The sequence below is a fragment of the Ichthyophthirius multifiliis genome, assembly GCF_000220395.1.
Source record: "Ichthyophthirius multifiliis unplaced genomic scaffold scaff_1120509251014, whole genome shotgun sequence".
In the NCBI taxonomy this organism is placed as follows: domain Eukaryota; phylum Ciliophora; class Oligohymenophorea; order Hymenostomatida; genus Ichthyophthirius; species Ichthyophthirius multifiliis.
The window spans coordinates 1-70,766 of NW_004086283.1; the positions used below are offsets into that span (position 1 = coordinate 1).

The window sequence follows — 70,766 nt, forward strand, 5'->3', positions numbered from 1 at the left end:
TAATATAAAAAATAAAAGTTTTATTTTTTGTTTAAATTTGCTTTATATTTTTAATTTTTTTTTTTTTGAATTCAAATAATATAATAGGTAAACATTTATTTTTAAATATTATGTTTTTGTATAAAATGAAAAATATGTATTAATGTTTTGATTGAAAATATTTAATTAAAAAAAAAGTTTAAAAATACATAAAAAAAACTATATTAGAATTAAAAAGAAAAAAAATCAATTATAAAATACCGATATTATAACATATAAAATAAATTAAAAGATAAAAAATATTATATTATTAAATGATTTAATAAAAACTTTAAAAAATAAATACTTTTATATATTTAAAATTATTATGTATACCCAAATAAATAAAAAATAGTTATAATATATTTACGAAACTTAAATTTAATAATTTAAAAAAAAAAATATTAAATAATAAAAATAAATAATATTTTATAGTTTATAAAATTATTATTTTTATTATTAAAATATTTAAAACATTTATTATTCGATAATATTATATTTAAAACATGAAAATAAAATTAAGTGGTTTAATATTTACATAAGAAAAATAAAATAATCAAAACTCCATTTGGAATAAATAAAATATGCAAATTAACATTTAAAGTATAGAATAGGATTCTAATTAATCTTATTTTTATAAAAGATCAAAGACATTAAAAAGATTAGTTAAAAGATATTACTATATCCATAAAAACGGATTATATTATACATAAGTAAAAAAGAATATTTATTTAATAAAAAAAAGACTCTATAATTTATATTACTTTTTATAAAATTAATAGTTTTAATTTTGTCTGTGATTTATTTTAAAAAAACTACATAAAAAATAAAAAAAAGGGGGGGCTAGAAAAAAACATATTATGCACTTTTTTTTATATTGAATTTTTTTTTAAAAAAACAAATATATATATATATAAATTATATAATTGAATAAAATATATACTTTTAAATGTAAAAAAAAATAAGATATAAAATAGCATTTTAATAAAAGGTAGTTTATGTTTAAATAATGTATATGCAGAATTTTACGAATCTAAAGTAAAAATATTAAAAAAACTCACTTACGTAATATGCTTGAGATAAAATTAATTTTATGTAGAATTATTAACTGATAATACTTAAGTATATAATTAATGGTGTTCTTCTTTAAGAAAGTTATGTATAATGCTTGATTTTAGTAGTGAATATTAAATAATAAAAATGATAGGAAAAGGTGGTTTTTCAAGGGTTTTATTAAAAATTTGAAAAAATAAATATAAATATATATATATATAAATATATATATATATATATATATATATATTTATTTATATATATATCATTAAAGGTATTTTTAGCTTCATTTAAAAAAAATTAGTTATAATTTGCTGTTAAAATAATTAGTAAAGATTAATTACTTTAATAAGTAAAAGGATTTGTAAAAAATTTAAAAATAAAAAAAATAAAAAAAATAAAAAAAAAATATGTATATTAAGAAATCATTATAAAACGAAATATAAATAATGAGAGATTTGGTTTGGTCCTAAAATTGCTTGCATTTATTAGAAGTTTATGAAACTGAACATTCAATAAATTTAGTTTTGGAGTTTATTCGTGGAGGTGAATTAATTAAGAGAATTTAAAAAAGGAAAAATATAAATTATAGGATGCTAGATTGTTAATGAGAAATATATTATTTGCATTATAGGATATTCACTCTATAAATATTATTCATAGAGATTTAAAGCCTGAAAACATACTTTTGTATGATCAAAATGATTAAACAAATATTAAAATTGCAGATTTCGGACTTGCTACATATGATAATTCTGTATAATAATCTATGCTTTATAAAAAATGTGGTACTCCGGGTTTTATTGCTCCTGAGATTTTGTAGGATAATAGTAATTAAAATAAATTTTATAATAATAAAGTAGATATATTTAGTGCTGGAGTTATATTTTACATATTGTAAAATATAAAAAAATATTTTATTTGTATTTTAAAAAATAAATAAAAACAAATATTATAATTTTTTGTTATTAATAAGTATATTTATTTTAAAAAATAAAAAAGATTAACAGGTGAATAACCTTTCAAAGCAGCAAATAATAAATAATTAGTTGAAAAAAATAAAGCATGTTAAATTGATTTTTCAATATTAAATTAAAATAATACTGTTCCAAAAGAAGGTAAAAGAATAATATATATATATATATATATATATATATATATATATATTTATTTTTATATATATAATTTAGCATAAAATCTTATATAATAAATGCTTAATAAAAATCCAAATTTTCGGCCTAATGTATAGGAATGCTTAAATCACGCTTTTTTTCAAGATTATTAGGAATTTATGGATACTACTTTAATTATTCCAGGTTTTTAGAAGTAACAATTATTAAATGAGAATAATATTTCTTAGAATGGATTAAATTGTTTTAAAATTTAATCAAACATTATATCTAAAAATTCTTGTAATGAAATTTATTGGATTTAGCCTATGTTTAGAGGATAAACGGCAACTATAAATACTGTAACATATTTATCTTAGCTTTAAATTTAATAGTAAAATTAAGATGTAGATATTAGATAAAAGCATAAGAGTTAGTTTGCAAAGCCTACAAACGAAAACAATTAGTAGGAAAATCTGAGATAAAAGAGTATTAGTGTAGATGTTAAATTTAATAATAGTGGTGAATAAAGAAATAAAGATATAAATAATAAAAATTTTGGTAATAGTATTAAATTATAGTAATAACAAAACTAAGTATTATAAGAATTATAATAAATTGTGTAAGAAAAATAATAAATAATATAAGATTAATAAATTCTTTTTAGAGAAAAGGATAATAAAAATAACATATTTTTAAATTCTTCTATAAGAGAGGTTTCATTAGTTTATAAATAAAAATTAAGAAAAAAATCCTTTTTTTTTAATTAGGAATTATAAAAATAGAATTATATATATGATAAAAATTAAGAATAAAAAGAAAATAGCATAGAAGCGGATTATAGGGTAAGTGAAATTGAAGAAAATACAACTCATTTTTATAATTTATAGGTCATTAGTAGAAATTTAGAATTTAGATATAACCCTTTTTTTAATAATATATATATATAATAAATATGAAAAATTTATTTTTAGTTAAAATATAATTATATATATATATTATTATTATTAATTTTTTTTTAATTTATATATAACTTTTTATTATTTTAAAATTTTTTTTTTATTATATATTTGTTTGAGATTTTTTTTTTAATATAATTTTACATTTTGCATATGATTAATATTTTTAATATTATTTTATAATAATATAGCTTCTATTTATTGAAATTATTAGATTATTTAAGTTATTCTATTATTATAATCTTTTTTCTTTATTGATTTTATTACATGAAGAAAAAAAAATACTAATATTAGTTTATTAAATAATGTTTATTTTTAATTTATTGTATTTTAATATTGATTATTTTCTGTAATATTATTTGGATATTTTATGTTAAAAATCTATATTTATTTGTTTAAAAAATATTTTATAATTTTTCTTATATTATATAATATTTATTAATTATATATTTAATTAATTTAAATGTAAATCAAATATAAATATGAAAAATCGATTAGGACTAAAATATATAAAATAAAAATTTTATAAAAACTGAAAAAAAAAGATATTATTTCAATAAAAATAATGAGTTTTTTTCTAAATTCTTTTATTATTAGAAAATAGACATATATTTTATGTATTCTGTTATACTTTAATCCAAAAAATTTACATATATTAAATATATATATAAAAGAAACCATTTTTTTTTTATTATTGTATTAAAATTAACACTCATTAAAAAAAAAATTATATTTAAAAATATAAATATATAATAATTATATATTTCTAAAAATTTCATAAAACTTATTAAAATAAAAATTTATAGTGTTTAAAAAAATAATTAATGAATAAAAATAAAATAATAATTATAATTTATAATTAAAAAAATATATATTTATATATTTATATATATATATATATATATATATATATATAATTTTTTTCTTCTTCTTTAATTAGTGTTTTTTCTTATTTAATTTCATTTTTTTTAATTAAATATTTAAAATAAATTTTTAAATAAACATTTATATAAAATTTCTCTTATCTAATTTAAATAAATAAAGTTTTCTAAAATGATAAGAATTTTTTTAATTATTATATTTTTTATGAATATTTTTATAATTGCAAAATTATAAATTTAAGAAAACGGATTAGAAATAAAAGAGTATAATTTAGTAGAATGTAAAATACACGATATTTGTATAGAATGCTCATTTTAAGAATTTAAATAAATAAAAGAATGTAAATAAAATGGATTTATATAGACATAATTGTGTTATTACGAGAACAAATAAAATTAAAATGATAATTATGAAGAAATCCATTATATAAATTGTTAAGATAAAGACGTTGGAATATTTAGATCAATACATTTTTTTATAATATTTGTAATTATCGGATTTTTTATATCAATTTATTTATTAAATTAAAAGAAGAATTAATTATAAAATTAATGGTTAAATTCAATTAAATGAAAAAAAAAATATATAATTAATTAAAAGATATAAAATTTAGAGTATATATATATTTTTTTAAATAAAAATGTTTATTTTTGTTATGATATTATATAAAAAAAATATATTTTATAGAATATTTTTTTTTAATTAAAAAAGATTTTTTTCCTTTTAAATAATTTTTTTATTTATATATATAAATAAATATATATATATTTATTTATATATATATTTTTCTTCTTAATATAATATAAATTTTATATACTTTTAGAAATATATATCAAATCTAATAATTTTTATTTTATATATAATTATTATTTATTAGAGTTTTATGAATTATTTTAAATTAATTTGAATTTAATAGAAATAATTAATTTTATTTAAAAAAAAATGAAAAATTTGTTTTTTAAAAAATACTTAATTTATTTATATTTAATTAACAAATATGATTTATTTATAAATAAATGAAAATTATTTTAAAAAAAAATAAAATAATATTATTTAATATTAAAATTTTAAATTTTCATATTTTTATTATATAAAAAATTAAAAAATTTCTATTTCTGAGAATTATACTAAACTACTAATAAGGAAACCACACATAACCATATATATATTTTGTAATTTTTACGAAAACCAATTTATTTGATAATTTCGTCTAAAATAAAAATTTAAAAATTATATAATATTCTATAATAAGACATTAATTGCTACAAATTTTACCTTAGTATAGTAAAAAAATAAGCCTGTATTTTTAATGATAAACCTAAGTAAAAAGTGTGAAAAAAGAAAGAAAAGAAAGCAAATAATATGGAAATCATTTCTATAGTCTTAATAAAAATAAGAGAAATTTTAGATACCTATTTATTTCAAAAACTATATAAAAATCCGTAAAAACAGGTCTTGTCTATTTAAACGAATTTTTTTTGAAAAAACTATAAATCTACTTTTTAATTTAAGAATTATTGAACGAACTTTGTATCTAAAAGAAAAAATAATATATAGAAAGTCTAATTTTTTTAAAAATAACTAAATAAATACATATTTTTAATAGAAATAAATTTAAAAAAAGAAAAAAGAATTCGTATTTTATATTATTTTAATAAATAACTAAAAATATAAATATTTTTACATAAAAATAAATAAAAAATATATATTTATATAAATAAAAATTATCATTAATATTTTTTATTTTCCTCTTAAAAATATTACTTCAATACTAAAAAAATAAAAAAATAAAAAAAAAATATATTTTTCTTTAAAATAAAAATTTACATTCAATTTTCTCTTATGAATAATAGTTATCAAATCTAACATAATATTCTATATATAAATCCCCGGATCTTCCTTAATAATTTCTTATAGGCATTCCTTAATTCACAATTCTTTCAATAAAGCCTGGAGAAGTAATTTAATTCCTTTCGATTTTCACATAGTTATCACCTAAATGTTAAATTTTCTTTTTAAATCCCAATAAAGCTTCCTTTAATGAAATTTCTAATTTATAATAAAGATCATATCCTTTTCTAGTAAATTTAGGGTGTGAAATTTCTTAAATTTCAAAGAAAACATCAGAAGGTGAACTATCAAAATACTCGTCTCCTGCTCCTTCAAATTTCTATATAAATATAAATATATATTAAATTTTAATTTCTTTTTTATGTACTATATATTCTCCTGATAATATTCCTTTTGGTATTTTAATTAAAAGCTCGTCATGTCCTTCAACACTCTAATAATAAATATAAATATATATATATGAATATAAATATAAAAATAAATATAAATATATATATGAATATTATTATATATATTATTTTTTTACCTTTTAACCTCTACATGTAGGACAAACAGAAGTTACTATACGTCCTTTACCTCCACATTTTTCACATTAATGTTAATATTATTAATAATATCCAGGCGCTATTTATTATTTCCGAATAAAATTTCCTTATCCATTACATTAAGGGCAAACTTTTACATCATTTGGACTGTTAGCACCTAATCCTCTACAATGTGGGCATATAGTTTATTTAGTAACATATACAAGTATTTCATTTCCATTATATATATCTTCTAATGTAACTTGGAGCTTAATTCTTAATTAAGGACCACGTCTTTCAATATTTTTTCTTGTAGAATAAAAATCTAATGGATCAGTATTACTGCCTGGAATTCGGTTTTATAAATGCTATTGGACTCCTTTTTCACCTTAAGAATCATAAATTTTTCTTAATGTACGATCCTTTAATATTTCATATGCTTTAATTTTTGTTTATTAATATGTAAATATAATTTTTTAATTTTTTGTAACCAGTGTTTATTTGTTAAAATTTTTGTTTGGCTTCTGCGGATTTGTTCTTATCAGGATGATATTTCATAGATAGCCTTCTAAATGATTTTTTTATTTAATAATCACTTGATTGGGGCTAGATTTCAAGTATTTCATAATATGTTTAGGAATAGTATAAGCATATTTATAAAATAAAGAAAAATATAATTTTTAATATCATTTTATTCTTTCAATTATTTTATTTATGTGTAAAAAAAATATATATATATGTTTAATTATATATATATATATATATAAATATATATCTTAAAAAATATATATATATATATATATATTTTAGTGTTTTATCTAAATAATTCTAGAAAAATATTATTTTTATAATTATAAATTTTCTATTAGTATATATAATATTATATTTACTATAAATATATAAAGATTGATCATTTTTTAAATTATGATAATCTTATATTTAATATGTTTTCATGTAATCCTTTAGAATTTTATTTATAAATATTTTTGAATTTCTATATATAATTTTAATAGTTTTAGTTTTTTTAATTTAATAAATAAATATGTTCATTAGATTATTAATGTTTGTTTTAATAATTTGTATATTACTAAACATCAGTCTATGTTTATTTATCTTATTAATTATTTATATTATTATTAATATATTATTCTTTAGTAATTATATTTGTTTAATCTTGATTTAATATATTAATTGTACTATTTAAAAGAAGGTCCTATTTTAATTATTCTATAATTTAATCCTCTTATCGTTTTTTTTTATCATATATGTTTTCTTCTATTAGTTATTTTTATTATAATACATTATTATTTTATTTGTTAAAATTCTAAATCATATTTTTTTATGAATGTTGTTAAAAAAAACATATAATAATAATTTTTGATAATTTTTATATAAAAAATAATATATATTTTATACACTTTATTTATATATAATATATGTTTAAAAACATGAAATAAACCACAAAGTAGTAAATTGAAAATATTAATACTTTTAAAAATAAATAATAAAAATTATATGTATGATAAACTATATATTAATATATACATATAAATAAATATATATAAAAATATATAAATATATATAAATATATATTTTTTTTTTTCGAATTACTTATTTTTAATTATAATAAATAATTTAAATTTATCTTTCTTTTATTTAATTTTTATGTAAAAATTAATTTTTAAAATAAATATTAGCAAACAATTTATTTTATTTTCTTTTTATTAGAATATTAGAATAATGTTTATAAAAAACAAACACATAATTATAGAAATATTGAGCTTTCTTTATAAAATAATTCATATATTTTTTTTTATTAATATAATCAAAGTAAATATATTAAATTTTAGAATATTACAAAAGCTTTTTATATCTTTTATATTTTAAAAAAATATACTAACATATCTTGATTAATTTTAATAGTATTTTTACATAAAAATATTTTTAATAAACTTTAATTAGGTTTTAAAAATAGAAAATTTAAATTTGAATTTGAAAATATATTGAAAATACCGGTTTAAATTAATTATAAAATGTTTTTTAAAGAATAAATATCTTATAATTAAGAAAGGAATATTTCTATATTTATATAATTAAGATTATTAAAAATTTAAAATAAATAAATACTATAATAGATTATAAATATTTCAATATATATATATTAATTCTTTGCCTAAAATAAATTTATGTAGTTAATAGTAATATATGTAATCAGAAAATAATAAAATATTAAAAATATAAAAAGATTTTAAAATATATTTTAATATTTTTAATAATTAAGCAAATTAATGAAAATAGATAAATATATATTAATATGTTTAAAAAAAAATATTAATATTAAAAATATCTATTAAATAAATGTGATATTTTTTTTTAAAATTAAACAATCTAAATAAAAAAAATTAAAATATATGATTTATATATGCAATTGTCATTACATTTAAATGTATAAAAATATAAATATAAATTTAATATTTATTTAAAAATATTAAGATATAATAAAAATAATATAAATAATTATTTGAAAAATAAACTAATGTAATTAAGAATAAAATAATTATATATATAAATATATATATATATATATATATTTGTATATATATATATTTTTATAATTATTTTTTATATATTTATATATTATAATTTGTAAAATAATAAAAAGAATAAATATTAATTATTCAAAATTCTAACATTTATATATCTTATTTATATTATTTTTTAGATTTTTCTAATTTATCTTTATCCCATTTTAACTCACTTGCGAAAATTTCACATACAGTCTCAATCGATTTTTCCATTGCTTTAGAATCTATGAAACCTAATCTCATTCTTCTAAGAAGAATATCAGACGGATATTAAGCCATTTCATATCTTATATGATATAGTACTTCTGCATTTATATAATTATAATCTGGATGTATTTTTTATTTAAGGAATTTTTATTATTTAATGTTTTTTTCTTTTTTTGCCATTTATAAAATGTCTAAAGATCTTATTCCATAATTTTTAAATAATTACTTAGCTACATTAATTTAAATATCATGTTTCTTAGCTAATAATTCTGCATAAGTATTTATATATTCTTGCCTATTAGGAAATTTATATTTTTAATCTTTATTTGCTTCACCTAATAATCTTAAATTACATGTGCTTTTATTATTAATTTTTTAATCTGGTTCTATATTTTATTTTTTACAAAAAAAAAAAATATTAAATATAAATATATATTTAAATCTTAAAATCTATATATATATTACTTTTTATGATTTCTTCTATTTTATTAACTGTTTCTTCTCCCATTTTTCTATATATAGTCCATTTTCCACCCATTAGTGATATTAAACCTTAAATATAAATATATATATAATATATTTAAATATATATATATATATTAATTTATTTATATATATTTTATTTACCATTATCTGATACTTCAATTACATGTTTTCTAACTATTTCTTTAGTATCTTAATGTTATCCTGGAGTTTTATTTTCTAAAATTAATGGCCTTATTCCTGCCCATTTACTAGAGATATCTTTTTGAATTTATTCTTATGATATTCCTGTATAAATTTGAGAAAGTTCTTTGGCCATAAAGGAGATTTCTTTTTCTTATACTTTTGGGTCAATTATTGGTTCATCCAATGATTATTCTGTTGTTCCTATAACTTAATACTTTTACCAAGGTGCAACGAATAAAACACGGCCATCTTCTGTTTATGGGATTAACAAAGCTCGGTTTTAGATCCATATTTGCTCGGGAGAGTTATATGTGAACCACCTACACATAAAATTCTCTAAGAGCAATTTGGATTGTCCATTTATCGGATTTAATCTGAAAAAGTACCAGTACAATTAACTACAACCTTCGCTTTTGCTTAATATATTTAATTTGTAGTTCTATCTTGGAAAACAACTCCATTTATTTTCCCTTATTAATTTTTTAATAGATTATTTACTTTAGCATAATTTAATATATTTCCAGATTAGAAGCCTTTGTTATATTATTCAATTGTTCCAGTGAGTAGAATATCCATATTCATTCGTGAATCGTTAAATTAGCCATCGTAATAGACTACACCGTATTTATATTTTTTACTTAAATTGGGAAAATATGAATTTAGCTTGTCTTTAGAATATAATTCGGGTGAATTAAAACTAAATCTAGTCTAATAATCTTTATTTAACAAATATATTAAATGATATACATAACAACCAATATAATAATAGCCAGCTATAAATATATTAGTCGTAGGAATTACAAAAGGAGTTTACTTATTCATATAATATGCATTTTCTATAAAATAATTTCTTTCTGTTAAAGCTTCTTTTACTAGCTAATATTTTTCAGATCTACCTCCTTTAAATGTAAATTCAAAAACTTATTGTAAATATCTTAAGCCTCCGTGTATTAATTTTGTAGATTTGGAAGATGATCCGGAAGAAAAATCGTTGCCTTCTAAAAGTAAGCATTTAAGCCCACGGTTTGCGGCTTCTAAAAACACACCCGAACCATTACAACCACCACCAATTATTATAAGATCATATTCGGGGGTTTATGTTATTTATTCAATATGCTCTTTTCGAGATTTTAGTTTTACTTAGAGATCAGTTCCAGTATATTCGAAAGGTTAAGTGTTTATTTTAGGGCTTTCTATAGTTTTAGCATAAACAGATATGGAACCAGAAGTCGTTAGTAAAAAAGGAATTGCTAGTTTACGCTTAAAAGGGATATTTATTAAAAATTTAAACATAATATTTTTATTTAAATATAAATATTTTATATTTATAATTTTATATGTATTTTTTGTTTTTTTTGTTTAGTTTTGATTTTTTTTTTTGAATATTTTTTTTTTTGAAAAATATAATAAAAAAAGATGTTAATATAAAAATAGGTCAAATTTAAAGAATAATTTAAAATTTTAATTTTATTTTGTAATATATTATAATTTGCATTTGTATTTTTTTAAAAATATTTATATATTTACATAAATATCTTATTAATAAATTTAGATCATATTTGAAAAAAATATATATATAAATAAAATAATAATTATTATATAAATTAAAAAAAAATTTTGCAATATAAAAATGATTTAATTAATATATTTTTATAATTATTAATTATTATAAAATAATAAAAATATTATTTATATAATAAAATTATTTAATAATATCATTTATTTTATATATTTATAATATAATTAATTATTTATATATAATTTTACTATTAAGAATATTAATATTAATATAATTATTTTATTATAACTATTAAAAATAAATAAAAATTTTATAGATATTAATTTTAATAGAAACAAATATAAATTATTTATAATTTTTTAATAGACTTATAAATTGTTATTAAATATATTATATATTTTATATTAAAATAAATATAATTTCATATATAGATATAATTACTATAATTTATAAATAAAAAAAATAATATATATATATATTAAATATATATATATATATATATATATATAAATAACATAATTATAATAATTAAACTTAAATATAATCTAATATATATATTATTTTTAATATTTTATAATATTTTAAAAAAATAAATTGATGGTACATATAAGACTTTTCTTTTTTTAAAAAAATAATATTAATATAATTTTCACTTTTTTTTTATAAAACAAAAAATAACAAAAGAAATCAGAAAATGTAATCAACTCCTATATAAAACAAACTTCCTCAAATAAAAATTAAAAATATTTGCTAACCTATAGACAAAAAAAGAAGTCAATATAAAGATATGATATCCCAATTTCGCCAAAAAAACAATCCTTTTTTCCAAGGATATTTTCGTAGTACATGTACAGAATACTTAGGATCTTCTAAAGAAGTAAAAAACTAAGATAGATTAAATTAATTATAAACTATGTCTACTTTTAAGCATTCTTGTAATACGTATTTGAATTCAACAAATAAGAAAGTTGAAGGCGTTAAAAATTTAAGAAGTAAATTTAAAAAAAATAAAATAATAGAAGAAATAATAGAAGATAAAGAATTAATTATAAAAAACAATGACTTATGTAAAAATATAGGAAAATTATGGAAAAGCGATTTATTGAAAAAATATGAAACATAGATAGTAGTTCTTAAAAAAAATTAGTATATTAATTATGTTTATAATGATTATCATTCAAGGGAAACGAATCCTGGATATGCAAGAAATACTATGGGATGTTTTTATTGCAGATGAAAATAAAAAAATACAGACATATATATAAAATAAATATATATATATATATATATATATATATATATATATATATATATATATATATATATATATATATATATAATATATATATTTATAATATTTTTATATATTTATAAGTATTTTTTTATCATATATCCTCTTCTTCGTCTTCTTCTTTTATTTCTAAATTTTTTATATTTTATTTATCTTCAAATTTATTATTATTTAAAATTTATTAATGTATTTTTTAATCAAAACTATTTTTTTAATTATATATTCTTATTCATTATTATTTTAAAAATCTTCATTTTTTTTTTCTTCTTCTTCTTCTTTTTTTAAACTTAATTTTTCCATATCAATATTAGATTAGTTATATTATGAAATAGATTCTTTTATATTTTCTGTCTGAGATTCTTCTTATTTGTATTTCACAAAACATGTATCTACCCAATAATCTATAGATTTAATATGAATTTAATTTTCATCTACAAATTCGAATAAACCGCAATCTTCTAAAAGTAATTTTGTAGCATTAGAGACTTATATCCTCCCCTATTATCCTGTACTTTCCATTTTATTAGCTATAACAACATCTTTTCCGTATATATCATATCTTACAATATCTGTTCCTATGACTCCTCCTATTATATTTCCTGTATGTACTCCTATTCTCATATCTAATTCTTCGAATTTGACTTAAGCTCGTACTTACATGATAGTATCAATCATACAAAAAGCCATATTAACAACATTTATAGCCTCTTCAGCAGGATTTCGTTTCCTTATATCCGTAAAACCTATAACTACGTAACAATCTCCTATTGTATATAATTTAAAGACTTCGTTTTCTACAGAATATTTATCGAATTCGTAAAAAAGCTTTTTTAACATATTTACTACTTATTCAGGTTCAACAGAACTCGAGTATTTAGTAAAACCTGCAATATCAGCAAATAAAATTGTTACATTTTCAAAATAATCTACTAATTCAAGTTTTTATGTTTAAGGATTATTTAAAAATTTATCAAGAACTAAAAAATATATATAATAAAATAATTATAAAATATAAATATTTATGTATATATATATATATATATATATATATATATATATATATATTTATTTGATATTTAATATTCATAATTATATATATATTTATATTAACATACCATGCTTTGGTAATAAATTGCTTAAAATCTAATTTTATTCTTTAGCTTTTTTTGTTAGGTTTTTTAAGTTATTATATGATTTTATATGCAGTTTAAAAAAAAGATATTAAAAAATCAAATGGGCAAGGCCTATTGTAAAAACGAAATAAATTATATCACTTTCAATTTGTTATTATAATGATATTATTATCCATGAAGATACTAAAATTAAATAAAATACAATTAAAAAACTGAATTCTAGCATATTAAATGAAGATAAAACTATATAGAACAAGAATTATTCTCCTAATTATATTTTAAAAATTGCAGATTTCATATCTAATTCTTATTCAGGGTATAATATAAGAAAGTTTTCTGCTATTAAAACGCTGAGGAATGCAATCATTGTTATTTTAAGAATTTTTTTGAACCTTTCGAATGTAATCACGAAAATTCGATCTCTTAAACAGTTAAAAAAAATCAAAAAAAAACACATAATTGATCTAAGAATAATATCTATTAAAAAAAAATCTCCAAAAAAATCTTTAATAAGAAAAGTAATTATGGTCTTTAATAGAAAAATATATAATAAACCTAAAAACTTAATTTTTATTTATTTTTTAGTTTATTATAATATTTCTTAATAAAAGAATAATGTATCTTCCTTTAAAGGATCTAAAGACAAATATAAAGATTTTTAAGTTAATTATAAATTATTATCTTTATCGAAAGTATTCTAAATATTATATATACAATATAAATAAATATGAATATATTATATATTATTATTTTTATTTATTATTTATATACTCTATCTTCTTCATTTGATTCAAATAATTCATTTATCATATCCGAATCGATTTCTAATTATATATTTTATATGTATTATATGTGTATTTCTTCTTTTATTTATTATTCGATTTTATTTATATTAGTTAATTGATTATTATTAAAATTTACATTTTAACTATTTTTTGAATGTAATGAATTTTTAGACATTTAAGGTGTTTTATTTTCTATAATTAATTTATCTTTAATAATATTAGTATTTATAGATTTTTCTTTATTATTAAGTTATTAATTCATTAGAAAAGTTTTTTTTCTTATTTAAGTCTTTTTTTTATATTAATCATTAACTTTAATAGTTTCGACTGTTAATTTTAATTTTTATAGAGATACATTATTAGTCGAAATTCCATTTTATTTAAAATTTAACTTTGAGGCTTAAGTTGGAGAATTCGAATAAGAGCCTTTTGGAATCATTCTAACTGAGTGTTTATACATTTCCGTTTTTTTCGCCATCTTTCCCATTTATCCCATTTTAGAAATTTAATAAGTCAACATTACTCCTTTTCCTTTTGCTTCCACTTCTTTTTTATTATACTTAAAATTTACCAAGTTTTATGTCTATATTTTAGCAAAAGCAGCTCCAGATATTGTCATTCGACCATCTTCACCCGTTGACATTACTCTAGAAGTTGTATTTATGGTGTCCCCTATCAATGAAAATTAAGGCTTATGGTAACCTAGGACTCCTGCGATAACTCTTCCGTAATGAATTCCGATTTTTACACGCAATTTTTCACCATTAGGACCCCAAGATATTTTTTTGACGTACTCCATCATGTCAAATCCAAGATTTATTAACTTTTCGATAGAATTAAATTAATTCTGTTTTTTTTTAATGTTTAATTCTAAATTTAAACCAGAAGCACATACATAAGATTTACCGACAGTTTCAATTTTTGTACATTCATTTTAAGAACATAAAACGTCAAAATTTCTGAATAAATTATCTAAAAGTACTACTATTTTCTCGTTTTCAGATTCTAATATACTATCGAATTCACAAATATCACAAAATAAAACGCCTACTTCACCTTAATCTTCTGATAATTATATTTAACCAGCTTAAAATAAATATAAATATAAATATATATTATATATTATATATATATATTTATATATTTTTATATAATTTTTTTATATATATATTTATATATTTATTTTAAATTTAAAAACCTTATGCTTATTTTTTATATTTTATTTTTTCAATATATGAAATATATTAATTTTATATATAAATTTACAATTAGATATTCTTTCACGTACAAATTTAGGTAATAAAATAGAGAGTATATTATTTATTTTCTGGCTTTCGATTCTTAATTTATTTTAACTTAAATAATCTAATCTTATAACTTTTTCATACTTTATATATATAAATAAATATATTTATTTATAATTTTACTAAGTATTTATTATATATAAGCATTAAATCAAAAAAAGCTGTAAGAAAAATAACAGAAACTAATATATAAACTTTAACATTTCCTAATTTTTATTAAGAGGATGAAGTTATATAATTAATAATATAAATAATTGTTTATATAAAGGTGGCATATATAACAAAATCTGGTCTTCCTTAAATGGAGAAATTAGAAAATAATATATAAAGTATGCTTTCAAGGAAATTATTTTGTTAAGAAATAAAGTCAATGGATATTTTAGATAATATACGTATAATAAACATCCCGAAGTTTATTTTATAAAATTATTCTTCTCCTTTACTACTAAAAGAAGCTATACAAAATATTCCTATTAAAATTATTGTGATAGTTAAGACTATTATTTATTTTAAATATAAACTCTAGTCACTTTTTACTAAGTATTAAATTAATATAAGTATTTCTAATAAACATAAAATAGCTAATTAATTCCATTTATTAAATATTAACCATGTTTTCATTAAATTCTATTTAAATTTCTTCTCTAAATCAGAATTTTTAAATTATAATGTAGTATTATTCATATCGGAACTTTATTCGGTAAAATCATCATTTTAAATCACTATGTAAATAATATATAAATATTAATATATATATATATATATAAATTTATATTTATATATTTACTGTTTTTTATATATTTATATATTTTTACTATTTTATAATATTATATCCATATTCTATTCTTTATCATTTGGAAAAATTTTTGTTATGACTTAATTTATTATACAAGTTAATTTTTTACTTTCATTTCTTGCTATATATTATTTTTACAATTAATTTTTATTTATATTTTCTTATTATTAATTATTTTTTCCTTTATAAATATTAAATATAATATATAAATATTTTAATATAATTAATACCTGTAATAATATTATATTTTTATGTTTATCTGATAATATTTTAAGGAAAAAAAGCCGAAATATATGGAAAAAATTCTAGGAAAATATCCACTGCAAAAATTAATAAAAAAAGACTAATTAAAACTAAAAACATGATTTGTTCTTTGAAATAATCTTTAAACTCTTAAAAAAAAAAAGAATTGTCCTTATATAAATCTTCTAAAGGCGCATAAATAGCACAAGCAATAAAATAAAAAAATACAGTAGACAATGTTTCCTTATAATTTTATTTTTAAGCTGATAAAATTTTAATACACGAAGAAATTCCTACACTAAAAAATCCCAAAGATGACATATTTACAATAGTATACGTTTTTCCTTGAGTTGTCGTTATAAAATTGACTGCATAAAAAATAACTAAAAAATTAAAAAGAGCTTCCAAATAAGAATGGAAAATAACTTTATAAAAAAAGTGGAGAATTTTTTATTTTTTTATTTAATTTCTATATATAGAAAACTACTTAATTAAAATATCCATATTTTATGTATATTTATGCTTTTTAGTGTATTTTTTAACAAAATAACTAACAATACCTACTAAATAAATAATTGAATGATAAAAAAAAATCTATAAAGCACTACATAAAGAGCTCCCGTATGTAATTATTTATATATTAAAAAACATTATTATATAACCCATCACGAATGCCCTATAGAACGTATAAATGAGTAATTCCTCATATATTTCAGCCATAAAAATAGCGTTAGAATATAAAATGTTGGATATACATAAGAAATCATTTACTAAAATATCCCCTAAATAATCTATTTTATGTTACTAATTTTCCATTTAAATTGATATATCGGCACTTTTCATCATATCATAATCATTATAACTATCTCCTATGGCTAAAGTTCGTGGATTATTTAAAAATTTCTACTAAACCATTCTCACTAACCAGCCTTTTTATGAAGTAGAGAGATTATATCCTATTACTGAGGAGGTAAAGGTACATAAAAAATAAAAGTGATTGCGTAAATAATTATCTGAAAATATAATGGTTAAAGCTTCTGAAGATACTATAAGGGAAAAAACATAAGGCTTTTATTAAGGGTTAAATGAAAGAGTCCTTTTTCGAGTCTCACTATTGGTTATAGAGTTATTTTTGGGCTTCCTATAGTATTACATTTAATAATTATTTATATTTAATTAGATAAATTGGAGTTTTCACTTCCGTTTCCTAAATTATTCCCGTCTTTTGAATTGGCTTCGTTTTATTTAAAGAGATTTTATTTTTAAGACGAATTGAAGATATTTTACATATATTTATTATATGTATTCAAATTTTAGGGAATTAATTTATCCAATTTCCCCTCATTTTATATAGCTGTTAATTACTCTCTTATTAAGTTTTTTATATTATCGTAGTTTCTTCCTTCTAAATGGACTAATTATTAATTTTAGTCTATTATACTTGAGGAATATCCAATAGTTAGGGCATTTAAATAATTATCTCCTGTCAACATCCATACATATTTCCCGCCTAATCGCATATTTTGGATAGTATTTTATGTATTTTTTCTTAGTTTTTCCTATATTCCGAAAATGGCGACTATTGTTAAATTTTATTCGATTTCTTCATAAAGTTTATGGAGTTTTTATTAATCTTAAACTAAGTTTTTTTTTAGGTTTTCGTATTGGCGAAGATATTCGTCTGATTTTTCGTCGTTTAGCTCTTTTTTGCAATATATTATGGGCCGCATCCCATTCTAGATCATAAATTGAACTTATTTTTCGAATAAAGATTTTTATTGTTTGTCTTTGAAAATTATATTGGAAGGTATTTCAGAGTTTTAGAGGGATATTTTGCAGTATAGAATAGAGCCACTATTAGGAAATTGGCTGTTTGCGTCTCGGAAAAGGACAGAAAAATAATTTCGGTTTATATTATATTCTTAAATAGAAAGAATTTTATATACTACATATGTATTCTATATTGATAAAACATAGTTTGGAGAATTTATTTAGTTTTTAAATATTGAACAGCATTTAAATTCATAGTTAAATATATTCGCGAATTATTATAGACATTTTACTTCTTTGCTTATATCCCTATTAAGTATTTTCTATTAAGATGTATCAAATGTACTTTTCATAGAATGACAAATTAATATACTTAATAAAACCTCATGGTGTTATTTATCGTAGTCACTATTTAATAAATCAATAAAATTATTTTCATCTAAATATGCTTCTTAAAATTAACTATAGTATTTTATATATTCCTTTAAAAAAATATATGTTTTATAAATAGTATCAAATTTAAATTTAAAATATAAATATTTAAATATTTATGAATATACATACATATATACATACATACATACATACATACATAAATAAATATATATATATATATATATATATATATATATATATATATATATATATATATATATTATTACTTAATTTTATCCATTCATATTCTGATTTTATTTATTTTAATTTTAAAAATAAGACTTTTCTCCTATTTTAGACAAATTTTAATTTAATTAATTATAACTAACTGAGAATTTCATAAGGTCTTTATTTTCTTCTATATCTTCTTATTCTTATAAATATGATCTTTAATTTATAAAAACGAGTTTATCTTTAGTATTTTTAAACTAAGGGACATTATTTAATAATTGTATTTATTAATCTCCTATGTTTGTTTAATTATTGCTATCCTTTTCCTCAGCTATATTTATATTTTCATTTCCTTATTATTCAGCTACACTTTTATTAAAATTTTTTGAACTTAAGAATTTATTTTTGATAATTTATTAAGCTACTTTTAGGTTCATATTATATATTCTTCCATCTATAATTATCATTTTTAGGTCATATTCTTCACTTTCAGTAATAGTCCCTGTTTTATCTAAAAATACATAATTAGTTAATGAAAGATCAGCTAAAGATACGCTTTTTAGAACTTAAAAGTTATTCCCAACTTAATTATTAGTGTTATTTTAGCTGAATTTTTTATAGTATTTATTATGATACATATCATTAACAAACTCCACAAAATCAATAATAGTATAAAAAAAAATAGGCATCATATGTAAATAATCCAATATAAAGGAATAAAAAACATAAGAAGGATCATCTGAAAAACCCACAGAATAATTAATTTAGTTCAATATATATAAAAAAATAAGTGAAATTGAAGAACATATTAATATATAAATATATGAAATTATAAATAGAGTCCTTATTTTTTAACCGAAAAAGGAGTTTATTACCGAATTATCATTTTCTTCTTTCTATAGATATATTTTACAATTTTTACCCGCATTAATTACTAGTCCATATAACCAATCCCCATATATAAGCTTACTGCCTCTAAAAATTACGTTAGTATGGTTTATATTCTCACCTTTGGGATCATTTGTCATTTTTAAAAAACCATTAAATTCTTTCCTTTTTGTTTATCGTGCATATTCGATTTTTCCTGAAAGTAATTTCCTATATTCAAACATATTCATCTTTAATTTAGAATGGACAGACACTAATATATATATATATTATTTATATATGTATATTTTTTTAAAAGTTATAAAAATTATATACCAGAAGTTAATTGTGCTGCTGTTTTTATTATTTAATTGTTTTTTCCATTTATTGCTTCCTCATCTACTGTACATATAGATTACCTAGTGTCTAGAATTAAAAGATCTGCTGGGGCAGTTTCTCCGGATTTAAGCCATACAATATTTCCTACTTCTAATTATTCCCATCTAACTTTCTCTAGTATTTTTACAGTTTTTTATTATTGAGAGGATTTTAAATTATTCAATTGTTTAGTTTATATTTTATTAATTGTTTATTGATTATTATTTGTAGTTTTTATTTATTTAATATTACTAATAGTATTTCTCTCTTAATTATAATTAATATTTTCTGGTATTTCCTATTCTTTTGATTGTTAGTTTTAAGATTCTTCGTCTTCTACTTAATTTAAGATTTTGTTTTTTTTGAATCTCGAAAAAATGTAACATTCTTATTTATTTATATATTAAATAATATCTTTATCTTTCTCTAAGTTTAATTATCTCAAAATAAATACAAATAAAGAAATTATAAAAGGAATTACATAAACTAATATTAAGTCGCCTATTGTAAATGAAAAATATTACTTTTATAATTTCTCGTTTGTTTCTAAAAGAATTATTCCAGTTAAAAAATTGAAAAAAACTATTAATGTGCCAATTCTTTCAAAATATATCATTATTTTAAAAGGTATTAAACTAATTAACTAAAAAAAAAATAATATATATACATAATATATATATATATATATATATATATATATATATATATATATATATATATATATATCTATATATATATTTATGTATTTGTGTACTTTTATTTACGATGAACCTATTTTATTTGAAATTCTATCTTATTATTTAAATCCATTTAATTATATTACATTGCCGAATTCCAAAACTATCTTTTTTAAAAAATATATTTATTTATATTTATTATTAATTTATATGTATATACAGATTTGTCAAATATTTTTTGCTTTTAAATCATAATATCGCCTACTATTTCATTTTCAAAAAATAATTATTTTTTGAGGAAATCAAAAATTTATGTCACAATTTTTCTCATTTTACTAATTTTTTATATAAAATAATTGTTAATCAATAAAAAAATAAGAAAAATTAAATATTTAAGTATTTTTTTTTTAATATATTTAATTTTTTGATTATTTAAAAAAATAAATTCGATTTTATAAAATATGTTTTTTTTTAATTTTTTTAATTTTTTTTTTTTTTTAAAATCATTAAAATTTTAGCATTCTTTTTATAAATTTTAAATTTTCAACTTCCTTTTCTATATATAAGGGAAAATATTATTAAACAACTTTAAAAAACACACATTTTTATTCATTTAAATAATAATCTTCAATTTATTTTTAATCAAATTTATAATAAGCATCTAAAACATCAATTAATTGCAATTTTTAAATATTTTGTTCAGTCATTTTACAAACATCCACCTCAATAACTAAAGGAAACCCTTTAGTTTAATTAATAAAATTATCTAAAAGCTCAATAATTTAATTGTAATCTCCTAAAAACTATTAATTATTATTTTCTTCGATTAAAAATTAATATTTTTTTAAGATTTCGTTCAAAACTTAATATTATTAAATTTAAATATCGCCACTAGTATAGTTTTAAAAATCTAAATTTTTAAATTTTATCTATATGATACTTTTATTATAATATAAATATATATATATATAAACTTCAAAAGAAAGAAAAATAAAATACTTTTTAATATTTTCCAAAAATTTTATTTCATAATTTTTTTCATTAACTAGAATTTAAATTTTCAAATTAAAAAAACACTCCAAAAATAAATTTTTAACCAAACCATTAAATTCCCCGAAATTCCATTCTTAAAAGTCAAAAAACTCCTCTAAAAAAGATCTTAAATCTCTCCCAAAAAGTATTGCGAATTCCGTGTCTATATGTAAGTTTTCAGTATGAAATTACACTTGGAATTCTTTTAAAACATTATTCATATATTAAGTATCTTCTATACAGTCTTAAAACCAACTTTATTTAAACATATCTAACCATTCTATTCTTTAAGAAATATCTAATTATAGCATTTAGTTTATAAAGTCTTTACAATTTTAAGTTAATTCCTATTTATTAAATTTTATATTTCCTTCTTTTTATAATTTTTTTAATTCATTAATTCCACCTCCTTATTATGGATAAAAAGGTGGTTAACCTTCTAACATTTAATAAACCATACATCCGAAACTCCATACATCGCATTTATGATTATAATTTTCACCATTCAGTATTTCTGGTGCCATAGTAATTGGAGTTCCTGCCTAACTTATGCAAAAATCATCCTATAATTTAACAAATCCGAAATCTGCAATTTTACACTCTAATTTTTAATTTATGAGCACATTTTCTAGTTTCATATCTCTATGAATAATCTTTTTATCGACCATTTATAAAAAAGCTAAAAGAATTTAAAAGGCAAATACTTTCGCAAGTTTTTCAGGAATAATTTTTGCCTTGAAATTGGTTTAAATGAATTTTTGTAAATCACCATATTCACATAATTCGGTTATTATATATATGTATTTGTTTTCAGTAAAATGATCCATAAATTTCACTATATGGTTATTTTATTCGAATGATTGTAAAACCATTATCTCTTAGTCGATTCTTTCTAAAAAATTAGTGTCAAAACGTGTCTAATCGATTCTTTTTATAGCAATTTTCTATTTAGTCTTTTCGTCGTAGCCTATATAAACGGAGGCTGAGGCGCCTTTGCCGATTTTTTCTAAAGATTAGTAATATCTGTCTTTTATTTTTTTGACGGGCATATTATATAATATTATTTTTCTATATGTATTATGTTTAAAATGTTTTATATTAATAAGAATTATTTATATAATTAATATATTATTATCTTTTTTATAAAAAAAATAATAATATAAACTTTTTATTTTTTTTAATAGAAATTTCAAAAAAAATAAAGAATATTTTTTTTTATTATTTATATAAGAATATGTTTTGCGTATTTTTATAAATTAATAAATTAAGTTTTATTATTTTTTAATATTTTTAATTATTATATATAAATAAGAATTTTTATATATTATTATAAAAATATATCTATTTAAAATAATTGAAAAAATTATTTTAATAAATATATAAATATATATATATATATTCTAAAAATTAATTTATAATAGTATTTATATTATTTTTTAATAAATAAATATAGATATAAGAAAAATATAAATAAATTATATATAAACATTAAAGAAAAGTTATTAGAAATATATATTATTCATAAAGAGAGAAGAAATAAAAAAAAAAAATCAATGATCTAAAGAATGAAATTATTTTTATTTTTAATATTTAAAAATATTCAAATAACTTTTTTCAAAAGATTTATTGATTCCATGTTATAACATATACTAATTTTTATTAATATAAAATTTCTTTTATTAAGAAATATGTCCATTATAACTATAATTATTAAAATTATTATTATAATTTTTTTTATTATTATTATTTTATTATATATTATTTTAATTATTTTTATTTATTCTTTATATTTATCTTTAAAGACAATATTTAGGAATTCCTATAGTTTTTTTTTTTATTTAATTATCCATTATTTTTCTAATAATACTTTATAGTATTTTTTTTGGAGCTTTTTTTTATGTACTATTATCTTTTTCTTCAGAAATGTAATCTTTTGTTTATTAATAATTTAATGTTTTATTTAAATTTATTTATATTTCTTATATTTATCTTTTTTCTTCTGATTAACTTTTGCTTATGTAATTGTATTTTTTATTTATTGAATTGTTTGAATTTGTTGAAATAGTTTTTTTTTCAATTTTATTTTGATTTTATTCTAAACATTTTTTTAATATTCTTTTACCTATATTTATATTCAATAATTTATCTATTAAAAAATCAATTTTTTCCTTTATATCATTTATTATATTTATGTCATTTAAAGAGTCTAAACTCTCAAGAATTTTTATATATTCAATACTTTCATATATACCATTATAATTTTAAATAGAAAAATCTAATTATTAATGATTTTTTTTAAAAAAAAAATCACTTTCATTTTAATCTATTATTTTTTATTAAATATAAAATTATTAATTAATATAAGATTTATCTTCATATGAATTTTCATATAATATTTTTTATTCTTGTAAAATATTTTAATTATCTTATCTTTATTATTTATCTGAAAAACTTGATGTTAAATTTTATATTAATGATTATGATTATTATTATTATTATTATTATTATTATTATTATTATTAAATTTATTTTTACAATTTTATTTTTAAATTTTTATTTTCATCTTTTAAATTTTCACATTCTATTTAACTTTCTTAAATTTTATCTTTTAAATTTTAAAAAATTGTCTAAATTTTATCTTTGTAATTAATTACCTTCAAAATTTTCAACTCAGTCTTACAATGAATATATTTTTACTTAAATTCACTTAATTAAATTTATAATTTACTAATTTAGCTTTCTAAGTTTTTAATTTTATCTCTTTATTTACCATTTTCCTTTACTTTTTACGCTGATGAATACCATTTTTAGGAAATTTAAATTCTATCAAATTACAAAGTATTTATTTAATCTATTTATTCCTTATTTGCTTTTTCTAATTAAGAAATTTTTTTCTATGCATTTATAAAGTTTAAATTTGATATATTTAATAAATTTTCGTATTTTTAAAATTAATATTTATAATATTCTTTCTCATTTTCCTTTTTATTTTATATTAAAGAAATATCTTTGAGTTCGTTTTCTTGTTTTTCAATTTTTATTTCTTTTTTTTAAATTTCCTCATTTAAATTATCAGTTAGTTTATCGAATCGTATTTTTTCAGTTAATTTTGTATCTATATTAGTTCGCATTTTTGACTGTTTTAATATATTTTTTTCATTAGAAATTATTTATTCATTTAAAATATTGTTTTGGCTTTATAATTTGGATACTTTTTATAATAAGTTGTTTATTTCTTTTTCATAAATATTTATTTATTACTTTTATTTAATAAAAATTAGAAATATTGATAAAATATATACTTGTAAATGATCTTAAAAATTAAACGGTTATATTGGTGATATATTAATTAAATTTTAATTTTCGTGAAATTTTTTAGGTGTATTATTATTTAGTTTTACTGATGTATTTTATTCTTATTGTATATGTTTAAGTTAATTATTCATTTATTATAAATCTATGCTATTACATTTTAATTTCTTACTTGTTTTTTATTTATTTTAAGTATAAATTATAATATATATTATTAGTTAATTTATACTTGGATTAAGTTAATTCTAATTTTTTTTTCCTATATAAGCATTTCATTTTTTTTTTTTTTTGAATAATAAATAATTATTATTTAAATTTTATAATTTTTTATTGTATTAATAATTATATTTAAAAGCATTTTATTTTATTAAAATTTTATATATAAGTTTTCATTATTTTATAATTATAATAAAAATATTAAAAGTATAAAAATTTAACTTTAAAATTAATATTTTTTTTATATATGTTTTAAATTTTTACGAATATAATATAAATACAACATAATAATTTTTAATTATTTAACACAAATAAACATAAATTATTTTGATTTTAATTAAAAAATAAATAAATTTGGATATATATATATATATAATAAATATAAAAATAAAAATATAAAAAAACAAATTTTTTATAATATAATGATTTGAAAATCTAGAAATTTAAAAATAAAAAATAATATATATATTATAATTTATTAATTATTGTATAATATAATTTATTACATAAAGAAATTTATATAAATACAAAAAATAAAAAGTAAATTTAATATATATATGAAATTGTATAATATTTTAGTCATAATAAATAAAAAAATTATAAGTTTAAATATATATATAAAATTAGTAAATTAAAAATAAATAAAAATAATATATATTTATATATATATATATATATATTTATAATAATTTTTTTATATTATATTTTTATAATTATTTTTATTTTAATATAATTTGTTATCATAAATATCTTTTTATATAATTTTTATAATATATATATAATTATGCATAAATAAATTTTTAATTAAAATATATATATATCCATATATATCTTTAATTTGATAATATATTATAATTTTAAAATTCTTAATATCATATATATATATAATACTATTAAATTACTAAAAACAATTTTTTATTTATATTTATCTTAATAAATTTTATATTATTTTATTTCAAAATATCATAATTATCATGCCCCTATTTATTCTTTATAGATTTAAACTTTGTCCTTTAAAATATCATAATTTTAAAATATATCTCTTAAAAATCTATTATTTTTTTCAATTCTTATACCTTTATAAACAATACGCAAATCCTTAGCTTCAATTTAAAGTATTTAAGCAAGAGAATCATAAAATTATTCTATTGTATGCTATTTATAAAATGTTGCTTATAACTCACTTTGTTTGTAAACAATTTAAAGTTGTAATGTAACCTACTCCTAATTATTATCTTATTTATTTTAATCATGTTAAAAATCATCTTCATCTTCAGGAGCCCACATTATTATTTTTTTATAATTTTTGTTGTTTTTTTATTTTATAATAAAATTAAAATAAATAAATATATATTTTATTAAAATATAAATATATATATAAATAATTAATAGGAAATATATATTAAGTTATTAAAAATATTATATACTAAATTTTATTCTTAGATTATTACGATTTTTTTTTATTTAAATATTTTTTTTTTTTATATATTTTCATATTTTATTTACAAAATATATATTTTTATTATTTATTAAATTTATTTTTGTTTACATGGGTAATTAAACATTTTAAAAAGGAAATGAACATATTTTAAAATAATTAGGTAAAATATAACTTTTTTTGTTACATTTTTTAATAATATAAAGGAAATAATTATCCTGAGGGCGAAAAATTTTTTGGATTAGTTAATGTAATTTTAAACTAAAAAATTAAATAAAAAATATATATTTTCCGAAGAAAGATAATATATGTTATTCGAATTCGATTTTTCAAGCACTTTATAATTGCGAATTGTTTCGAAATCAAATCTTAAATTATAATAGCAAGCCCGTATTTTTTTATTTTTTTTTATATACATAAATAATTTTATTTTATTTTATTTATTTTTTAAAAAAAAGAATGAATATAATATAATTGTCATTGTTTAAGAAATATTTTAATAAATAGCAAATAATAAAAAAAAGACGGGTATATGCAATACTAATAAAATCATGAAATATGTAAGAGATAGTAACCCTGATTTTAGAGGAGACAGTCATTAAGATTGCCATGAGTTTAGTATTTGGCTTTTAAATTAAATAAATGATATAATAAATAAACCATATATTAGTAAAAAAAATATTAAATATAATAATATATATATATATATATATATATATATATTTATATATATTTAAAGAAACAAAGGAAAATCCAAATCCTTTAGAATAAAAATAAGCTTCATGGCTGGAAGATATTTTTGGAGGAATTTTAACTACATAAACTTAATGTAATAATTGTAAAACTGTTACAGAAAGGGATGAGGCATTTTTAGATATTTCTATAGATATTGATTATAATTCATCCATTAGTCATTGCATAAAAAAAATTTCGGAAAAAGAAGTATTAAATTAAGAATGCAAATTTTTTTGTGATAAATGCTAAACTAAATAGGATGCGGAAAAAAGGTTTTTTTTTTTTATATTCGAAAAGTTTTTTAAGTTAAATATAAAAAAAAATATAGAAGTTTATTTAAAAAATTACCAAAAACACTTATATTGCATTTAAAAAGATTTAAATATGATGAAAAATATAATCGGATGTAAAAATTAATGCATAAAATTGCTTTTCCTTTAGATATTAAAATTTCTACAGTTAAAATATTTTATTTATTTTTAATATTTTTATTTTTTAGAATTATGAAAAGAAAAAAATGAAGAAAATATTTAAAAATCTATTGAAAAAAATAACAATGATTAATAATAATAATAAGAATTTTCCTATAATTTAAATTCCGTTATAATACATCATGGCTAAGGCTTATTATATGGACATTATAATGCTTTAATTAAAAAAATGATTTTTGGTTTTTATATGATGATGAAGATATAAATGTAAAAATAAAATATTTTATAAGTTTTTTTAATTTAAATTTTTTAAGTAATAAGAAGAATTCAATATATATGAAATATTTGGAAGAAATGGATGCACTTCTTGTGCTTATATGCTTTTTTATTAAGTTAAAGAAGAAAACTGATAAATGTTTTATATATTAAAAAAAAAAAACAATAATCTATATATATAGAAATTTAAAATAAAAATTAAGCTTTAATATTTTAATTTTAAAAATGTTATTTTTATTACTTTTTGTTTTTTTTTTTTGTTTGTTTAAGATATTTAATAAAAATAGCTTTTCTTAATTTTTTTAATTAATTTTAAATTTGGAAAAAAAAAATCAAGAGAATATAAAAGATTAAATAAATAGAAAAATCTAAAATTAAAAAAAAAAAAAAATTAATATAATAACAAATAATAAATTAAAAAAAAAAAAAAAAAAATTTAACATAAAAAAATAAATATTTTTTTTCAAAAAAAAATAATTTTTTGAAAAAATTTTTATATATAAGATTAATTAAACTTGAAAATAAGAAAAGTACTAAAACTTAAAGTAGAAAAAACCAGTATTCCAAAAATTATTTTGTTTTTCTTTTTTTTTGCTTTAATTTAATTTTATATATTAATTAATCTTTATTCTTCATCTTTTTTTATTTATAATTATTTAAGAATTTATCTCTATTTAAAACTAAATCTAGTTTAATTATAAAAATTAGCAGTTTTTTCATCTATAGCCTCTATTTTGAAATTATTGTTTTTCTACGCGAAATATTAGAACAAAGAAACTTTAGATATATAAATAAAATTAATGAATATATTTGGATTTTCCTATTGTATTTTTTCAACTTAAAAGTTGAAATGAATATCTCCATTAAAAAAAATAAGCAAATGAATATTTTTATTATTAGTTTTTTCTATTTATTCTAATTCTAATTATTATTGGAAATTCTAAATAACTTATTACTTTAATTTTTTCATTTTTTAAGCAGTTAATTTTATAAAACATTAAATGTATACAAAATCGTTAATTTGTATTTCTTATTAACTTTCTATATAACAAGGTACAAGTACATAGTTTTTATTTTGATCCGAAAATTTTTTAAGTTCTATTCTCATCTTATCTATAAATTAAGAAATAGAAAATTATAATTAACATTAAAATATTGTTTAAAGTATATAATTATTAAAATTTTAAAAATAAAATGCTTGTTTTTCTAAATCAAATATGAAATATTATGAAATATATTCATCTATTAATATTTGGTTCAAATATTTTTCTAAAAATTCGGTTTCAATTTAGTTAAATTAATCCGAAACACTTCTTTCGCTTAATTTTGAATCTGATGTACGATTGTATATTTATTTATTAATTTCATTTTTATTGAAATTAGTTTTTAAATGAGTATTCTTTTTTTATTACATATTTCTTTTTAGTTTTATTTGAAATTAATTAATATTTAAATTTTTTTGTATTTAATTATTAAATTAATTAATATAATTTAATAAAATTAAATATAATATATAATAAATAGAAAATTGCATATATATGAATAAATAAATTAATATATATATATAAATATTTATATTAGTATTATATATATTTTATAATAAAAAATTGCTATATAAATAATTCTTTAATTAAAATTTTTATCAACAATATATTAATTTATTACAAATTTATTTATATATTAATTTATAAATATTTAATATTAATTTATAAAATAAAATAAATTAATAATGTTTTAAATTATTATTTTTACTGTATTAAGAATTTTGTATATATTATATAAAATATTTGATATTAATAGTAATATTTTTGATAATTAAAATCTATTATTTTTTCTATAATTTTAAAATGATATTATATTTAATATTTTTTTTTACAAGATAATTTATATGTAAATAATATTAATAATAAGAAGTATTAATAGCAATTGATTGTGGATCAGATAAACCTTATAAAGGCTAAAACGGTATATTATATAGTCCTGTAACACTCTATTTTCTAATAGTTATTAAATTATATTTTTAATAAAAAAAGGATGTAATGTATTCGAAAAATACAGAATTTGCAGATTATTCATATAATTAATCTTTAATTGATAAAATAATAAAATATACATATGATTAAAATATATATAAAACAGAAAGATATTCTAAAGAATCATTTGCATATTGTTTACCTATCTAAGATTTAGGGACATATACGTTAATATTAAAGTTTTGTGAATTATATTATAATTAAATAGGATAAAGAGTATTTAATATTAATATTGGATAAAAGACAATACAAAAAAATTTAGATATTGTAAAAGAAGTTGGTTAGTTAAGTGCATTTGATTTATATATTGAATTGGAAATAAAATAAGGATACGAAGTGTTTAATAATAAATAAGAATTAATTAAAAATGCTTATGACAATAAAAATTAAGTGAAAATATTAAAATATTTGGCATTTATTTTATTTTTTTTAGTGTATTCTTGTAGAATTTTAAAAAACAGCTTTTGATTATCCGAAAGTAGATGCTATTGTTTTATTAAAAACAAGTTTAAGTTAAAGTGGGTATAGAAATTATCAAAATTTAATAAAAAATTGGGTTAAATAGGAAAGTATTAAAAATAAAGATGAAAATTATTTAAAAGTAAATTCTAATTTTAAATATAGATAAGAAATAGATAATATTATTGATTTCGAAGTATTAAAACAAAATTATTAGAAAATAATAAAAAATATAATATATAAAAACATATATATATTTATATATATAAATTTATTCAAAAATTTAATATAATTTAAAATTTTATAGACTTATAATTAAAATAGATATGATGGAGTTATCGATATCTTATTTTCTTGTAAAGGAATTCTTATATTTATTATATTATTTATATTTTAATTTTGTTTGCTTTGTACTGAAGATCCAGTAACTAAAATATATTAATTATTTATTTATATAAAAATAAATAAAAATGTTTATATGTTATTATAAAAATATATCTAATAATATATATATAATAAAATAAAAAATATTTTAAATCTTACATATATATATATAAACATATATATATATATATATATTTATATTTATATTAATCTTTTATCTTTAAATAAGGATGAAGAATAGTTGTCTTCATAAATAAATATGTAAAAAAAATGAAATAAATCAGAATTATAAAGAAAAGAAAATTAAATGAAAATGTTTTTATTTTCATTGAATATATTTTAATTTTATTTTTATATTATAATAAAATCATAATAAATATATTTTAATTACAAAAATAATATAACATTTTTATATTAATAAAAAAAATTAATACTATGAAGAAAAAAAAATTTTTAAGTTATATTTTTATAGAAAAAATAAATAAAAATTTTCTATTATAAAATAAAAAAAATATTTTATATTATTATTTATATCCTCATTTCATATTTTTCATTTATCACATGCAAAATTTTCTACGAATTCCTCACATTTCTATATTCCCCAACTTTTCTAACATAAATCAGCAGATTTACAGCAAGTTTTAGCGTTTTCTCCACAAAGTGATCCTTTTTATTAAATGCATTTCTTTTCACAGGCAGGGTTATTATAGAAGTTTCCTTCGCATTTATAAGTATCGATTTTTTCACTACAACTAAACCAACCACATTGATTAGGCTTGCAACAATATCCTTTACATAATGTTCCTCCTACATTTTTGCAAGATTATTCGCATCTAGAATCAATTGATAAACGTTTTTAAGGGTATGACGTTTAAGAAAACAGCAGAATCTTCGAATGTAGAATCATGGATGAATACTAAAGTACCTACTAAACATACAAGTAATAGTGTAAAAAGTGTGTAGTTGATTATTTTACGCATTTTTTTTTATTTTTATTAATATTTTTTTAAATAAAAAAATATATTATATAAAATTGTATATAGATATTTTTAAATATATTTATATATATATATATATATATATATTATTTTTTTATTTTAAATATATAAAATATTATTTTATTTATTTAATAAATACATATTATAATTTATATTTATAAGTTGTTAATATTTTATTTAAATTAATTGATAATATTTATTTATTATATATTTAATTTTGTTAATATATATTTTTTTTAAATTTATTTATTTTTATATTAATCTTTATAATGATTAAAATTACATGCTGAATTACATATTTTATAATATAATAATAATAACTCTTTTTAATATTTCTTTATTTAATTTTTAAAATAATATATTTTTTTAAAATATTTATTTAAACATATTCTTTAAATATAATAAATTTTTTTTATTTTTATTAATAATTTTTTATTTTACCTGACTTTTAAAATTATTAAAATTTTAATATGAATTAAAAAATATTTTTATATTACAAATAAAAAAAACTTAAAAATAAATTAAAAATATTGAATTTCCTTCATTTAATTATAATATATATAAAAATTAGAATAAATAATATTAAAAAGTTATATTTTTTAAAAAAAGATCATGAAATTTAATGTAAATAATTTTTTTTTATAAAAAAATATTAATTTAATTAATTTTTCTATAAAATATATATATAACATAATTAATAATAAATTTAAATTTAAACTATCAATAATTTTCTTTTCAATAATAAATAGTTTTATTGTATTAATTTAATAATCTTCCAAACATTTAAATTAATATATAAAACTAATTCTCAAATCAAATAATAGTGAATAAAATTTATTTAAATTAATTTTTTATATAATTAATTAAAAAATTAAAATTTATATTATATTTTAAATTTATATTAAAAAAATAATAATATGATAATTAAGATATAAAAATAATGAATTTGTATGTTTAAATAATATATTTATTAAATTAATTTGACTAATATTATTTCTTTTCAATTTTATTTAAATATGATTTTTATTAAAAAAAATTAAATTGATATAAATTAAAACATATTATTTATATATTTAATATACTATAAAAAAAAAATTATTTAATATTTTGATACAATAAAAAATACATATATATATATATAAATAATTAACAATATTTATTAAAAAAAATACAAAAAAATATACAAATTTATTATAAATAATATAAAATTAAAAATTAGCTTTAATAAAATATAGTTATAATAAACCAATATCTAATAAACAATATAATATATAATAAAAAAAAATGTTAGTTTTTAATTTTTAAAATTTAATAAGGATATATTTAATTTATAAAATTAGATACAATTTAAAAAAATTAAATTAATTATTAATAAAATTCAAATTTAAAAATTTATTATTTATAGAATATAACTTAAATTTATTAAAATTAATTTAAATTTAAAATTTTTTTTTTAAGTATTAGATTTTTCTAAAGAAAAATTGTAATAATTTTATTTATATGTAAAAAAATAATAAAAAATAAAAAAAGATTTAGAATTGTATTATAAAAATAAAAGAGTATAAATTATAATTAATATAAAGAAGAATCATAAAAGAAAAAAAATATTTGTAAAAAATAATTTTAAAATATAAAATTAATATAATTAAAATTAATTTAATAAAAATTATATAATAAAATGATAATAAACAAACAAACAAACAAAATTAAAAATATATTATAATTAAAGAAATAATAATAAAAATGAATATATTCTTAAGGAAATTATATTTATAAAATAAAATAAAAATTATATTAAAGAAATAAAATAATAAATATTAGATATAAGTAGACATAATTATATAAAAATAAATATTTGTATATATATATATATATATATATATATATATATATATATATATATATATATATATATAATTATTCATTTTGTAAAATAAATATATAATATTATGTTGTACATTCATTATATTATAATATTTTATAAAAAATATTTTTTTATTATATTTAATTTTCATTTTATTTTAATTAACTAATTTATTAAATTATTATAAATAAAAAACATATTAACATTAAAATGTTTTAAAATATTATATTTTAATATATTTTTTTTAAATTTTATCTTTTATATTTTACATAATTATATTATTATAATATTTATTTTTATAAATCCTAACTATATGTAACACTTAAAACTAAATTTTTTAATCTTTATATTTATTAATATAGTTTACTTTTAAATGTGTAGTATTTAACTTATAATGTTTTTAAATTTTTTTTTTAATGAATTATAATTTTAAACATAATTAGATTTATAAAATTAAAACTTATTACATAAATATTAATATATATATGATATATTTTTTTTTATTCAAATAAGTTTTAATTAATATTACTATTAAATATTTTTTATTTGTATATTTTTTATTCAATAATTAAATAATTAACTATAAATTTATAATATATTTAAAACTTATTTTATTTTATTTATTTTCAAAGTAAAAGTATAAAGTTATATAATTTTCATAAAATATTTTGCATATGTAAAGTAAATATAGGAGTTTAAAGTCATTAAATATTCGTGTAAAAAAAATAAAAATGTAGTTAAATAAATTTAAGCTGTAGAATATAAAAAAAATGATTGTATTTATTAGAAAATCTAATTTTTTTTGTTTAAAACAATAATAATAATAATATATAAAAAAAAGAAATTCAGAATTATTTAATTTATAAAAAAATATTTATATAATGATTTATTATTTAGATTTATATATAATATTAAAAATTTGAATTATATTATATATTTCAAAACTTTGAATATATAAAATCTCCTTTTTTAGTAATAAATAAGATATCATATAATTCATTATTTGTTTTTTCGGGAAACATAACATGTACAATAACTTCTTCTTTATATTTTTATTAAGTTTCTCTAATTAGTTTATAATGTCTTTTATTTATATTACAAAATTAATTTGAATTTTATTAACAAAAATATAAAGAAATTTTATTTAAACATAAAATCTCACCCTTATTTCCAGTAATAATCTAAAAAAAATTATAAATAAAAATATATATATATATATATAAATATATATATATATATATATATATATATATCTATATATATATATATATATATTTATATTTATACTATTTTATTATAAGATTAAAAATACACAGATTTAATAAAATTAAAGCATTTTCTTTATAAAATATTACAAATATTTATATTTAAAATTATATTGCCGTTTAAATCATAAATATAAATAACATTCATATAAGTTCCAACTAAAATTTTTAATTAATCTAATGAAAAACTACTAAAAACTACATAATCTTCTTAATTTATTAATAATTTATAACTTTATATAAGTTCTCCTTAAAAACTATGCAAAAAACATATTAATTCCTTTTTTTTAAATATAAAAACAATATATATAAATATATACTTTATTAGTTGAAAATAGTAGAAATTATTCATCACTTACCGAAATACTAGTAATTTCAGAATTATGTCCATATATAATAAAAGAAGGACTACTTAACTTCTTATTATCATCTATAAGTTGGTATATATTCCAAGCCGAAATCCTCAAATCAAGACTTGCGCAAAATAAATACTTTATAGAAATGGCTAAAATAGTGATTTATTTAGTATGAAACTGTATATTTTTATGTATTTTTTTTGAGTCTAATGCTAGTATTTTGAGACTAGAGTTGCTTATTTCTGTATAAAATATATAGCATTTCCAAACTAAAAAAGACTGGTTTTCTTAAATATTGTTATTTAGTTTATGGAATTATTAAGGAGAGTAATCACTTGTATTTGCTTAAATTAGACTAAATGTATCAAATACATATAGGTTGTTTTATTTATCAAGAATAGATAAAAAACGAGAATCCTAATATATATGTTATATTGGATTTTTTATTATAGGTTTTTAAAATATTATTTTATTAAATAATGTATTTTCAAGAAATTCTTCTTTTTATATTTATTAATTTATCTTTTTTTTAGGTTTATGAGGTTCAGTAAATAATTAAGATGGACATTAACCACAATTTATAGCTTATAATATATTAAAATAATCATCTTTATTAATTTTTTCCTTATATAAATATATATATATATATATATATATATATATATATATATATATATTAATTATTTAATACTTGATATGAATAATCAGAAAATATATTAAAATCTTCCACAGAACTTTACTTATAACCAAATATTAAATCTATCCATTTATGTAAATTTCTAGATACATATTCACTTTCTAAACCTTCCATTTATAAATTAATAAAATGTTCTGGACTTCTATATATAAAATATATATAAGAAATAAATATAAAATACATGTAATAGTTATATACTTTGCCCATTCTGGTAAAATTACATCATTTACAATTTAACCATTAGAAAGTTTTCCGAAATCTATTTATGATTTATTTTTAAGAAAATCAGGTAAATAAAAAAATTCAGGAGTTAATTCTCTTAAATCTTATTAGTTTTGGGAAATCGAGTTCCAAGTTTCTGGAATAGAATGAAATAGTCTATCTGGAATATCGAATTTCTAGTTTTGATCTTTAAACGCTAATTATGTAAAAGGCTCGATTCTGATCAAGAAATTAAATACATGGGTCTAAGAACTATAATGTTGGGTATAATAAGTACCCATTTAGGCAAATTTATACTACAAATTTTCCCTATTTGATAGATTTTAGGCTCCTAAAGGTAGTGATAAGTCCCTATAGTTAGAAATATTGTTAATATCAAGAAATGGTGTTGTGTAATTGTTAAAAATCCAAGGAAAAACTGGATACTGGGTTATATCATTATAAGATCTGGAAGAAAAATGGTTGAGAAATGTCAAATATTCGAAATTTGTGAATTCTCCTTTTATCCATTTTTCCTAGAAATTATTTTATTTAAAAAATTTCAGGCGGTCTTTTATGATAACAATTTCAGGTAAAAAAAGACTTTCGAGAAATTGGAAAAATTTATCTTTATTTTAAATATTATAGAAATTATAAAAATAAGACTTCTGATTTCTCATATATATTTCTAAACCGATTTCTTACATATTGAATCTTTTCGAAATAACCTCTTTTATTTCACTTGTTTGCATATATTTTCTCTTTGTTTAGTTTATTAAGCATAATTCAGACGATCCGGTTAATTTATAGTTATTATTTTGCAGTCTTTTGGTATTTTTTTGGCTCTTAAAGGTTATAAGAGCATCTGTAATGTATAAATGACCATAATAAGAGCCTTTTAGGGTTATATATTCACATTCTATGGATTGTTAAGGGACTTAATAGGCTTATTATTTTTTAGTAATAGTAGACTTATTTTTAGAAAAAGAGGGGGGTTTAGTGGATGGCTTTTATAAAGGGGAAAAGTCGATGTCTTGGTAACAATCTAGGATTTTAAATTAGGTAGTGATATTTTTTTTAATTGTGGAAAAATAGTAGGAAGGATCTTCTTTTATATAAGAAAGAGATTTTACTACGTTTAATATAGAAGGTTGTTAGGAAAATAAATATGTTTTTTTGGGGATTTTAGTGTCTATTTTAATGAAATTTCTACGGTGATTTTTATCAAAAATTTTTCTTAATTTAAACATGTTTTCGTTTTCAAAATTATGGGTTTCTTGCCAAATTCCTTGAATTTTTAGCAGTTTTTTTTTTTGTAATTGCCATTATAAAATTATATGGTTTTTTATTAGAAATCTTTTTTTATGTAATTTTCTAGAGTTTTGTCTATATCTGGGAATAATTAAGATGAAGAATTTTAAGTTTATATATATTATTAAATTATATGAATGTTTGGTGGTATACTTTGATTTGAAAATTGTTTCTAATAGACATGGAGTTTTAAATGGAATATCTAAAAATAAATACAATAAAATAAAAAAATATAAATTAAAAATTAATCTCAATATATATATATATATATATATATATATATATATATATATATATATATATAAATATATTTTAATATAATAACAATTAATATTTTTACGTATTATATATAGTAATATTTTGTTATAATATTAGCATGCTTTATCAAAAGATTTAAGTTTTCAATATTTTATTAAATAAAATTACTAGCATTTTCATGTTTTTTTATTGATGTTATATATATATTAAGATTTTGTAAAAAATATTAATTTTTTCTTATAAAAAATAATTTTCATGAGTATTTTTAGAGTTGATTATTTTCGAGTATTTTTCGAGTTTATTTTTATATGTTAAATTTTCGTAAATTATTAGATTTTTTTATGAAAAAAATTTGAAAATTTCTTTAAAATTTATAAAGAAAAAATTTGCAAAAAAAGACCAAAAAAAATCCAAAAAGATACTTTTTTTTTGCGAAAATATTTTTAAAATATGCAATAAAAAAGTACAAAAAACATATTTTTTTCTTCCAAAAAATTTTCTTTTTTTATAAATTCTTCTAATATTTTCATTAAAATCTCTATATTTTATTACTTTTAAACTCTTTTCATTAAAAAATATATAATATTTAAAAAACATCTATAGTTTCCACCCTATAGTATTGTTTTTTGATTTAAATCATTAACTATTTCTCCTAAAGATTCTTATAATTTTGGTTAAAATTAACTTAATTTATCATTATTATTCAATAGAATAAATACATTAGCCAATATATTACAATAAAGGTCTTCTAGAGCTTCAAAATTATCTAAAAATAATATTAAAACTTCTAAAAAATGTAAAATTTATTCAAAAACTTCTAAAAATATTTCATTTTTTTCACTATTAAAAACATCTAGGGCAAAACTCAATAATTTTAGTGCATTTAAGATATATGGAAATTCATTTTTTGCAAAAAACACTTTAAAAAAATTAAAAAGCTCATTTTTTTATGAAAAAATTTAAGTGAAAACTTTATGTGAGAAAATTTGAGTATTTTTTTTTCTAATAAAAGTGATATTTTTTATAAATGTTAAAATGTGAAATTTTTTTGGCTTTTTAAAATTTCAAGAAATTTTTCCCTAAAAAAAGGACTTAATTTCCCATATTTTTCTATTGTTTATTCGAAAATATTTTCATAAGGAATTTTTTAAAACAAAAAAAAGAATTTTTTGCATATTTTTTCGTCTATATTAATTTCTGAATAAAATAAATGGATAATTTAATCGATTATTTATATAAATAAAGGATGAAAACGAATTCTTTTGTTTTTTTTATAGATCTTTATGACAATCTAAAGTATTATTTTTTCATTATTTTACGTTTATTTATATAATAAGTATATTATTTAGTTTATTTAGTCTTCTTTTAATACTAAAATGTCTTCTTTTAAGATAAAATACATATTAGGAAGAAAAAAATAATGAAAATTTGGACATTTTTATGTCGTGTAGTTCCATATATTTATAAAAAAATCAAAAAAATGATGTTTTTGGGAATTTTAAAGTAGAAAGATTTTTTAGTAGATTTTTTCGAAAATAAATGAAGGTTTTTATTAATTTTGGGCTAAAAAATAAATGAAAATGGAAATGTTTTAGAAAAAATCGTTTTGAAGGAAATTTTAGAGAATTTAAGGGTTTTTTTAGATTTTTAGAAAAAAAAAAGATAAAATTTCAGTCTAAGATTAATCTTCTTAAAAAGAAAGTAATTCGAAATTATTTAAAAAAGAAAAAATTCCTTTATAAAAAATAGATTCATCTTAATTATTGAAAATTTCGAGAAAATTTAAGATTTTTTATATTAATTTATAGTCAGTACCTTTTTCATTTATTATCTATTTTTTTTTTTTAAATAAAATATTATTATATATAGATACAATTTTATTTATTTTTTTATATATGCTTTTATTTTTTGTATATATAATACATAATATATAATATTTTTATATATATATATTTTTTTACTATAAATACTTTTTTTTTATATATATATTTTTTATATTAATATTTTATTTTTATAAATATAATTTTTTTTTTATATATATTTTTTATGTTTATATATACTTTTTTTACTATTAATATTTTTTATATATACATTTTTTTTATATATAATTATTTTTTTATTTTTATTTTTATTTTTATTTTTATTTTTATTTATATTTATATATATATATATATATATATATTTATATATATATTTATTTACATTTTAAAGTAAGAAAAAAATAATATCGAATCCTTAATTTTAAACAAAAAAAATATAAAAATCATTTGATTAGAAATTTTATATTAATGCATTATTAATATTTTAACTTTTATAAAGACTTCCTAATAAACCAAAGATATTTCCTATAATAGAAAAACACTGAAAATGTTCAAAATTTTCGAATTCACAATAATAAACATAAAATAGACTAAAACTTCAATATTTCCTATTTAAAAAAATACTTAAAAAAAACTTTATTTTATAATAAGTTGAGTATTCTTGATTTTTGTGTCTAAAAATTAAATTTAAGATTTTTTATTTTCTTTAAAAATTTAAAAAATCTTCATATTTTTTTCATTTTTTACATCTATTTTTTAACAAAAACCACCTTTTATTATTTCATTTTTCAAAAAAAAAGCATTTAAATTTAAAAAAAAGATAGAATTAAACTTCTTAAAACCTTCGTCTTATATATCAAGTTCATTTTTTACTTTAAATTTCCTTAAAAATTCCATAATATCTTTTTCTTATAATAGGACTTCTTTATTTATTAAAAAATTACATATTTATCCATCTAATCCATATATTTTTTCATTATTATTTCCTAATATTAATTTATGTATATTCTATTAAATTTGAATTTTTTTTATGCCAATATATTATATATTATTATCGTTTAAATAAATATTAAATTTTTATTCTTCTTTGTTATATGAAATGCTTAGAATATACCATATTTCAGGCAAAAATTAAATTTTAAAAATTTCTTAAAAATTCTAATTTTAAATATATAAAAAAGTATCATTTTCACTATTATTTTAAATGAAAATATCCAAAAAAACATGTGTTTTAGAAAATAATTAAATAAGAAATTTTTTATATTAAGTTTTTTAAGGAAATATATGGAAGCGAAAAATAAATACAAGAGTAAAATTTGAATTTTAAAACATAATTTTTTATTAAAAATTTAACTTTAAATAAGATTTTTAATTAAAATCTAAAAATTTAGAAAAATTTAAAAATGAATAAAAATGTTCTTCGTTTTATTATTATGTCTTAATTAAATGAATTAATTTTTCAAAAACAAAAGAAAATATGAAATGATTAGTATTCTATATATATATAAATTTATAAATATAAATATATATATATATATAAATTTACATTATAATTTATATTTGATGTATTATTTTAATCAAATGAATTTTAAGAATAGTCTATTTCTTCATAAAAGTTATTTTTAGTTTATTTATTAAAGAATCTTATTATTTCTTTGAAACTATTAATATTAAGATTTTATAATAAACTTGAGAATATTTATTCAAAATTTTCATTACTTTCATTGTAATATTTTTAGAAAATCTATAAGAAATAATTAATTTTTTTATTTAAAATAATTCTATTTATTTCTAAATTGCATAAAATATTAATATTTTGTAGTAAATAGTCCAAAACTTTTTCATTTATATGGTTTATACATATACTTTCTAATAAAATATCTATGCAAAATTCATTTTAAATCCTTTTATTTAATAAAAAATCTTAACTTTCATTTTAAAAATTCTCCTAAACTCCACATAGGAGTAAAATTTATATGAAAATTTATTATTCTTATTTAGGAAAATAGAAAATTTAATAAATAATTTTCTTAAAAATACTTATTTCTTATGGTTTTTATTATATAAAATTCAAAAAACCTAATAATTTTGTCATTTCTAATAAAATTAAAGATGATTTTTTAAACCATTCAAACTTATTTACATTCTTACATATTAATTTAAAAAAATCATTACAATAAAGATAAAATATTATTGACTTATCTACCTTAAAAAAATAAATATAAATAAAATCAAATATAAATTTATAAAAAAAGATTTTACAATAAATATATTTTTACTTGTGTATTAGTTATTGGTATATAAGTATCAAATTGTTATGAAAAATAGGTATTTTAAAATTCTTAAAAATTTTAAATTATGTTTTTTTATGAAGTAATATATGCAATTCTTAATAAAAAAATTGTATTTTGTAAAAAGAAATCTGATTTTTATTCACTTTTAGTTTCTAAATAATCACTAAAATTAATTTATTAGGTTTTCTTTATTTTATAGTCATTTAAAAAAGAAGGAAAAAATAAAAAAAAGTCGTATTTATTAAACCCTTCCTATATCTTTTCAACAAAAATACAATTATATATCTCATAAATAAACTCAAGGCATATTAAATAGTTATCATTATTCATTTTAGGCAATAAATCATGCATAATATTTGATGTAAGAAAACTTTTATTTCCTTTTAATTTAGTTAAAAGGTCTTTTTCCTGTTGTAAAGCATATTTTACAGCATATTAAAAATAAATTTTTTATTCAAAAGCGTTTTAATGTAAAATTTATTCAACAATATATTTTTTTGTATATATTTGTGAATATTAAGTATTAACAATTATTATAAAAAATAAATCTGTTTCATTAATAATATTTAAGTTTTTAAGTTCATTTATAAACTACTCATTTATATTTTCGCTGGTATACTCAAGTATTTTAGATAAAAGTTCAAATTAAATAACTTTATCCTTTAAATTAGTAAATATTTATTCTATTTTAATATAAAAAAAATATAAATATATATATATATTACTTACGTATATATAATAAAATATCTTTCATGTAATTTTTAGATTATTATTAAATTATTGTTTATATATAAATTATTAATTCAGAAGGAAAAGAATGTATTTTTATAATAATTTCAATATTCTATATATACATGTATATATACATATTTATTTATGTTATTTTATTTACTTTTAAAAAATCTTATTTATGTAAAGAAATTAAATTAAGGAAATATTTAAGAATGATAATTTATTCTTTATATGACAAAATATTTTTATTATATTCTAGAAAATTTCTAATAATAAAGTTAATTTAAATTTCATTAAAAAAAAAGAATTTTCTTTCTATTGATAGATATATGATTTTTAACAAAATTTTATTTAAAGTATTTACGTTTTAGTTTTTAGTTTTACTATATAAAAATATGTAAAACCATAATATTTCTATAAGATTTTATTCTTATTAATTTATTTTGTTTGGCGTATAGATATTTTCTATAGAAATTCTAGACATTGAAGTGTTTTTTTATTCAAAATATTGATTTAATATATTCCCTATGTACTTTTTTAATTATAATACACATTCTTAATCTATAATTTCTTTATTATTTTCATATATATATTTTATTAAAGATAATAATATTTTTTTTCGATTTAAAGATTTTAAGTACTATAATAATTTATATAGTATCTTACTAATTCATTATTTTCTTATGTTTAATCTTTTTCTAGTATTTATTTTATTTTATGGTGCATGTTTATTAATGAAAGTTGTATTTCTTATATATATATATCTTTTTCTATTGGTTTAAATTCTCTTTTTTTGAATTTTTTTTGTTTTTCTTAAATTAATTGATCGATATCTTATTGAATTTCAAACATTTTTTATTTCTATTTTTCGTTAATATTTTTTTTATTTAAAAAATAAAAAAAATAATAATATTTTTTATCTATTTTTTTAATATTTTTTTTAATATTTTTAAATTTATAAAATATTAATGTTTTAACTTTATTTTATTATTTTTTAGTGTATTCTAAATATTTTAAAAGAAATAATTATTTAAAATATGGATTTATATAATAATAAATAGAAATGATTTTTTTTTTTAGATTTTTATATTTTAAAAATTTACCCCAATATATAAATAATATTAAACTTAATAAATAAAAAAGATATTAAAAAAATAAAATAGAAAACTAAAAAAAAATTCTTTAAATTCATTTTTTAATTTTTTCTTATTTTTTTATTTCAAATTTTATTCCTTAGCCATTTATTTAAAAACGGAAAAACCTTTATTAATTTTACAAATTAACTTATAATTAAATAGTATCTTATTTTATATAAAATATTTTTTAATTTAGATCAAGTTTAAATTAATAAGTTTATTTTACTTGTATTTTTAATTGTTATTAATTTTAAATTATATTGTAAATTTTATCGTTTTCAGATGTTATACTATATGAATTAAGATAGAGTTAATTATTCTCATTTTTTAAATTAATTTATTTATCCTATATTATGCCAAGAATTAAAGTGCTATTTATAGGTATTTAATCGACGTATATTTCCCAAAAATGTATTCCTTTATGAAAAGTTTTTGTTCCTATTGTCCATGTATTTATTTATTTTATAGATTAAAATGATAAATTATCTTAGGTTATTCTCTATTTTTAATAATCGTTAAGTTTTATAGACCACCAGTATTTATTTTTTTATTCATTTAATATATTTTATTATTCTTTTTATTAATTTTATTATTCTTTTTATTAATTTTATTATATATTCATATTTATTTCTTAAAATTTTTATTCTTATTATTAATTAATAATTATTTCTTGATTTTTCTATAATTAACATAATTTATTTTATTCACATTATTTTTATATTAATTCTAACTATTTATTATTTTTATCATATCTGTAATTATAATTTACATATTATTAATTATTATTTATTTATTACTAAATTTAGTTTTTTTATATATTTTATTAATTATTATCTTTGTTTTAATTTATTTATTAATCTATTAAAATTTTATTTTATAATTAATTTTAATCTTTTAATTTTTATACTTCATTATGATTTTTTTATTCATTATTTATTATTTATTATTAAATTATTTAATCCATTTATTTTTTTATTTTTTCGTAATTATTTTATTACTATGTGCATTTCTCCTCTAAATTTTAAATTTTTGTATTTTATTCAAAAATTTTATTCTTTAATTAAATATAATTATTTAGTTAATTTTCACATTTTTACTCTAAATATTAAATTTTTTAATTCAATTTTTCAATCTCTTAATTTTATTGCTATTATATAGAACAGTTATTATTTAAAAAAATATTTCTTCCACAAAGTTCCTTATGTTATTTAAAATCCTTCACAAAAATATTCTATTAACAGCTGTTACATTTCAAAAAATTATATTAACACTACAAAGTCTATTAATGTTCTTCTAATTATCCATAATATAAAATCTGAGTACATCCATCCAGATAGTTCAGGCATTTGACCTCTGCATTTTTTATTTTTTCCATATGGTTTTAAAAATATTTATTTATTTATTTTTAATCAAACTTTTTTAGGCATTAAGGGCATTATTTTTTTAATCCTACTTTTATACATCCTCTACAGAAAGGATATTCACAGTTTTAGCAACATATTGGTTTATATAATATATTGTAACATAATCCACATTTCAATATTTCTAAATCAGGATTATCGGGTTTTAAAAACCTGTATTTTACAACTCCTGTTACGTGTTTTTCAGTAAACACTAATTAATTTAATAATTCTTATAATTCATTATCTGGAAGTTGAAAAATTAATTCTTTTTATGGAATTTAATTATACATTTTTATTTATATATATTTTATATATTTAATAATAAAATAATAATATAAAGATATTTATTTATATGAAAATAAAATATTATTTTTTGTTTAATTAAAAAAATTAAAATTATATTTTTATTTTATTATAAAAAAAAAAAAATAGAATCTTTTATAATATTTTTTTATTCATAATTAATACTGTTTTTTATTTCGAATTTTACATCTTTATTCAAAATATAAAAAAATGGAAAAAACTTTAACCCTTTTTGTAAGTTAGCTTCTAATTAAATATCTGCTGAACTAATTTTAAATATTCTTCTATTTAAATCTAAATTGAATTAATAAGTCATTTTTCCTGTATTTTATTAGATTAGCCTTACAAATTACATGCTATATTATTTTAAGAGCTTATACTAATTGAATTTTTATATCCGATATCACTAAGTATATATTATTATTCTAATATACCAAGCGTTAAATTAGAATTGTTTGGGATGGAATAAACGTATATTTCCCAATAATGTATTCCTTCATTGAAACATTTTGTTCCTCCAATACTTATTATACCTTATTATAAAGATTAATACGTTTAACTACTTTGCTTTAAGCGATTTTATCCAAAATATTTATTTTAGTTTAAAAACCAATATTGTTTTTACTATTATTGTTATTTTATTTATTTATATTATTATTATTATTATTATTATTATTATTATTATTATTATTATTATTATTATATTTATTTAATTCTATTTTAATTTATTTAATCAGCTTATTATATTTATTTATTATTTTGCTACTCATTATTTTATTAATTTTTTATTAATTTCTTATATTAGTGTTTTTTTTCTTATTATTCTTTTAATATATCATTTTATTAAAAAAATAGCTTTTCTTATTCTTTTTGTTTATTAAATATTATATCTATTTTATTATTTTATTTATTTATTATTTTTATAATTTATTTATTATTCTTATCATTCAATTATTAAATTAATTATTAATTTTATTTTTATAATTCTTTTTATGTTTATTATATTTAATTTATTTATTAATCACATTTTTATTAGTACTAGACAAAATTTTTATCTAAATTGTTTATTTATTTATTTAATTATTCAATTATATTGTTTTACTTTATTTTTATTTTTCAAGATCATCAATTTATTTATTATATTTTTATTATTATTAATCTAATTAATATTCTTACATTTTAATTTATTAATTTAATTATTCAATTTTTTATTCGTCTTAATTATTATTATTAATTCCACAAAACTATTTATGTTATTTAAAATTTTTGACTAGAATACATTTTTTACATTCCTAGCATTTTATTTAATTAAATTAGCATTATAAACTTTATTAATGATTTTCCAATTATTCATAAAGTAAATCTTCTGTACATCCTAGTTAATAATTTATACATTTTACTCTTGTTTATTTTAATTTTTCGATTTATCTTTAGAAGTATTTACCTATTTCTTTTTATACAAATACCTCTTCACATTCTTTAGATGGACATTTGTTTTAATTTTCAGGCTTTATTAAAATCTATTCTATACAGGCTTCACAATAAAAACTTTCGCAGCTTTAACAACATATAGGTTTAAATAATACATATTTACATATTTCACATTTTAAGTTTTCTAATATGGGATTATTAGGTTCTAAAAATCTATCTTAAGTTATCCCATAAAAATATTTTTCGTTTAGAATTAATTATTTCATCATTTTTTACTCTTCTATATCGGAAAAAAGGTTAGTATCAAATTTTTAGTCCATATTTTTTAAAGAAAAAAAAATATTATTAATTTTATTTTATATTATATATAAAGTCAGAAAAATAAAAAAGTATTTTGTAAGGTAAAGTTAAAATTAAGTAAAATTTGTATTAAAAAAAAGGAATTAATTTAATTATTTTTATAATGAATTTTATATGAAAATATAATATAAAAAGATTTTATTTAGAATAACAAAATTTAAATGCGAATATTATTTTATTTAAATAACAAAATATTAAAATGGAAAAAATAAATAAAAAACTATAAGAAAAATAAAAAGAACACAACAATAAAAATCTATAAAATATTACTGAACAAAATGCCTAAAAAATCCAAAAGTTAAATATCTAAAGCCAAAAGTCTAACATTTAAAATCACTGTATATTAAAACTAGAAATAAAAAATAATATAATGATAACATTAGATGGTTGGAATAAAGGACATAATAATATAATAATATGGGATTTATAAAAAAATTAGGAAAAATAAAGAATAAATTTTAACAAAAATAAATAAATAACAGATATAAAATTTTTAAATGAAAAAGAGTTTATTTTAAGCAGCGAAAATAAGTATTTAGTCTATTTTCGGAAAAAAGAAGATATTTTCTAGGAGTTTAAAAAAATAAATACTTTAGAAAAAATCAATACTATTTTTTTCGATGAAAACAAACTTATTTGTGGGTGTAAATGTGGAAAAATTTTAACTTTTAATGTTTAAAAAAAGGAAGATTTTTTAGAATTTTTGGACTAAAAATAATTAAATATACACAAAAGGAAAATTAATTTTATTTCCTTTTTCAATAAATAGTATTCTTTAACTGTTAGTGAAGATAAGTAATTTATTGTTTTTGATTTGGAATAAAATTAAGTCTTTTTTAAAGACGAATAGTAGTATTGTATAAGGGCAGGAAATCATAAAAATCATATTTTTGTAAGCGGAAATACAGGGGGATAAATATTTATTTATGATTTGTAAAAAATGTAGGTGATTTAAAAAATGGAGAATTTTAATTGCATTTTTTCTTTGATTTTTTTAGATTAATTCTTGATTTTGTCTAATAATTAAAGAATTTGGGTACTTTTGGATGTTAAAGAAAATAAAGTTATTTAATAATCGGAGAAATATTAAGATTATATATCTTGCATATATTTATATAATTTTAATTAAATTGTTTTTGGGGAGGGGAAAGATAAATATGAAATCTGGTAGTTTGAATAAAATTTAGATTGAAATTAAATGTATATACATATAATAAATATTAGGTTTAATTTTTTGTTTTTAGTAAATATTTGTTATAATTTACTTTATTAAAAAAAAAGACTTTGTTTAAAAAATATATATTAAAATTGTATAAATTTTAATCACTTTTGTTTTGATTATATAAATATCTGTATTTTAGAAAATTTAAATTATAATTTTCATTATTTTTTCCACTTCATCTCTTTTCGTTTTTTTAATAATTTTGTTCATTAATTTATCTTATTTCCTAAAATTTAATTAGCAATATTAAATTAAAACACATTTGTTCTATATTTATTATTTATGCTTTAATAATTTTCAAATTTATAATCTATTTTTTCATAATATTATTTATATTTTTGTTAATTTTATATATAAGAATATTATTCATTAATAATTTTATTCTTTTCCTTCTTAAATAAATTTATTTTAATTTAAATACATACATATAAATGAAATTTAATGTATTATATTATTTTTTATTTCGAAAAATTTAGTTGTAATATTTTTATTTGAGGATATTTATTCAAATAAAATATGCTAGAATTTTAAATAAAATAATTAATTTATTCAAATAAGAAATAAAAATATTTTTCTATGTTCTTTTGCTGTTTTTTAATCTTATTTAAATTGATCATTTAAATATTTAAATTATAATATGTTATAATAAATACTTTTAAAAGTAATAAATTTAATTCATTTAAATATTATATATTTAATTATTATAAATTTTTAATTTAACATGTAATGATAAATTATTCTACCATAACTTGATTTAATGAAAATGATTTAAATAATTATAAAATAATATTTAATATATAAATATGTATAAAAAAATATATATATATATATATATAATTATATATATATATATAATAAGATTATAATTTATTCATTTTTCATATATTTAAATTTATTGATATTTTATTTTATAATTTTTAAATATAATTTCATTTATACCATAGATTTATATAATTCCCCAATAGTCTAGCTGGTTAGGATACAAGGTTTTCACCCTTGAGACCCGGGTTCAAGTCCCGGTTGGGGAATTTTTTTTTTTATATTAATTAAATATTTAATAAAAATAGATATTTTTTTTTTTTTTATATAATTAATTAAATGCTTAATTTATAAAATTTCTATAAAATATAAAAATAATATTATTATTTATTATATCATATAATATTTTTATTTGCAAATTTTTTATATAAAAAAATTAATTTTCAAATTTATTATAATTTTTTTAATAAAATTTAATTATTAATATATTTTATTTCGCTTGTTTTAAATTATTATTCTATTTTTTTAAAAAAACATATCAATTTATTTTTAATGTATTTTCTTATATTTAATTAATAAATACTTATATTAAAAAAATTAAATGAAATAAAATAAAACTTATTTGTTAATATTTCTTTACAAATATTAACTATTTTAATCTATTTTTGAAAATATTTTATATTAAAAAAGCTTTTTATATTAAAAAATAATTATTTTTTATCAATATTTTGTTAAAAAGTAGTATATTTATTAAAATAAATATTAATTTGATATTCTATATAAACAAATCAAATTAATTACGAATTTTAAAAATTATTATATAAAAGAACATTATTTTCAATTTATTATATTAAAAATTAATATAAAAAAGAATTTCATGTAAAAAAAAGAAATCCAATGCAAAAAAATAAATGTATTAGATTAAAAAATAATTTATATTTTCTTGACAAAAAAATATCATTAATAAATTATGAAATTATAATAATTATATAAATATATATTAATAAATTATTTATGTAAAATTTATAAGAAAGTATATAATAAGTCTATTTTATTAATATTAAATTAAATATAAATTTTACTATAAAGCAAATTCAAAAATATTTTTAGATTGTTTTTCAAAAAATTAGTAAATTAAAAAGAAGTTTTAGATAGCATAATATTAGATTAGTTTTTATAAAATCTCGTAATAAAAAGGATAAGATAATAATTATGAATAAAAAATTACTATAATAATAATAAAAGATTAATAATTAATATATGATAATGATTATATTTTAGTTTAATTATTCATATATAAATATATATAAAATTAATATATGTATATATATATATATATATAAATCATTCGTAATTATTAATTTTTATAATATATATAATTATATATTATAATAGTATTTATTTTTTATAAAAATAATTAGTATATTTTTTTTAATTAATTTAGTTAAATAATCAAATATAAATATTTATATATAAATTAATTAATTATAAAAGATAAAATTACATATTATAAAAATTATTTTAAAAAGATATATAAATATTAATTAAAATACTAATTTTTTAAAATAAAATGTTTATTTTATAAAAAATATTTAATAATAATTTGTTTTAATTATATAAACTGTTATGAAAATTAAAAATATAATAATTTTTAAATTAAATATTTATTTATAATAAATATATGTTTTGCATATATTTAATTTTTGTTAATTTTTTATAATATTTATTTTATATAATATATATTATTATAATAATATTTAATCAATTAAATTTATAATTTTTAAAGCAAATTTTTAGCAATATTAATTTTATCTTTTTTTTTTATAAGATATTAACATTTTTTAATAAAAAAATTTTCATGCTTCTAATTAATAGAAATTTAATATATAAATAACATATAAACTAAAAAAAAAATATTATATAATTAAAACAAATAAATAAAATATATTTAATTTAATAAATATTTTAATAATATAATAAATTATACTAATAATATAAATAATAAATATGGAAGAATAATACAAATGTTAAAAAATATATAAATTTAATCATTATAATAATTTAGAAAAATAATAAAAATAACTAATCTTAAATTCTTAATATAACAATAGTGAAAATACGCCTCAAAATTTACAAGAAGATTATTTAAATAGAAATTCTTAATTATGAAGTACAATAGATTAAAATGATTTAACAAATAATAATAATAATCGATATAATAGCAAAAACTATATTAATAGCAGTAACAGAAATCATAGAAATGGAAATAATAATAACCGATATAATTACTAACTGAGATAATAAAATAGAATAAATAATAAAAATACTTAATTAGATATAAATTTTTTTAGAAGTCTTATAATGCAAAATGTTACCAAAATTGTATAATAATTAAATGAATTCGAATATATTTAGTAAATTATTCCTGAACTAATAGACTTTAAAAACTTCAATGTAATAATTACTCTTTTGAAAATTTTAAAAGAAAATTAGTAAGAAGAAGACGAAAGTAGACATATATTTAATCAAATTACTAAATCAAATTCTTTCTAAGAAGGGATAAATCATATGTGCAATTTAATTATGGAAGATGGTATTGATTAATACGAATAATTAAACTTAATTTAAGATTTACTTTCTATGTAATAATATGCTTTAGAATATGAATTATTTAATTTTTTAGAATTAAAAATTATTACTAAACTTAAAAAAATTATTTAGTTAAATAATTATAAAACTCCTTAATTTTCATTAAAAAAATTAATCGAATAAATTGCTTTTATAGAAAAAAAAATATAATTAAAAGATATAAATGCTGCTAATATAAAAATAAATTAAAAAAATTATTTAAATATTGAATTTTCTGATATTACTCCACTTCCTACCTAAAAAGAATTCGAAGAAAATATTGAATTCAATGATCGAATAGCTCCTATATAATAAAAAGGTCCTTTTGGTAGTTTAAAAGAATATTTATCTTTAATGTATTTTTTATTAAGAGAAGGTAAATAATTTTTATCTTTTTAAAAAAATAAAAAAAAATAAGATTTTATGAGATAACCAAGAAATGCATATAGCTAATTCTATTAAGAATTTATCAACAAATAATAGTAATAGTAATAATAATAATTATAATAAGAACATACTATAGACTTAAGTAATCTCCCTAAAGAATTTAAAAATTAATTCTATGTATATTGCAATACCTAAATTATAGAGTTTTAATTCTAAAACACTGGTTTTATTATAAATTTGGAGACTTCTCCTTTGTTCGTTTATTAAAAAAATTATGATTGGGAAAATTCGAGAAGGTTAATGAATGGTTCTATGTTAATTTTAACAAATGAGAAATTAGAAAAGCTATATTTTTGTGTGGCTAAATAAAAAGATTAAAAATTTAATGAAAAAAATTTCAGTTCTTAAAGAAGAATTAGGTTTGCTGTATTATTTGATATCGATTAATGTACAAATGATAATGCATAATATGATTTTATTGAAAATATTGTTAAAATGGCTAATTAAGTATTTATTTATATTTATATATGTTATTTTTTTTAAAAAAGTAAAATTTAATTATTTTTGAAACTAAATATTTTTGGGAAGCTTATTCACATTGTTTAAAATAAATTAGACTTATTTAACAAAAATAAGATGATGTAATAATTCCTTTCTAATAAAATATAATAAAAGCATAAAAATAAGTTAAGGAGCCTACTTTTATTAACTATAATACATAATATAAATTAAATTTTAAATTAGAATAAAATAATAAAGATCAAGTAGTCAAATAGTTAATATTACTTTAACCTGTTTGGAATGATTATTATAAAGATACATTAGATGAATCATAATTCTTAGCATTAAGAAATATTCTTACAAAATAAATTTCTTTAATATAGGGTCCACCAGGTATTTATAATAAATAATAATTTCATTTATAAATATATGAATATATTTATCATTTGAAGGAACTGGTAAAACATATGTAGGTTCTATTGCAGTAAAAACATTAATGCTTAATTATGATAAATGGAACTAAGACTAATAAAAGCATCCTATAATAATGGTCTGTAAAACAAATCATGCATTAGATTAGTTTTTAATGAATATACTTAAATTCGAGAAAAATATTAAAAGAATAGGATCTAGGAGCAAATAATAAGAATTGGAATAATATTAATTTCGTTTAAGTAAAAATATTTGGAGCGAAACTAAAGAAAATTTAGAATATACTATAGAAATGATTAAAAATATATATGAATAAATAGAAAAAGGAATAGATAATATATATTTTAATGAAAGATTTTTCGAAGAATTTCTTGAATTTGATATATTGAAATTGTATAAAGATTTTTTTTTATGATAAATATTGTATATAAATATATATATAAAAATATATAGTGTTGTTAATGGATTTCTTAAATATTTTTAAACAGGTATTTAAATTGAATAATTAGATACATCTGACAAAATAATTATTTTCAATTATTGGTGGTTTAATTGCTTTAATGATTAATAATTTTTGAATTCTTTAAAAAATAATTAACTGAAATATATTCTAAAAAATTAATAAATAACTTTTTATATTTAAAATTATTCATAAAAAAGGTCTAAACAATAATAATCATTCTAAGAAGAATTAAAAAAATTATCCAAAAGTAAATTAATTAATATATAAAATATAGACTATAATGAGAATTAAATGTAATAAAATAATAATTAATATGAGGAAGATGATGATTATTAAGAGGATGCTATTGAAAATTAAGATATATTTTAAAATGATTTTTATCATAATATTGATTTCTAAAATTATCATAATAACAATTTAACATTTTATAAATATGAAGAGGACATTTTAAAAAAACAATTTTAAAAATTAAAAATAATTAAATTTCGAGTATGAATTTCCCTTTTAAAGAATTCATGAATTTTAAATATTTCGTATATCAAAATACTCAAAAAAATTATTATTTTAACTTTAATAATTAACAAAATAATATAACGAGTATCTTATAGTATACAAAGAAGAATTAGCTAAAAGAAATGCTTAATTATTGATTTAATATAAAATAATTGGTTAATTATTTACATATTAATAAAAATATATTAATTTAAAAAAAATATATATCAAACAATTATAAAAATATAATTTATACATAAAAAAAATAGGAATGACATTAAATGGAGCGGCAATGCATGCCTAAGTAATCAAACATTTAAATCCTTATATATTATTGATTGAAGAGGCTGGTGAAGTCCTCGAAAATCTAATAGTTCCTTTACTATTTCCCTTATTAAAATAAATAATATTAATAGGTGACCATAAACAACTAAGGCCTTAAGTAAACAATTATTTTTTGGAAAAAAAATACAATCTAAACATTTCTTTACTAGAGAGATTAATAAATAACAATATAGAACACGTCTAATTGAAATATTAAAGGCGTATGAGATTCGAATTTGCTGATTTTATACGTTTAATTTATCCTAGAGAGTCTTATGAAGACCATCAAACAATTTAAGTATATCCTAATGTACTAGGAATGCCCCAAAACATGATTTTTATCAATCATAAGGAACTAGAATCTTGTATTTAAGAAAATAAAAGCAAAAAAAATTTTTATGAAGCCAATTATGCAATTGAATTAGCTAAATATATAGTATTACAGGGTCAATTTAAGCCTAATTAAATAACTATATTATGTTTTTATTTAGGGTAAACTTAAGAAATCCGAAAAATAGTAAGAAAGAACCACAATAAATAATTAAATGGAATAACTATAGTTTCAGTAGATAACTATTAAGGAGAAGAAAATGAAATTATTATCCTTTCGTGTATTAGGTCAAATAAAGAAGGAAAAATGGGCTTTACGAAAACAGAAAATAGAATAAATGTAGCCTTTTCAAGAGCTAAAATCGGGTTTTATATTCTTGGAAATTTCGGGATGTTTAATACTAATTATGAAAATAATAACAAAGAAACTTTATGGTAAAAAATTCTAACTTTAGCTAAAAAAAAAGAATTTATTAAAGATGAAATTAACTTTGTATGTAAATAACATAATTAAGGTACTCTAGTTAAACATTATGATGATTTTGTGAAAATGCCGTTGGGTGGATGTAAAAAATTTTGCAAATTAGTAAGGAAATGCGGACATATATGTCCTCTTAATTGCCATAATAACCCATGTGAAAGTTTTGAATGTTAATAAAAATGCTTGAAAGTGTATGAGTGTGGTCATTCTTGCTAACTGAAATGTTTTTCCAATTGTAATCCTTTATGTTAATAATATGTTCATAAAACATTAAATTGTGGGCACATTAAAAATGAAGTATGTTCAAAAAATATAAATAGTATCTAATGTTAAGAAATAGTCCCTGAAAAATAGTTTCAGATTGTAAACATGAAATATAGGATTAATGTTATAAAAATTAATTATAATTACAATGTACAATATAATAGTAAATTGAATTAAGAAATTGTAAACATTTATATCTAACAACCTGTCATATAAAAAAATAATACAATTGCCTTTATACCATTAATATGGAATATTCCTTAAATATAAATTGTAAGGAGCTTGTACTTAAAAAACTTAAATGCGATTTGCATTCTCAACTAATAGATTGTTATATAAATCCTTTAGAATAAGTATGTAATGAATTAGTTGAGAAAACATTAGTGTGTGGAATTCATTAATAAAATATGAAATGTTTTGATGATCCTTTAAAAGTTAATTGCAAAGAAAAAGTCTAAAAATTACTCCCTTGCTCACATTATGCATATAATGTAGAATGTTACGAAACCCAAATAATATTTAATGTGAAGAAAAGTAAAAAAGACTTACCTTGTGGACATTAGACAATTGATTCTTGTTATGTAGAAGTAACAAATATTTTATGCTAATAAATTGTTGAAAAGAAATCAATTAATTGTGAGCATTTCATATAAATTAAATGCTCTGAAAACCCTTAAAGTAGTGACTGTAAAATTTTAGTTACAAAAATATCTCCTTTATGTGCACATCCGGTATAGGATATTTGTTCTAAAAGCTTAAATAAGCTTAATTGTTAAACTATTGTTAGTAAATAAATGAAATGTGGACATTTTATAGATACTAAATGTAATGAAAAAATAAACGAAATAAAATGTTAGTTTATGGAATTAAAAGAGCGTTTTTGCGGGCACAAAAAAAATGTGTATTGCTATTAAAATGTAAATGATGTTATTTGTGAAGAATATCTGACTGAATAATGTTCTAAATGTGATGGAATTATATATAGGCAATGCTAGTCTAAAAAAAATCAATAAGAGTGCAAAAATATGGTTGAGAAAAAAAAAAATTGCGGTCATACTGTAAAAATATAATGTAATTAGAAAATACCAATTAAATGTACAGAAGAAATAGAAAAAAAATATGATAAATGTGCTCATATAATCAAATATTAGTGCTATAACTCAAAAAATATTCATTAAAATTGTAATTAATAAATGCCAATAGAATATAAATGTGGTTGCAAAAAATATATTTTATGTTATTAAATGGAAGGTAAATATATATATAGTCTTATTTTTTATTTTTAATAGATTCTATTATATAGTAAACATTAAATAACTTATGTTAAAAATGTGAATAACAAAATATACAATAACCATAATAAAAATCAAAAGAATAATTACCTTTAAAACAATCTAAAATAAATAAGCCTGTCTAATAATATTAATCTCAAATGTAAAATGACCAAGAAGAACAAAAAGATGAATAAAATATAGATTTAATCTAATCAAATAAACTAAGAAGAAGACTTTAATAAACTTCTCCATAAAACCTCTAAAAAAATTAATAGCTTAATATTGTCGAAAAAACCAAAGAATATGTAAAAGAACCAACTAAAGAACCATTCATATGTGGTCATTAATAAATAACTAACGACCAAAATGAATATGACTGCAACTCAATATGTAATAAAGAGCTTTCTTGTGGACATACTTGTACATCAAAATGTAGAAATTGTTTATATGGATTATTACATTACCCTTGTTAAAAAATAGTATAAGTCTAATTGTTTTGTGGGCATAAAAAATAAATGAAATGTTCTGATTATGTAGGAATTTGTTAAGCAAAAATTGTAATAAGGGAATGTAAACATACATGGCAAAAAAAATTAAGGAATTTTAATGTATGAATAAAATTCCTGAAAAGATAAAACTTAAAATATGTCAAGCTAAAATTTGTGAAGAAAACTTATTAAAATGTAAACATAATATCGATAGTTTGGAGAATTATTTTATATAATAAATGCATAAAAAGCCATATTAAATTCCCAAATGTAAATTTTGCGACTCTAGAATAAATACTATGGACTATTTTAAGGAAATACAATAAATATAATTGAATAAAAGCATTATTTCGAATACTGTTTACATTGATTCTTTTTAGGAAAATTATTAATAATTCCCAGAAATAAACTTCCGTGCGGATTCTTTACTTTATAAAGCTTTTCATTAACAGGCTAGTTATAATGATTTGGAATTAAAATATAGATAAAAAATACTTAATTATATCATATAGGATTATGAATTGTTAAGAAATCTTGCTTGTGAATAATTAAGTACTTTTGAAAATGATAAAATATGTAGAACTATAATTAGATAATTTTATTTAATTAATAGTTTGTACTTTTAAGAAGTTAAAAATTTTAAATTTTAGTTTTATTAATAAATACATTAATCTATACATATCTTAGCTTTTGTGTATGCATATTTTAATTATTTAGATGTAAATTAAGAATATTTTAATATCGACTTTTTGTAATAGGATGTTGAAAGCTTGATTATTTAAATGCCTAATCAAATTGAGTTTGAAAAATTGATTTGTTAAATGAAGAAAAACTTAGAATTAAACATTTTAGATGTTATTTAAATACCCACATTTGAAATAAGCGATTAAAAATAGTAAATAAATATTATATATATATATTATCATTTTTTTTAATTTAATTAGTAAAATATGTAAATTTTTGCATTTAAATATTAATGATAGTAGAAGCAAATGTAAGAAATGTGATGGAATTCTGCTTGATTTAGATATAGAATGATTTAATATTTATATAAATAAAAATATTACATTTCAATTATAATTTTTTTATATTAAATTAGTAAAATAATAATTATCAAATAAATATTAAATAATTCATATATAATTCAATGCTTATATTATAAATATTAAAATTATACTATATATTTTTTTTATATAAAATAACATAAATAAATACAATTATAAAAATATAAAATTTTAAAAAAATATATATAGAGTAAAAAAACATAGACTCATAAAAAAATATAAATGGGTAATTCAAACAATAACAAATACACATAAAAAAATATTTTAATCGAAAAGAAATTTAATAATGATGTTCAAATAATCTAAAATAAACGCAAAAAAAGTTATTCATCTTATTATTAAGTCATCCGAATAAAATAATAAAGTAAAAATTATCCCAATATAATTAATTAATCCCAGTAAATATATCCAAAGCAGTTATCTCTATCCACAACAACTCGTGGCTTTAATGTAGTATAGTAGAATTCTTAAAGTTAAATTCGAAAAATATAGCAAGAATCATTCCAATAAAATAAAAAAGAAGAAAATAATATAACCATATAACTTTCTCAATAATTCAAAAAACTAAGACTTTTAAATAAATAATCCTCTATTAATGAAAGCCAGGAAGAAATAAATGCTACTATAAATTTCTCTAATGATCTTTTAGAATTAAATAATTTCTTTTAAGTTTCTTCTTAATTCAACTTTTTAGTTCCTTTGAATTTTCAAGCTAAAGAAAATCTCTTTTAAATCGAAAAAGAAAATTAAGAAATTTACGAAAAAGCCTCTAAATTAATAAATATCTTCCAAAAAATGTAAGAAATGGAAAAATATGTCCATACTTAAGGATAAAATAAGTCTTTTTTTTTAAATAATATTCCTTTTTAGAAAATGGAGGAATTATAATTATCCCCTATATTTAGAAATTAAAATGAAAATGAAAAAAACGGTTAAATCGAAGAAGCTTTAGACGAAAAGAAACAATTAAATATGAGCAAAATTAAGAAATAAATAAATGAAAATTTATAAAAGTCAGTAATTTTTTAAAATAAAGGAAATACTTCATTTATTTCATAAAAAAATAATATAGATGTAATTTTTAATAATAAAAAAAACTAAGTAGAAAAAAAAGGGGAAATTATAAAAGTTAAAAATATTACTTTGAAAAAAAATAATAATAGAATTATCCAAATTAACCAAAATAATACATAAAATAAAAATAACTCCACTTTTTAGAAATAAAATTAAAGTATTTTTTATAAAAATCAAAGCTTTTTGAATAAAAGTTAAAGATTTTTTAACCAAAATTAAAGCCTTTTTAAATAAAATTAAAGTTTTTTAAACGAATAAACAAAAAGTTATTAAAAAAATATTAATACTTAAAGAATGTTTAAAAAATATACACCTTCGCCGAAATAAAAATAGAGTTTTTTCGTGTAAAATATTCATTCTTTACAAAAATATAAATAATAAGAACTAATAAAGAAAATCACAAATGAAAAAAATAATATGAACAAAAGTATTTTAGATATTTAAAAATCAAATGCATTATATAAAAATAATGATAATACTTTCAAAAATACGTTTTTTGTATAAGATTATGTATAGCTTAGAAGTGAAATTCAATAGAATCAAAACGATAAATATCTTCCTTTTTTTTAAAGTTAAAATTAAATCAAATATTAATTTATTTAACCAAATTGGATTTCTTAAAATCTAGTAATTTTTTTTCTTATTTTTAAATATTTATTTAAAAAAAAATAAAAAAATATAGGATATAAATAAATAAGAAGAAGATTTTACTTAATAATTAAAATTATAATTATTAAAATGAATTTAATATTTTTTTTGTATTATATTTTTTTCATTTAAAAGGTTATATTAAAATAATTTAATTTAAAATTATTTATTTTTTATTTTAATTTTATTATATGGATTAATAATAAAAATAAGAAATAAATTATCCTTAATATATTATAGAAGGACATTTTCGCTTTGTTAAAGGTTACGAGCATTGTTTTCGTACTCACGCAAAAGGTCGTTGGTTTAGTAAATATATATTAGATGTTTTACAAATGGAATTTAAAGCATACACAAAAGAATATTATGTATATTTTTATATTAAAAAAGCTAACGCATGAATAAATATATTTAAATTATAGTAAAAAGCAATAGAAAATGGCAAAATATTAGTAAATGGCTAAAAAGTAGATATAGAATATAAATTTAAGTATAAAAAAGCTTATTTTTCTTATAAGTAAAAAAATAAAATAGACATAATGATCTATTCGAACATTATACATTAAGAATAGAACCTCCAGTTTTGAATAAACTTCCTAAAATAATATATGAAGATGAAAATTACTTAGTAGTAAGCAAACCTCCATATATGTGTGTACATGCAAGTGGAGGACATCTACATAATACACTAATCGATATATTAAAGTATTAGATGAATTACAAGAATCAATTATTTAGTAAAACAAATTATAAATATTTAAAAATTATATGTATATATATATATTATAAATATATAATTTTCAATTTTCAATAAATATAATAAAGCCTTACACAGATTAGATAAATTAACATCAGGAATATTAATTTTAGGAAAAAATAAAGAAATATCAATAAAGTTTTAGGAAGAGAAAATCAAAAAAAAATACTATGCAAGGGTAGAAGGTAACTTTTTTCCTGAAAAATAAGACTAAGAAGAGATTATTTGTGAAAGAAATATAGCCTGTCAGAGCCGAAAAGAAGGAAAATATCTATGCTCTGATAATAAAGAAGGAAAATACTCAAAAACAATATTCAAAAAAATATGGTATGACTCTAAAACTAATACATCTCTTATATAATGCAATCCTATAACAGGTCGAACTCATTAAATAAGGGTACATTGTAGTTTTCTAGGGTATCCAATAGTCAATGATATTAATTATGGAGGTAAATTTATAGGAAATGCGATTTTGTAATAATTAGAAAATAATGAAGAAGAATGTGAAAAAAAAGTTAAAAAATTAAAAAACAATAAAGGAGATTCAGTTTAAATAACAGGAGCTCTACTTAATGAATATGAATGGAATCCGGAAAAAGAATGTTTGGAGATTTATTTACATTCAGTTTGCTATTAAGTAGGAAGTCTTGTTTTTAAAGATTAATTACCTTATTGGGCTTCTTAAGATTATTAATGGAATTGATTATTTTATTTTTTTGTAAATAAAATTATTTTAATTAATACAAAAAAAAAACGTATATATATATTTTAATTATAATTAAAAAATATATAATTTTAAAATAACACTCAAATAATTATTTTTATACAAAAAAAAAAAATCATAAAAAATCTTATTTATTTTATACAAAAAAATAATTTTATATATAAAATTTTTTAATAAAAAATGAGTATTTTTGATACATTAATAGATTAAGCAAATTATTTTTATGAAAAAACTTAATATTAAAATGCACTAAAAAAACTAGAAGAAGCTCAAAAATATGCAAATAAAAACAAAAATTATCAAGTAATAGTTTTCAAGAATCTTAGTTAAATCTACAAGGAATTATAATTATTCGAAAACGCAATAAAATGTGCAAAAAAACATATTTTTTTAGCCAAAGAAATATAAGATGATGAACTTTTGGAAGAAGGATATTGCAATTTAGGTTTAATATATAAAGATTTTGGTTTAAATTGTAAAGACGATGAAGAATATGAGTAATATATAGACCAATCAATCGATTAATTATAGCAAAGCGGAGTAATAATAAAATAAATGTTAAATAAAAATAGAAATAAAATTGAATATAAAGAATTAGAAGCAAAAAGTAAATATAATTTAGCATGTTCATACAGTATTAAAGCAAAATTCGATAATATTTATTATGAAAAAGCTGAAAACGAAATACAAAAAAGCATTAAAATTTGTAAAGAAATAAATTACAATATTTTAATTGGAAAAAATTATAATGAATTGGGTCTTATTTTTGAATAAAAAAAAATTAATGAAAAAGCAAAAGAACATTTTTAAAAAGACTATGAAATATGTTAAGTAAAAAGAAAAATAATATATATATTTATTTAGATATACTTCTATTAATATCTAATAGTAAACAAAAAATATATTAGGAGAAATACAAGCTTAAAGAAATATAGCTAGATGTATTTTATATATAGGTAATATAGATCAATGTGAAAGGATTTATAATGAAGTTTTATAAAAGCTATAAATAAAAATATAAAAGAATAAATTAATATAATTAAAGGCGAAATTAAAGATATTTAATTAGAAAAGAACTTGTAAAACAAAGTAAATGTCTTTTAGATAAAATTAATAGTGAAAAAAAACTTAACTAGAAATTAATTTTTGATTACTTATATATTATCTAAAATCAACTTTTTAAATATGAATAATCTGTTAATTTTATTAAATAAATTTTCAAAAAAGATTCTTCGTTTAAATAAAACATTTAAATTCTTAACTTTTATTAAGAAGCCCTTTAAGAAACTAAATAATATGAAGAAGCTAAATAAATTATCGAAAAAATAATGTCAAAAACAGCTCCTAAATCAGACGATATGGGTCATTATTTAATTGAATATGGTAATGTACTTGATAATATTCCCCAATATAGACATAAAGCATACGATTTATACACCTAGGCATTAAAAATAGGCATCGAATTATAAAATGAACTTATAAAAAAATCCGCAGAAAATAATATAAGATCATTAGATGAAGAAAACGAAAAATAAAAATAAGATAATTTATCAGCAAATTTATTAAAAAACCGATGTTTTTTAAATAAAAATATAATTTTAAAAAACTACGAAGAAATATACAAAAATATTTGCAAAGAGAAAAATATGGAAATTAATGATGAAATTGTTTAATATATATAGTAAAAAAGATACGGATTTATAAAAAATTTATATATTGAAAATTTTAAAATTATACCGTTTATTTTATTCACAAACTAGATATTTTTATAAATAAAAGAAATAAATTTAGCCTATAATTATTTAAAAAATACTTCTTTATTAATTTTTAGTTTCCAAAAATATGAAAATCTCCAAAAACTAAATATATCGTTTAATTTTTTCAAATTCGATGAAATTTTTATATAATTTTTGGGCAATTTAAGTGATAAAAATTAACTTCAAAAAATAGATTTTTCAGGCTTAAAAATTTAAAATGAAAATTAAAGACTTTTTTGGCAAAAAATTCTTAATTTAAAAAATTTGAAAAATTTAAAGATAAAAAATTCATCTTTGAATTTTTTCGATATATCTTCTTTTAAGTTTTTATAAAAAATAGACCTTTCAGATAATAATTTAGAATTTTAATCCAGTTTAGTTCACTTTATGAAAATTCCACTTAAAAAAATAGGCTTTTCTGGCCAAAAATATTAACAATCTCATGAAAACATATGCACTGAAGAACAATAAATAGAAATTAATGGCTGTGAGGAATTATAAATATAAAATTTTTAATTCAAAATATTATTTTTAGACCAAAAAATATGCAAATTTCTCCTTTAAGTATAAAAGATGAACTTATAAGGGTCTTCGGATGTTTTTTTGGGAGATCTATTAAACTTTTTATACCATTATTAGATTCTAGAGGAAATTTAATATAATTAAAAGTATTAAAATTTGAAAGTTTTTAATATAAACAGGATTTTTTTAAATATCGAAACTTAAAATTCGGTTAAAAATTTTCTTGAAAAATAAATTAATTTAGAAGAAGTTTTTATGGAAAAATGTGGCTTAGAAAAAGATTAAATTGTGAATTTTAGTTAATTTTTCAAAAATTGTTTTACAAATATTAAGAAAATTTCATTTAAATTTAATAAAGTATTTTTAGAAGAAGAAAAAAATTCATTTTTAAAAAATTTTGATAATTAAATATTTTTTATATGAAAAAAAAAAAAAAAAATTAATTTATATATTAATCGCTTATATATTTTTCATCTTAAAAAAAATAAAATAATATACATACATGCGTCTTTATCAATTATTTTATTATATTTTTGTTTTTAATTATTCAGCTTTTAAAAATAATAAAACACAAAAATTGAAAAAAGTAATATATGCGTTTTTATATATATATAGAATAATATATATTAATAAAGTTTATTATTTAATATATATAAAAAATATTATTTTTCAAAATTTAAATAATCAGAACTTCCTCGAATAAAATTAATTAAACTCAATATTATTTTCTTCGCATAATTATTATATAGAAACTTCATCTATATTAGTATAAAATCTCATTTTATTTAAATCAATGTCATTATAAATAACTTAAATCAACCCCATTTAAACCAAAGCCCAAACCTAATTTTAAAAATCTACATTTCTTTGAACAATACCTGCTTCCACTTTTTCCTATTAACAATAAATATCTAATAAAGACTCCGCTAAAGCCACTAATCTTTCAACTTTTAAAGGGTTTACAATTTCGAATTTTTAGTTTTCCCTAACTTATGTCTTTTTATTACTTTTTCTATAGTCTTTAAATATTTTTTTTTCAAAAGCTTCTGATATACGATTTCCTATCCAACACCCAATTAATAAAAATGCCGGAATAACAGGTAATTTTGGCATATTTTATGTATTTTTCCTAAAAATTATATATATATAATATAAATATATATTTGTACATTTATGAAAGAATTTCTTTATTTTTATCAATTGATAATTTTTCTAGAAAATCTTAAACATTATCAATATTAAAAAAGGGGTTTTTAATAAAAATCTTCCTAGTTTATATATAAACTTCATCTCTTATAATTTAAGTTGAAAATTTAAAATTCCCTTAAAAATGTTCAGTTAAAAGTTTAAAAAAATTAAAGCAAATATTTAAAAGTACATTAATATTTTAAGAAATATAATAAAAATTAGAAACTATGTCCTATATAACGTCTTTATTTTTAGGATATTTGTCACAAAGGATTTCTATTATTTTATTTTTGCCTATTTTAGGTATAAAAACAGATGGAATATTCTCGATCTCAGTATTTTCTATTTAAAGGCTTGATGGAATTTGTACCCCACAGAAAATACAAAAAATGTCCATGTCGAGTATATTATTTATATCAATTAAAAATTAAAAAAACTTCAAAGATATGTCAACTTTCTCAAAATTATCAAAAAAAATACATATTTTCTCCTCCTATATATCTATTTCTTACAAAAATTAAATTAAATAAGAAATCCCTTTAACTTTTTATTTCTCTTCTTCTTCTTAAAAGGTTATTTCTTATATTATTTTATTCAAAATGTCTCTTTTTGTCTTTATTTGCATACAATTTATTCTTATATTTCTTATTTTTTTTTCTTTTATGATTTCGCGTATAAAATGAGTCTTCCCGCTACCAGATGTGCCATATATTATAAAAGATGTAGAAGATTCAATAAGGTTATTTATTAAAATTAATGGTCCTTTTATATATTTATATTTTTCTATAAATTCTTCAGATAAATTCATTTTTATTTATTTTATTTTGGAGGGAAAATAAGTATATGTATTAATTTTTTTTTTTTTAGTAATTAAAAAATAATAATAAAAGTAAATAAATATTAAGATTTTTTTGTTATTTAAATAAAATGATTTTTTATAATACTTATATAAATTAATTATTCTTATTTGGATATAATTAAAATTTATAATAAATAAATATTTTACTTGAATAAAAATAATTTTATTTAATAAATTTATTTTCAATATTTAATAAAGCTAATATAAATTAAAAAAAAATATATAATTTATTAGTAAGAATTTATATATATTTATATAATATAATAAAAGTATTTATTTCAACAAAAAATAAATACATATTTAGCTAAAATTTTTATTAAAAAAATAATAAAAACTAAAAATATGGAATAAAATCTCTAAATAATAAAAGATCTTGAAACATCCTTTATCCAAGCTAAACAGCAATTTAAAGTAAAAAAACTCAATAAAATAATGAAAAAATAAAAAAAGAAAATTGGTAATCTATGTAAAGAAACAGGAAAAAAAATGAACTAAATTTCAAATTAACCAAATTTATGTTTAAAAATTCCGTCTTAATTAATTCTCGATACTCTCCGAAATCATTCATAATACCTTTCATCATTTGTAAAAAATAAAAAGAAAAACATAAAAAAATAAAAAAATAAATAGTTCTTATCTTTAGGTACTTAATTTAACGGTTAATATGAACTCTTTAAAGAAAAAGAACTCTAAATGGTTTCTTAAAGATAATAATATGCAAAAATTACTGAAAATCTCTAATAAAATATAATAAAAGCGCAATCTTAATATAAGAAAGCTTTAAAATAAATGCAAGAAAACTCCAAAAAAAATCAAAATGACGAAATATGCGCATCTTAAGTTTAAAAACAGCAAATAATAATAGACAGACATTTAGAAAACATTAATTATTCTTGTTTATCTCGATAAAAATCCCAAAATAAACTCACATAAAATATCGAAAATGAAATTTACGAAAATATGGAATTTTTAAAAATTTAGTTGAATCATTTTTTCGAAAAAACACTTTAATAATTCTCGACTTTTCATAATTTAATCAAGGAAGAAATACTTCAAAAAATAAATACTTAAATTAATGCAGTTTCAAATATTTTTAAATAATCCTTAATTAAATAATCATCTAAAAAAAGCTTTGAAACACCGAAAAGTATACCTAAAACTCCACACACTGACTCTTTTTTACATTCCAAAAGTAAAAAAGCCTTAACTCCTAATATAAGAAGTTCTAATATACTAGCTTATAGTAAGTAATCATGTAAAAAATCCCAAAAAAGCTTTAATAATGAATAATAAATTTAACTTTATTAAAAATTTCTTAAATTTTAGAAAGAAAGTGGAGTATAAGATGAAGAATTTAAATAATAGATAGGTAAACATGTAGTTAAAATAAATCAAGAAGAAAATTAAGAAGAAAAATTATAGAAATTTACAGAAAGCTAATATTTAAATTCAAGTATAAGTAAATAAAGTAGTTAAAAATTAAATTAAATATTTTAATATTGATACTAATAATTATATTTATATTTAAAAAATTTTTTATATAAAAAAACCTTTTTAATGTATTTAAAAATAAAATTATTTTAAAACATATAAAAGTAAAAAAATATTAAATAAAAAAATAGAATATATAAAATAATAAAAAATATATATAAATATATAATTATATATATATATAATATATATATATTATTTATATATATATATTTATATATATTATTATTATCTCTCAGTTTTTAATACTATTATATAATTAAAAACCTTCTGGTATTTCCTAAACTAATGCTTATTCTGGTAAATCTTCAACATCAGGTGAACTAAGAATTTACTAATTATCTTTAATTTAGTCATCTTATAAAACTTATTAATGATTTGGGCTACTTTGAATATTTTTTACATTAACCATATTTAATAAAATAGGATTTTTTTAACTTAATTACTGGCTAAAGTTAATTTTTTTAAAGCTGGGGAAAGGGGAAGATTCTCATAGTCTTTTTCTTCTGCGAAATACTCGGTCATTTTAGGATCTAATAATTACAATAATTTATTATCTATTTAGTCTCTTTACTTTTATTTTTTTAAATTGTTAAAAGCTTAATATGCATCTACTGCTTTTTATAAATTAGTTCTCTTATCCATAAATACGAATTCTAAATTTTACTATACTTCATCGTTTATTTAATTTTAGTTATCATTCTCTTTTTTCTTTTTGCTATTTTTTTTGTATATTTATTCATTTTTTATTAATGGTTTCCGTAAATAACTAAAAAGCTTCAATTAATCAGGATTTAAAAGAAGAAGTTTTAATTTATCGACTTCTAAAAGCTTATTTACTATATAAAGTACATCTAAATGATCTTCTAAAAGATCTTTTGAATATTCAATTTATTTTCTTTTATTACGTATTCTTTTTTTACAAGGACATAAGAAATAGCTTACATATTCACAATTTTAAAGTTAAATTTCATCTTTTGTTTACTTAATTTAAATGTATATAAAAAAAATATTTATTTAAAAATACTTTGAATAATTTTTCAATTTAAATATCTATTTTAGAATCTCTTTTTTCATTTTTTTTATAAGATTTTATAATATTAGAAAGAATTTCTTCAGATTAATTTTTTTTCAAAAACATAGATTGATTAAGCTACTTACTTTCATTTTTAAGCTTCTCTATATTAGGAGACTATGGAAAATTAACATTATCTTAATTTAATTCAACCCCATTATTTGAATTTTGTTACTTATGTTTTGACGTAGTTATCATCCTCACGATTTCCTAAATATTTGGACTTTCCTGTCCTTTCTATCCCATTTACTATTATTATGATTATTCATTTTGTAGTTCTTCATTAGTTTTCTCAAAAGAGTAAACTTCATTCACTAGTTCTTTATTTAAATCTAATTAACTAAAAGGAATGCAAATAATAGCTCCAATTACCATTAGTAGATCAGTAACACCAGAAACATTAGCTAAAACATCTTAAATTTTCTTATAACTTCTATAATATCGAGACTATTTTCCTTTTTCAAATCTAATAACAAAACGAACAAATTCGCCTTCTAATTTTCCTTTAAATAGTGTCTATTCAGTCTAATATTAAAACAAAGCATTTTATTAAACAATTACATCTGAACTTATTACTCCAATATCACTTTCAATATAATAGTTTCTCATATAAATAGTTATTTCTTTTCCTAAATTAAAATTATATATTTTTTCATATAGTTTTTACAAATTAAATAATATAAAACCTATTTTGTTAGATATTGGCCAAAACATGTCCTTTGCAATATTTGTAAATGGTTGATAAAGATTTGTAGGATTAATAATTTTATCAGTGAAATAAGCCGCAAAAACTGAATATTCTAAAAGTTAATCTATTTTTTATTAGCTAGAGCATTTTTAAGATGTATCATTTTAATTACAAATTTTTATTGAAAATTCTAATGTAGCAAAAGCATCAGCTTAGAAATCACCTTCTATATAAATATATTTATCCATATTTAAACAATACATATTTTCGATTCCAGCTAAGTTTTTAAAATATTCCTATGTCCCACTAACCTAAAAAATATGAAAATATTGATAAATATGTATGAATAAATATATATATATATATATATATATATATATATATATATTTATTTTTATTTCATTTATTTATATAATTTATACTTTAAAATTATTCTTATCTTAATCTGTACATTTACGAGCATCTAAACTGTATGAATTCCATTCTTATTCGGAAATACCTGTTTTCGGATTTATTTTTTTTATCATTGTATTTTAAATTGCTTCTATTTTATAAATACTTTCATCAACAAAATGATTCCAATCTCTATCTTAGATACCAAAAGCAATTGTATATGATTCTTTAGTAATATTAAATCTTTCTGGTTATAAAATAACTTCTTCAGAAATTACCGTGTTAGGTTATTTTTTATCCCAAAGTTCTTAAGCAAAAAAGTAAGTTACGAATATATATGTGGCGTTTATTAATATTGAGAATATTCCACCAAATAAAGTATTGTGTTATGAATTTTTTTTAAATGAAAATACTATATTAGTTCCAAATTTATCTTAAGAAAGTAATATATTTTTTACTTTTTCCATTTTTCCTTATTTTATTTGAATTATATAAGTTTTGTGTTAATTT

The 70,766-nt window shown here is 16.5% G+C and overlaps 9 protein-coding genes and 1 non-coding gene across 10 annotated transcripts, besides 119 other annotated features; 5 read left to right on the forward strand and 5 right to left on the reverse strand. All coding sequences in view use genetic code 6, as the record gives it.

Annotated features, from left to right (window-relative positions):
* Positions 1-1,218: 1,218 nt before the first annotated feature.
* On the forward strand, positions 1,219-3,344 carry IMG5_129000 (hypothetical protein; the record flags this gene model as incomplete). The annotated part of the gene is made up of 6 exons (XM_004032106.1): positions 1,219-1,245; positions 1,346-1,435; positions 1,706-1,901; positions 1,932-1,968; positions 2,074-2,189; positions 3,331-3,344. 6 exons carry the CDS (start codon positions 1,219-1,221, stop codon positions 3,342-3,344), a joined length of 480 nt encoding a protein of 159 aa, XP_004032154.1.
* Positions 1,272-1,337: a microsatellite.
* Positions 1,447-1,478: a microsatellite.
* Positions 2,201-2,255: a microsatellite.
* Positions 2,781-2,829: a microsatellite.
* Positions 3,193-3,250: a microsatellite.
* Positions 3,225-3,280: a microsatellite.
* Positions 3,345-3,541: 197 nt separating the features above from the next.
* Positions 3,542-3,588: a microsatellite.
* Positions 3,589-4,006: 418 nt separating this feature from the next.
* Positions 4,007-4,055: a microsatellite.
* Positions 4,056-4,106: 51 nt separating this feature from the next.
* Positions 4,107-4,157: a microsatellite.
* A 599-nt stretch (positions 4,158-4,756) lies between these two features.
* Positions 4,757-4,807: a microsatellite.
* Positions 4,763-4,805: a microsatellite.
* Positions 4,808-5,677: 870 nt separating the features above from the next.
* Positions 5,678-5,746: a microsatellite.
* A 40-nt stretch (positions 5,747-5,786) lies between these two features.
* On the reverse strand, positions 5,787-7,086 carry IMG5_129010 (hypothetical protein; the record flags this gene model as incomplete). The annotated part of the gene is made up of 3 exons (XM_004032107.1): positions 5,787-6,305; positions 6,399-6,835; positions 6,888-7,086. The coding sequence occupies 3 exons, from the start codon at positions 7,084-7,086 to the stop codon at positions 5,787-5,789; spliced, it is 1,155 nt and encodes a 384-aa protein (XP_004032155.1).
* Positions 6,312-6,375: a microsatellite.
* Positions 6,324-6,387: a microsatellite.
* A 37-nt stretch (positions 7,087-7,123) lies between the features above and the next one.
* Positions 7,124-7,201: a microsatellite.
* Positions 7,202-7,501: 300 nt separating this feature from the next.
* Positions 7,502-7,545: a microsatellite.
* Positions 7,546-7,893: 348 nt separating this feature from the next.
* Positions 7,894-7,988: a microsatellite.
* Positions 7,933-7,989: a microsatellite.
* Positions 7,934-7,989: a microsatellite.
* A 965-nt stretch (positions 7,990-8,954) lies between these two features.
* Positions 8,955-9,003: a microsatellite.
* Positions 8,966-9,035: a microsatellite.
* A 39-nt stretch (positions 9,036-9,074) lies between these two features.
* Positions 9,075-10,185, reverse strand: IMG5_129020 (hypothetical protein; the record flags this gene model as incomplete). Its single annotated transcript, XM_004032108.1, has 4 exons — positions 9,075-9,267; positions 9,415-9,574; positions 9,654-9,740; positions 9,816-10,185. 4 exons carry the CDS (start codon positions 10,183-10,185, stop codon positions 9,075-9,077), a joined length of 810 nt encoding a protein of 269 aa, XP_004032156.1.
* Positions 9,746-9,806: a microsatellite.
* Positions 9,749-9,808: a microsatellite.
* Positions 9,751-9,808: a microsatellite.
* Positions 9,755-9,814: a microsatellite.
* Positions 10,186-11,140: 955 nt separating the features above from the next.
* Positions 11,141-11,185: a microsatellite.
* Positions 11,186-11,197: 12 nt separating this feature from the next.
* Positions 11,198-11,253: a microsatellite.
* Positions 11,226-11,256: a microsatellite.
* Positions 11,257-11,419: 163 nt separating this feature from the next.
* Positions 11,420-11,474: a microsatellite.
* An 86-nt stretch (positions 11,475-11,560) lies between these two features.
* Positions 11,561-11,616: a microsatellite.
* Positions 11,617-11,841: 225 nt separating this feature from the next.
* Positions 11,842-11,885: a microsatellite.
* Positions 11,886-12,386: 501 nt separating this feature from the next.
* Positions 12,387-12,411: a microsatellite.
* A 142-nt stretch (positions 12,412-12,553) lies between these two features.
* On the reverse strand, positions 12,554-21,346 carry IMG5_129030 (hypothetical protein; the record flags this gene model as incomplete). The annotated part of the gene is made up of 10 exons (XM_004032109.1): positions 21,304-21,346; positions 20,508-21,192; positions 18,198-20,445; positions 16,916-18,069; positions 16,705-16,866; positions 16,013-16,611; positions 15,852-15,972; positions 14,572-15,671; positions 13,783-14,497; positions 12,554-13,644 (listed from the first exon to the last, which is right to left on the reverse strand). The coding sequence occupies exons 2-10, from the start codon at positions 21,163-21,165 to the stop codon at positions 12,554-12,556; spliced, it is 7,848 nt and encodes a 2,615-aa protein (XP_004032157.1). The 5' UTR covers positions 21,166-21,192; positions 21,304-21,346.
* Positions 12,632-12,749: a microsatellite.
* Positions 12,790-12,840: a microsatellite.
* Positions 13,677-13,774: a microsatellite.
* Positions 14,853-14,890: a microsatellite.
* Positions 15,682-15,764: a microsatellite.
* Positions 15,688-15,778: a microsatellite.
* Positions 15,695-15,770: a microsatellite.
* Positions 16,623-16,672: a microsatellite.
* Positions 16,631-16,713: a microsatellite.
* Positions 16,660-16,722: a microsatellite.
* Positions 16,664-16,718: a microsatellite.
* Positions 16,870-16,909: a microsatellite.
* Positions 19,253-19,354: a microsatellite.
* Positions 21,207-21,287: a microsatellite.
* Positions 21,347-21,629: 283 nt separating the features above from the next.
* Positions 21,630-21,662: a microsatellite.
* Positions 21,663-21,692: 30 nt separating this feature from the next.
* Positions 21,693-21,727: a microsatellite.
* Positions 21,694-21,727: a microsatellite.
* A 748-nt stretch (positions 21,728-22,475) lies between these two features.
* On the reverse strand, positions 22,476-23,307 carry IMG5_129040 (protein kinase domain protein; the record flags this gene model as incomplete). The annotated part of the gene is made up of 2 exons (XM_004032110.1): positions 22,476-22,513; positions 22,719-23,307. 2 exons carry the CDS (start codon positions 23,305-23,307, stop codon positions 22,476-22,478), a joined length of 627 nt encoding a protein of 208 aa, XP_004032158.1.
* Positions 23,308-23,960: 653 nt separating this feature from the next.
* Positions 23,961-24,030: a microsatellite.
* Positions 23,974-24,036: a microsatellite.
* Positions 23,974-24,037: a microsatellite.
* Positions 23,975-24,058: a microsatellite.
* Positions 23,978-24,029: a microsatellite.
* Positions 24,059-24,734: 676 nt separating the features above from the next.
* Positions 24,735-24,780: a microsatellite.
* A 2-nt stretch (positions 24,781-24,782) lies between these two features.
* Positions 24,783-24,818: a microsatellite.
* A 1,340-nt stretch (positions 24,819-26,158) lies between these two features.
* Positions 26,159-26,188: a microsatellite.
* Positions 26,189-26,436: 248 nt separating this feature from the next.
* Positions 26,437-26,471: a microsatellite.
* Positions 26,466-26,553: a microsatellite.
* Positions 26,509-26,564: a microsatellite.
* Positions 26,565-27,240: 676 nt separating this feature from the next.
* Positions 27,241-27,278: a microsatellite.
* A 57-nt stretch (positions 27,279-27,335) lies between these two features.
* On the forward strand, positions 27,336-28,417 carry IMG5_129050 (ubiquitin-specific protease, putative; the record flags this gene model as incomplete). Its single annotated transcript, XM_004032111.1, has 6 exons — positions 27,336-27,339; positions 27,431-27,474; positions 27,522-27,614; positions 27,683-27,893; positions 27,964-28,231; positions 28,288-28,417. Coding segments are annotated over 6 exons (750 nt in total), but the record flags the coding sequence as incomplete, so codon positions are not given.
* Positions 27,903-27,958: a microsatellite.
* Positions 27,910-27,957: a microsatellite.
* A 692-nt stretch (positions 28,418-29,109) lies between the features above and the next one.
* Positions 29,110-29,156: a microsatellite.
* Positions 29,157-30,139: 983 nt separating this feature from the next.
* Positions 30,140-30,237: a microsatellite.
* Positions 30,146-30,187: a microsatellite.
* Positions 30,238-30,314: 77 nt separating the features above from the next.
* Positions 30,315-30,382: a microsatellite.
* Positions 30,337-30,379: a microsatellite.
* A 995-nt stretch (positions 30,383-31,377) lies between the features above and the next one.
* Positions 31,378-31,415: a microsatellite.
* A 286-nt stretch (positions 31,416-31,701) lies between these two features.
* Positions 31,702-31,749: a microsatellite.
* Positions 31,750-32,016: 267 nt separating this feature from the next.
* Positions 32,017-32,067: a microsatellite.
* Positions 32,068-32,595: 528 nt separating this feature from the next.
* Positions 32,596-32,627: a microsatellite.
* A 973-nt stretch (positions 32,628-33,600) lies between these two features.
* Positions 33,601-33,663: a microsatellite.
* Positions 33,664-34,171: 508 nt separating this feature from the next.
* Positions 34,172-34,220: a microsatellite.
* An 81-nt stretch (positions 34,221-34,301) lies between these two features.
* Positions 34,302-34,356: a microsatellite.
* A 42-nt stretch (positions 34,357-34,398) lies between these two features.
* Positions 34,399-34,456: a microsatellite.
* An 847-nt stretch (positions 34,457-35,303) lies between these two features.
* Positions 35,304-35,361: a microsatellite.
* Positions 35,362-35,596: 235 nt separating this feature from the next.
* Positions 35,597-35,690: a microsatellite.
* Positions 35,608-35,690: a microsatellite.
* Positions 35,611-35,700: a microsatellite.
* Positions 35,701-36,651: 951 nt separating this feature from the next.
* Positions 36,652-36,702: a microsatellite.
* A 1,785-nt stretch (positions 36,703-38,487) lies between these two features.
* Positions 38,488-38,545: a microsatellite.
* Positions 38,546-39,849: 1,304 nt separating this feature from the next.
* Positions 39,850-39,890: a microsatellite.
* A 528-nt stretch (positions 39,891-40,418) lies between these two features.
* Positions 40,419-40,686: a microsatellite.
* Positions 40,435-40,577: a microsatellite.
* Positions 40,479-40,551: a microsatellite.
* Positions 40,516-40,622: a microsatellite.
* Positions 40,596-40,690: a microsatellite.
* Positions 40,606-40,650: a microsatellite.
* Positions 40,644-40,686: a microsatellite.
* A 1,117-nt stretch (positions 40,691-41,807) lies between the features above and the next one.
* Positions 41,808-41,851: a microsatellite.
* Positions 41,852-42,520: 669 nt separating this feature from the next.
* Positions 42,521-42,555: a microsatellite.
* A 1,690-nt stretch (positions 42,556-44,245) lies between these two features.
* Positions 44,246-44,289: a microsatellite.
* A 747-nt stretch (positions 44,290-45,036) lies between these two features.
* Positions 45,037-45,088: a microsatellite.
* Positions 45,038-45,078: a microsatellite.
* Positions 45,089-45,371: 283 nt separating the features above from the next.
* Positions 45,372-45,407: a microsatellite.
* An 811-nt stretch (positions 45,408-46,218) lies between these two features.
* Positions 46,219-46,305: a microsatellite.
* Positions 46,233-46,305: a microsatellite.
* Positions 46,306-46,799: 494 nt separating this feature from the next.
* Positions 46,800-46,891: a microsatellite.
* Positions 46,806-46,883: a microsatellite.
* A 183-nt stretch (positions 46,892-47,074) lies between the features above and the next one.
* Positions 47,075-47,124: a microsatellite.
* Positions 47,086-47,124: a microsatellite.
* Positions 47,092-47,137: a microsatellite.
* A 1,408-nt stretch (positions 47,138-48,545) lies between these two features.
* Positions 48,546-48,581: a microsatellite.
* A 1,111-nt stretch (positions 48,582-49,692) lies between these two features.
* Positions 49,693-49,750: a microsatellite.
* Positions 49,751-49,870: 120 nt separating this feature from the next.
* Positions 49,871-49,904: a microsatellite.
* An 81-nt stretch (positions 49,905-49,985) lies between these two features.
* Positions 49,986-50,048: a microsatellite.
* Positions 50,009-50,047: a microsatellite.
* Positions 50,014-50,049: a microsatellite.
* Positions 50,050-50,148: 99 nt separating this feature from the next.
* Positions 50,149-50,221, forward strand: IMG5_129060. Its single transcript has one exon. It is a non-coding gene; the product is annotated as a tRNA-Glu (tRNA).
* A 1,023-nt stretch (positions 50,222-51,244) lies between these two features.
* Positions 51,245-51,294: a microsatellite.
* Positions 51,245-51,343: a microsatellite.
* Positions 51,344-51,661: 318 nt separating this feature from the next.
* Positions 51,662-51,712: a microsatellite.
* Positions 51,713-54,964: 3,252 nt separating this feature from the next.
* On the forward strand, positions 54,965-58,062 carry IMG5_129070 (nfx1-type zinc finger protein, putative). The gene is made up of 3 exons (XM_004032112.1): positions 54,965-55,031; positions 55,125-57,505; positions 57,558-58,062. The coding sequence occupies exon 2, from the start codon at positions 55,127-55,129 to the stop codon at positions 56,663-56,665; it is 1,539 nt and encodes a 512-aa protein (XP_004032160.1). The 5' UTR covers positions 54,965-55,031; positions 55,125-55,126; the 3' UTR covers positions 56,666-57,505; positions 57,558-58,062.
* A 1,271-nt stretch (positions 58,063-59,333) lies between these two features.
* On the forward strand, positions 59,334-62,910 carry IMG5_129080 (hypothetical protein). Its single transcript, XM_004032113.1, has 6 exons — positions 59,334-60,097; positions 61,016-61,170; positions 61,225-61,539; positions 61,628-62,073; positions 62,099-62,277; positions 62,594-62,910. Exons 1-6 carry the CDS (start codon positions 60,078-60,080, stop codon positions 62,694-62,696), a joined length of 1,218 nt encoding a protein of 405 aa, XP_004032161.1. The 5' UTR covers positions 59,334-60,077; the 3' UTR covers positions 62,697-62,910.
* Positions 60,299-60,405: a microsatellite.
* Positions 62,911-66,745: 3,835 nt separating the features above from the next.
* Positions 66,746-66,784: a microsatellite.
* A 1,407-nt stretch (positions 66,785-68,191) lies between these two features.
* Positions 68,192-68,230: a microsatellite.
* Positions 68,192-68,254: a microsatellite.
* Positions 68,207-68,269: a microsatellite.
* Positions 68,252-68,323: a microsatellite.
* Positions 68,324-69,070: 747 nt separating this feature from the next.
* IMG5_129090 (hypothetical protein) lies at positions 69,071-70,728 on the reverse strand (the record flags this gene model as incomplete). Its single annotated transcript, XM_004032114.1, has 3 exons — positions 69,071-69,804; positions 69,862-70,174; positions 70,286-70,728. Coding segments are annotated over 3 exons (1,488 nt in total), but the record flags the coding sequence as incomplete, so codon positions are not given.
* Positions 70,214-70,251: a microsatellite.
* Positions 70,729-70,766: the final 38 nt, after the last annotated feature.